The 72,089-nt window shown below is 38.7% G+C and overlaps 1 protein-coding gene across 1 annotated transcript; it reads right to left on the minus strand.

The window, feature by feature from the left end:
• Positions 1 to 17,639: 17,639 nt before the first annotated feature.
• LOC131997280 (uncharacterized protein K02A2.6-like) lies at positions 17,640 to 25,196 on the minus strand. The gene is made up of 2 exons (XM_059367961.1): positions 24,456 to 25,196; positions 17,640 to 20,663 (listed from the first exon to the last, which is right to left on the minus strand). Exons 1-2 carry the CDS (start codon positions 25,194 to 25,196, stop codon positions 17,640 to 17,642), a joined length of 3,765 nt encoding a protein of 1,254 aa, XP_059223944.1.
• Between the last annotated feature and the right edge of the window lie 46,893 nt (positions 25,197 to 72,089).

A 72,089-nucleotide genomic window follows, 5' to 3' on the forward strand; every position in this document is an offset into this window, starting at 1 on the left:
TTCAACTCCAAAAAGCCTTGCACAACCGAGCAGATAAAGAAAAAGGAGAAAGCTGGGAACCACAACTTTGAGACAGTCAGTAACTTTATCTACCTCGGCACCAACGTAACCGAAACGAATGACACCAGTTTTGAGATAAAGCGAAGAATAATACTGGCAAACAGATGCTACTTTGGACTAAGTAAGCAGTTTAGAAACAAGGCCATCTCTCGACAGACGAAGACTACACTTTACAAGACACTGATACTACCCGTGCTGTTATATGGTTCTGAATAGTTCTGGCATGGGTTCCATGTGTTCTGGCATGGGTTCTTGTGAAAGCAGATGAGGCAGTGCTTGGAGTATTCGAGAGAAAGATTCTTCGTAAAATATATGGATCAGTTTGCGTTAACGGAGAATATAGGCGACGTATGAGCATAGCATAGTTACACGCATCAAAATACAACGGCTGCGTTGGCTACGTCATGTTGTCAGAATGGATGAAGAAGCTCCAGCAAAGAAGTCTTTTGAAGGCAAACACGGTGGTACACGCAAACCGGGAAGACCAAAAGCCCGATGAAAAGATCAAGTTGTGGGAGACACCTCAAAACTTGGTGTCAAAGATTTTAGAATGAGCGCAGAAGATCGAGGCGCTTGGAACGCTATTCTACGTTCGGCTAGTAGAACAAATATTCTGCCATAGCCAATTAAAGTAAAAGTAAGACTGAAGGTTGCCAGTAACAATTTTTGGAGAAGCTGCGAGGACACCGAAGAAGAAGATACTGTAGAACACCTTCTGTGTGTATGTCCCCGCGCTGGCAGTCAGAAGGAGTTCCACTTTAGGTTCTCATTTCTTTGAGAACCTGTCTGATTTAGCGGATGTGAACATTCGCAAGTTGTTGGGCTTTTTAAAGTGATCTGGATGGTTCAAAAGTAGGAACTAGAAGGCATCTTCCTTTTGTTCCTGGGGTATTACAATGGATGTAAACGTCTAAATGAGTCTGATGGCAGACTGCCACTTACATCTAACCTAACCTATCGCTAGAGGACATATGGAGTGAAAACAAATAAAAGCGTGCTAAGTTCGGCCGGGCCGAATCTTATATACCCTCCACCATGGATCGCATTTGTCGAGTTCTTTTCCCGGCATCTCTTCTTAGGCAAAAAAAAGGATATAAGAAAAGATTTGTTCTGCTATTAGAGCGATATCAAGATATGGTCCGATTTGGACTACAATTAAATTATATGTTGGAGACCTGTGTAAAATGTAAAAAAGTAAAACAGAGAGATCGATTTATATGGGAGCTGTATCGGGGTATAGACCGATTCAGACAATAATGAACACGTATGTTGATGGTAATGAAAGAATCCGTCGTACAAAATTTCAGGCAAATCGGACAATTATTGCGACCTCTAGAGGCTCAAGAAGTCAAGACCCAAGATCGGTTTATATGACAGCTATATCAGGTTATGGACCGATTTGAACCATACTTGACACAGTTTATAAATATCGTAACAAAACACGTCGTGCAAAATTTCATTCCAATCGGATAAGAATTGCGCACTCTAGAGGCTCAAGAAGTCAAGACCCAAGATCGGTTTATATGGCAGCTATATCAGGTTATGAACCGATTTGAACCATACTTGGCACAGTTGTTGGACATAATATCGAAACACGTCGTGCTAAATTTCATTCCAATCAGATAAGAATTGCGCACTCTATAGGCTCAAGAAGTCAAGACCCAAGATCGGTTTATATGGCAGCTATATCAAAACATGGACCGATATGGCCCATTTACAATACCAACCGACCTACACTAATAAGAAGTATTTGTGCAAAATTTCAAGCGGCTAGCTTTACTCCTTCGGAAGTTAGCGTGCTTTCGACAGACAGACGGACGGACGGACAGACGGACGGACATGGCTAGATCGACATAAAATTTCACGACGATCGAGAATATATATACTTTATGGGGTCTCAGACGAATATTTCGAGTAGTTACAATCAGAATGACGAAATTAGTATACCTCCCATCTTTTGGTGGAGGGTATAAAAACATGTGCCCAATTGGGAGACCTGGGCTTTGGAATTTTTTAACTCGAGGCGTTTTTCCAATTTTTTAATAAAAAATTGCCTATTTTGAAGTACATATAGCACTCGTTGACATATCTTTTTCAAATTTCACTTAAAAAGCATCCACATTATGTCCGCTTCATTGGCTAAAAATAAACAAGTAAAAGCGTGCTATGTTCGGCCGGACCGAATCTTATATACCCTTCACCATGAATCGCACTTGTCGAGTTCTAAGAATATCTATGCTATTGGAGCGCTATCAAGATATGGTCCAATTCGGACCATTAATGATTTGAATGATGACCATAGCAGAAGTCATTGTGTAAAATTTTAGCCAAGTCGAATAAGAATTGTGCCCTTTACGGTCTTAAGAATTTACATCGGGAAATCGGTTTATTAGAGAGCTGTATCAGTCGATAGACCGATTCAGATTATATTTGAAACGTATGCAAAACTTCAGCCAAATGATATGCAAAATTTCAGCCAAATTGGATAAAAATTAGGCGCTTTTAGAGGCTCAAGAAGTCAAGATTCCCGATCGGTTTATATGGCAGCTATATCAGGAGTTGGGCCGATTTGAACCATATTTGAGACACTTGTTGGAAGTCATAACAAAACACGTCGTGCAAATTTCAGCCAAATCGGATAAGAATTGCGCCCTCTAGTTGCTCAAGAAGTCAAGACCCCAGATTAGTTTATATGCCAGCTATATATGGTTATGAACCGATTCAATCCATACGTGGCACAGTTGTTGGAAATGATAACAAAACACCTCATGCCAAATTTCAGCCAAATTGGATAAGAATTTCGCGCCCTAGTGGCTTAAGAAATCAAGGCCCAAGGTCGGTTTATATGGTAGCTATATTAAAAAAATTATGATTGATTGATTCCAACTGACCTACACTTATAAGAAATATTTGAGGAAATTTTCAAGCGACTAGCTTTACTCTTTTGAAAGTTAGCGTATTTTCGACAGACAGACGGACATTGCTAGATCGAATAAATATACTTTAAGGTATAACTTTAAACTGAATAATGAAATGTGGACAGTTGTTTCGGCAAAGTCGTTGTTAATTTTGTCACAATTCTTAATCATGCAAAAAACCAGTAAGGAAAGGCAAAAGACGGGCGGAGCCGACTATATAATACCCTACACCTACCCAACAATTATAAATTCGGGCAATAGTTATATGTATATGAGAGCTATATCTAAATCTGAACCGACTTTTTTCGAACAGATCGTTTGAAAATTGTTGGAACTACGGCCACGATAAATATATATGGGAGCTATATCCAAATCCGAACCGATATTAAGGAAATCTTGCAGATATGTTAAAATCAGTATCAAAACAATCCGTGCCAATTTTTGTGCAGATCGGTTGAAAATTTTAGTTACTATGGCCATTTAAGTGGAAATCGGGCGATAAATATATATGGGAGCTATATATAAATCTGAACCGATTTTAATAAAATCTGGCAGATATGTTAATATAGGTAACCAAACAATCCATGCCAAATTTTGTGCAGATCGGTTGACAATTGCAGTTGCTACGGCCATTTAAGGGAAAATCAGGCGATACATATATAAGGGAGCTATATTTAAATCTGAACCGATTTTAACCAAAATCAATAGCATTCGTTCTTAAACCAAACAAGTAACATGTGGAAAATTTCGTGATGATTAAGCAACAAATACGACCTGTACCTTGATTACAAGAATACATGGACTCACAGACGGACATGGCTGAATCGAATCAGAAAGTGTTTCTGAGTCGATTGGTATACTTATCAATGGGACTAGCTCTTCTCCTTCTTAGCATTGCAAACAAATTCACAAACTAGGGTAGGGTATAAAAATGAAAATCGAACCACAAATGCCTTCGCAAATTGCAAAATAGGAAGCCAATCTCGGCCAAATGTTCACTGAGCACTATCCAGCAAAAGAGAATTTTGAAAATCGGTTCACCAATGAAATTGTGGCAGCCCAAACAATTTTATAAAATGCCGAGGTGACCAACTTTAGGGTTAGTTAAACACTTGTATTTTGGGCAAAAAAAAGTTGGACACCACCTTACGATAACGCTAACCATTTACAATTACGTTATGATTCACATCATCTTTAAAGAAGTACGGTCCAATGATACCACCAGCCCATAAGCCGTCCAAACTGTGACTTTTTCTGGATGCATTGGCAGCTCCCGCAATGCTTCTGGCTGATCTACACTCCAATATAGTCAATTCTGCTTATTTACGTACCCATTCAGCCTAAATTGAGCTTTGTCGCTGAACACAATTTTTCGATAAAAAAGTGGATCTTCGGCTGTTAAGGTCTCCAAGTGAACCGATTAGTAACCGAGGTAACTAGTCGCGTACCCTCTTAACCCAATCCAACCTGTCTCCCTTTTTCATTTCTAAAGCTACTGAAAATCGAATTTTTTTGACCGATTTGAATGAAATTTTGACTTGATTTGTTATGACTTCCAACATCCGTAGCAAGTATTGTTTATAAATTGATATAACTCTCACATAAGCCAATCTTCCAAATAACTTTCTACGTCTCCTATAAACTTGAATGTTTCCCTGTTTTGGCAGAAATTTGCTACATTGAGTAATACTTGTATCATGCCCATCAGATTAGCTTATTTTGTGTAAAGAATCATCACGCGCACATCTTTAGCCGTAGGAGCATTTCCTATGTTATTGCAGGCTTTCGTGGCTTACACTTTCCAATATGAAGGAGGAGACATAATACTAAACATGAACCAACTTAGGCGCGTAGTATGAAAAACAAATAGGACTTTTGTAAATAGCACGGAATTCCAGACATAATTTTTTTTTTCTAGGTTACTTTTTATACCCACCACCATAAGATGGTATACTAATCTAGTCATTCCGTTTGTTACGCTTCGAAATATTCGTCTAAGACCCCATAAAGTTGATCTAGCCATGTCCGTCCGTCAATCTGTCCGATTGTCAGACAATCGGTCGAAATCATGAAAGCTGTCGAACGCGTAAAGCGCGCTGCTTTAACTTTTGCACAGATACTTAGTATTGATGTAGGTCGTTGGGTATTGCAAATGGACCATATCAGTTCAGATTTAGATAAGGCTCCCATATAAACAGATCTCCCGATTTGACTTCTGGAGCCACTGGAAGCCGAAATTTTTGTCCGAGTTGGCTGAAGTTTTGTATGTTGTGTTCCGTTAAGACTTCCAACAACAGTGCCAAATACGGCCTATAGCTCCCATATAAACCGATCTCCCGATTTGACTTCTTGAGCCCCTACAAGCCGACATTTTTTTTCTGACTTGACTGAAATGGTGCACATAGTGTTCTTTTATGAATCCCAACAATTGTACCAAGTACGGTCCATAACCTGATAAAGCTCCCATATAAACCGATCTCCCGATTTGACTTCTTGAGTTCTTACAACCTGCTATTTTTGTCCGATTGTGCTGAATTTTTGCACATAGTGTTCTGTTCTTCCAGCAACTGTGTTATGTATGGTCCAAATCGGTCTATAACCTGATATAGCTCCCATATAAACTGGTCTTGATTTTACTTCTTGAACCCTTACAAGCCACAATTTTTGTCCGATTTGGCTGAAATTGAGAATGTAGTATTTTGTTATAACTTTCAACAACTTTGTTCAGTATGGTTCAAATCGGTTTAATACTTAATATATTGTAGCTCCCATATAAACTGATCTCCCGATTTGACTTCTTAAATCCCTACAAGCCGCAATTTTTGTACGATTTGGCTGAAATTTTGTATACGGTGTTCTGTTACGACAAATACGGTCCAAATTGGTCTATTACCTTATATAGCCTTCATGTAAACCGGTCTCTCGATCATCCTTGTTCGGTTTCTAGAAGATTTAATTTTGCTGGTTTGACAGAAGTTTGGTATGTAGAATAAAATTATGCTCTCCAACTAAATTTATTTTGTATACATTTATAGCAGAATCAATGGTGATGGGTTCCCATGATTCGGCCCGGCCGAAATTAGCACGCTTTTACTTATTAGTATTTAGAGCTCACAAACAGCCGATTACAGACTTAGGTGTATGTCCATAGTGGCATATCCGCACCCTGTTTTGGATTAAGAGCGCCCAACAAGCCGATTACTGGCATTGGTGTATGTTCATTGTAGTATGCGGCGGATTAATGACCTAACCTATGTTGATCGGAATTCAATATTTTGTTAATTTGCAAACGGAGTATCCAAGTCAAAATTAAGTTATGAAATTTTAGCATCTATACCCGCCAACGTTGCGGTCAAAATAAAAATATCCCAAGAAATACTATTTAATTCGGAAAAACTTCATTGGTTTAAAGATAGCCACTTCTCCAAAACAAATTTAACATTATTTTCCTCAGTTGCTAATTCCGATGATGCACTCACTCTCTGCAATACCTTCCAAAAGCGATACCTTCCAATGGTATTGGAAACACTTCCCTTAGCTTGGTAAAGAAAAATACTCACAATATTAACAAAAAAAAAAAATTTGAAATGGAAATAACATGTCATCAAATCCTCAGTGCCATTTATTTTTAACAACAAATGGCAACGACATAACACATCCAATAGCCATGGCAATGGCAAAAGCGAAACAAAACGAAATCGATTTTAGTTGGATGTTATCAAAAACTAAAAATCGCAAAAAACCCCAAAAAGTGCGAAGAGTTTACCTACCGCGTTTTTGTGCACTACCCAACACTTTGCAATCGAAAACGTTTGATCATTTCTTCCCGTTTTTTCGTCGTCGTTGTTTAGGTTGAAACGTTGAACATAAAAGCCAAAGGGCGTATGTGTTGGTAGGCGAAGGTAACATATGCCCCTGACTCCAAAAGATAACCCCACCCTGATTCAGCGTCGACCTACAGCTCTGTTCAAAATCACTGGTTGCAGTTTTTCTCAATTCCATTGCTTAGTTGGACTTCATCATCACAAGCACATGCGAATGCTCATGGACATCCGTGCACAATCGCAGGAAGCTTTGTGTCCTCTATACCATTGGGGCAAATGCAACATTTATGTAGTTGCTGCTGCCGTCGCTGCTGTGGCCAAAACTGCGAAATGAACCATCGTCAGCAACAGCGTAAAACTGCACAAAAAAGTCACACAATCAGCCAAAATGTGACAATGACTGAGAGTTAAGGTGGCAATGACTTAACAAAATGGTAACAATCGCGACCGGATGTACCAAATCAGATTTTATAAAAAAGTGATATTTTTTGCCTTTGCTGTGTTCTTATACTGGACGTTATGTTTGTGGAAAAAAACAGAAAACAAAAAACAGTTACTTACCAAAGCTCTTGTGATATAAGGTATTGAAATATTGATCTAAGACCCATAAAGTATATATATTCTTGATCGCCTCGACATTTTGAGCCAATCTAGCCATGTCAGTCCGTCCGTCCGTCTGTCGAAATCACGATTGCGGTCTAACGATTAAAGCTAGCCGCTTGAAAGTTTGCACAGATACTTAATATTGACGTAGGTCGCTGGGGAAGGCAAATGGACCATATCGATCTCCCGATTTAAAGTCTTGAGCCCCCGAAAGCCGCAATTTTTGTCCGATTTGGCTAACAGCTGAAATTTTGCATGTGGTCTTCTGTTAAGACTTCCAACAACTATAACAAGTACGGTTCAAATCGGTCTAGCTCCCATATAAACCGATCTCCGGATTTGACTTCTTGAGCCCCTGGAAGCCGCAATTGTTGCCCAATTTGGCTAACATTTTGCATGTAGTGTTTTCTTATTACTTCCAACAACGGCGTCAAGCACAATCCAAATCGGTAAATAATCTGATGTAGCTCCCATATAATCCATTCTCCCGATCTGACTTCTTGAGTCCTTACAAGCCGCTATTTTTCCAACAACTTTGCCAAGTAATGTCTAAATCGGTCTATAACCTGATAGAGCTCCCATATAAATCTGTCTCCCGATTTGACTTCTTGAGCCCTTACAAGCCCCAATTTTTGTCCTATTTGACTGAAATTTTGCATGCGGTCTCTTTTTACGACTTCCAACAACAGTGGCAAGTAATGTCTAAATTGATCTATAACCTGCTATAGCTCCCATATAAACCAATCTGCCAATTTGACTTCTTGAGTCCTTACAATCCTCAATTTTTGTCCGATTTGGCTGAATGTTCTGTTACGACTTCCAACAATTGTGCCTAGTACGGTCCAAAACAGTCTATAACCTCATATAGCTTTCATATAAACCGCTTTCTCGATTGTCCTTGTTCGATTCCTAGAAGCTTTAATTTTTTGCTGGTTTGACAGAAAGTTTGGTATGTAGAATAAAATCATGCCCTTCAACTAAATTTAGTTAGCATACATTTTTAACAGAATCCATGGCGGTAGGTTCCCAAGATTCAGCCCGGCCGAACTTAGCACGCTTTTACTTGTTAATTGATAACATAGCTTGTTATAGCCTACACCACTCCTGTGGTATAGGGTATTATAACTTAGTGAATTTGTTTGTAGCACTCAGAAGGAACAGAAATAGACCCATGGATAAGTATACCGATCGACTCAGAATTACCTTCTGTCTCTCTGTCTGTCCATGTTATTGTGTGTACAAACTACAGGGCGCAGTTTTCATCCGTTAGTCTACAAATTTGTTACAGGCATGTTGTTTGGCCTAGAGACGAAGCCTATTGAAATTGGATCAGATATAGACATAGCTCCCATATATACGTTCATCCGATTTGCAGTAACAATGCAATAAAGTGCTCATTTGTTAACCGATTCTCTCGAAATTTGTCAGGAAGGATTTTCTTTTTATAGCCTCCACCATAAGATGGAGGGTATACTAATTTCGTCATTCGTAACTACTCGAAATATTCGTCTGAGACCCCATAAAGTATATATATTCTTGATCGTCGTGACATTTTATGTCGATCTAGCCATGTCCGTCCGTCTGTCCGTCCGTCCGTCCGTCTGTCTGTCGAAAGCACGCTAACTTCCGAAGGAGTAAAGCTAGCCGCTTGTAATTTTGCACAAATACTTCAAATTAGTGTAGGTCGGTTGGTATTGTAAATGGGCCATATCGGTCCATGTTTTGACATAGCTGCCATTTAAACCGATCTTGGATCTTGACTTCTTGAGCCTCTAGAGTGCGCAATTCTTATTCGATTGGAATTAAATTTTGCACGACGTGTTTTGCTATGATATCCAACAACTGTGCCACGTATGGTTCAAATCGGTTCATAACCTGATATAGCTGCCATATAAACCGATCTTGGGTCTTGACTTCTTGAGCCTCTAGAGTACGCAATTCTTATCCGATTGGAATAGAATTTTACACGACGTGTTGGGTTATGATACCCAACAACTGTGCCAAGTATGGTTTAAATCGGTTCATAACCTGATATAGCTGCCATATAAACCGATCTTGGGTCTTGACTTCTTGAGCCTCTAGAGTGCGCAATTCCTTTCCGATTGGAATGAAATTTTGCACGACGTGTTTTGTTATTATATCCAACAACTGTGCCACGTATGGTTCAAATCGGTTCATAACCTGATATAGCTGCCATATAAACCGATCTTGGGTCTTGACTTCTTGAGCCTCTAGAGTACGCAATTCTTATCCGGTTGGAATGGAATTTTGCACGACGTGTTGGGTTATGATATCCAACAACTGTGCCAAGTATGGTTGAAATCGGTCCATAACCTGATATAGCTGTCATATAAACAGATCTGGGGATTTGACTTCTTGAGCTTCTAGAGGGCGCAATTCCTATCCGATTTGGCTGAAATTTTGCATGAGGCATGAGGTCCAACAACTGTGTCAAATAAGGTTCAAATCGGTTCATAACCTGATATAGCTGCCATATAAACCTATCTGGGATCTTGACTTCTTGACCCCTAGAGGTCGCAATTATTATCAGATATGCCTGAAATTTTGTACGATGGATCCTCTCATGACCATCAACAAACGTGTTTATTATGGTCTGAATCGGTCTATAGCCCGATACAGATCCCATATAAATCGTTCTCTCTATCTTACTTCGTGAGCCCCAATGGGCGCAATTCTTATACGAATTGGCTGAAATTTTACACAGGTCTCCAACATATAATTTAATTGTGGTCCGAACCGGACCATATCTTGATATCGTTTTAATAGCAAAGCAACTCTTTTCTTATATCCTTTTATACCCTCCACCATAAGATTGGGGGTATACTAATTTCGTCATTCTGTTTGTAACTACTCGAAATATTCGTCTGAGACCCCATAAAGTATATATATTCTTGATCGTCGTGAAATTTTATGTCGATCTAGCCATGTCCGTCCGTCTGTCCGTCCGTCCGTCTGTCTGTCGAAAGCACGCTAACTTCCGAAGGAGTAAAGCTAGCCGCTTGAAATTTTGCACAAATACTTCTTATTAGTGTAGGTCGGTTGGTATTGTAAATGGGCCATATCGGTCCATGTTTTGATATAGCTGCCATATAAACCGATCTTGGGTCTTGACTTCTTGAGCCTGTAGAGTGCGCAATTCTTATCCGATTGGGATGAAATTTTGCACGACGTGTTTTGTTGTAACATCCAACAACTGTGATAAGTATTGTTCAAATCGGTCCATAACCTGATATAGCTGCCATATAAACCGATCTTGGGTCTTGACTTCTTGAGCCTCTAGAGTGCGCAATTCTTATCCGATTGGAATGAAATTTTGCACGTCGTGTTTTGTTATGACATCCAACAACTATGCCAAGTATGGTTCAAATCGGTCCATAAACTGATACAGCTGCCATATAAACCGATCTTGGGTCTTGACTTCTTGAGCCTCTAGAGTGCGCAATTCTTATCCGATTGGAATGAAATTTTGCACGACGTGTTTTGTTACGATATCCAACAACTGTGCCAAATATGGTTCAAATCGGTTCATAACCTGATATAGCTGCCATATAAACCGATCTGGGATCTTGACTTCTTGAGCCTGTAGAGGTCGCAATTATTATCCGATTTGCCTGAAATTTTGTACGACGGATTCTCTCATAACCATTAACATACGTGTTTATTATGGTCTGAATCGGTTTATAGCCTGATATAGCTCCCATATAAATCGATCTCTCTATTTTACTTCTTGAGCCCACAAAGGGCGCAATTCTTGTTCGAATTGGCTGACATTTTACACAGGTCTCGAACATATAATTTAATTGTGGCCCAAACCGGACCATATCTTGATATCGCTCTAATAGCAGAGCAAACCTTTTCTTATATCCTTTTTTTTGCCTAAGAAGAGATGCCGGGAAAAGAACTCGACATATGCGATCCATGGTGGAGGGTATATAAGATTCGGCCCGGCCGAACTTAGCACGCTTTTTTTGCCTAAGAAGAGATGCCGGGAAAAGAACTCGACAAATGCGATCCATGGTGGAGGGTATATAAGATTCGGCCCGGCCGAACTTAGCACGCTTTTACTTGTTTACTACTTTTTTCGATTTTCTCCCACTGTACCAACTTGCATACCAATTATGTTCCGAACCGGTCCATTATCGACCGATCTTCTGATATTTTGATAGATCCCGCAAATAACCGACCACCTGATTTGAGGCCTAAGGTCCATAGAAGCCACAATTATCACCCGATTTCGTTGAAATTTGGCATAGTGAGTTCTCTTAAGGTCCTCGCTATTTGTTATAAATATGGTTCAGGTCGGACAATACTTTGATATAGCCCCATATTACCTGATTTCTCTGAATTTTGATTTAGATCGCCCCACATACAGGCCGATGTCCCGATTTAAGGTCTAAGGGCCAAAGACGCAGCTTAGTAAGTTGTGTTAGGCCCATCGTCGTCCGAAAATTGTTTGGTTCTGTTTAGATCATATTTGGAAACAGCAATACTAATCATCCAATTTATAGTCTTTCATTCATACATCTTCTTATATATAAAAAAAAACTAGCTGACCCGGGCACGCTCCGCTACGCCTTCTTTTTCTTTATATGGAACAAAATTTTCCTTGGAATGTTTATTTTCGTCAATTAAAGAGCTTTTAGTGAAATACTATGCTACGAAAATAAAGGGTGATTTTTTTGAGGTTAGGATTTTCATGCATTAGTATTTGACAGATCACGTGGGATTTCAGACATGGTGTCAAAGAGAAAGATGCTCAGTATGCTTTGACATTTCATCATGAATAGACTTACTAACGAGCAACGCTTGCAAATCATTGAATTTTATTACCAAAATCAGTGTTCTGTTCGAAATGTGTTCATTCACCGTAACGTTGCGTCCAACAGCATCTTTGAAAAAATACGGTCCAATGATTCCACCAGCGTACAAACCACACCAAACAGTGCATTTTTCGGGATGCATGGGCAGTTCTTGAACGGCTTCTGGTTGCTCTTCACTCCAAATGCGGCAATTTTGCTTATTTACGTAGCCATTCAACCAGAAATGAGCCTCATCGCTGAACAAAATTTGTCGATAAAAAAGCGGATTTTCTGCCAACTTTTCTAGGGCCCATTCACTGAAAATGATTTGCAAGCGTTGCTCGTTAGTAATTCTATTCATGATGAAATGTCAAAGCATACTGAGCATCTTTCTCTTTGACACCATGTCTGAAATCCCACGTGATCTGTCAAATACTAATGCATGAAAATCCTAACCTCAAAAAAATCACCCTTTAGTATATCGCTTGAAAAACAGTTTAGCAATATAAGTGCCTTTTTCTGAAACCCATATGATCTTCATTGGTCTACGAATTTAAGTTTGGATGTAAGTGTATTCTCAAAATACTTTATTTCAGTCCGAAATTCTCATGATATTTGGTTTAGGGGTGTTTTCGGTGGTGACGTGGTCCCCCAGGCACTTGGCCCTGAAAATATATCAGTATCGTGCTCTTCTTTCAAATGCCATTTATTTAAACCCCATATTGCCATTGGTTTAGGGGTTATCAAATTCGTTTTCTAATCTCAAATACCTTTCATTTGAGCCACATATTGGCATGGTCGAAAAATGTTTACCCTTTTGGGGAAGGGGTGATGCCCCAAAAAACATGGTCCTACATTTGGATATCGAATTCGTATTCTACTCCCAAATACCTTTTTTGAGCCCCACATTGCGATGGTCAGTAAAAAATTGCTGTTTGTGGAGCATTTTGGGAAAGGGGTAGGGGTTTGGGGTATTGGCCCTAAAAATTATAAACCCAAATTGCATTGGTGGGCAAATTCGTCCCCTTTGAGGGTTTTTATGGTGGTGGGACGTTCCCTAGACAGTTGGTCCCTAATGTTGATATCAGATACGTGCTCTACTCCCAAATACCTTTAATTTGAGCCCCACATTTCCATAGTCGGCATACATGACCGGTTTGGGGGGTGTTTTGGGGGATGGGCGGCCACTCAGAGTTGGCCTTGAAAATATATATCGGATTCGTGTTCCACTCTACAAACCCTCTTATTTGAGCCTCATATTGCAAAAGTCAGCAAACACATACTATTTGGGTGGTGTTGTGGGTTGTTTGGGTGGGATGGCCCCATAGACACTATCCCAAATATCGATATCAGGTTCGTGCTTTACTCCCAAAGACCTTTCATTTGAGCCCCATATGGCTATGATCGTAAATTTGTCCCCTTTAGGAATATTTTTGGGGAGAGGCGGCCCCCCAAACACTTGGTCTCATATTTGGATATCAGATTCGAATTCTACACTCAAATACCTTTTATTTAAGCACCATATTCCTATGGTCAGTAAATAAGTCCTGTTTGGGGATGTTTTGGGGAAGGGGTGGACCCCCAGAAACGTGCTCGCACATTGTGATATTAGACTCGTATTCTACTCGCAAATACCTTTTATTTGACATCCATATTGCCATGGTCGGTAAATATGTCTTACATGATTTAGGTGTGTTTTGGGGGTTGGGGTGGTTCCCCTAACACTTGGTCCGACATTTGAATATCAGATACGATTTTTTATCCTAAATACTTTTCATTTGAGTCCCATATTGTCGTGATTGGTCTAAATATATGTTTGGTGGGTTTTAGGGTGGGGCGGCCACCTTGGGTACCCTATCCGAAATTTGGACACCATATTTTTATTTTTAGGATACTATATGAGAGCACACAAAATTTCGCTTAAATCGCCCATCTCCGAGATCTGGCGTTTCCGAAAATTAGGGTAAGGGGGAGGGTAGAAAACAAGAGTAGAAAACGAATGTGATATCCAATTTTTGGGGTATGCCTAAACCGCCCCTTAAACTGAACTTTATTTTTCACTATAGCAATACGGAGCTCAAATCAACGGACTTTGGGAGTATAGAACGAATTTGATATCTATTTTCAGGGCCAAAGTGCCGGTGGCCTCCCCAGCCCCAAAACACGCTCCAAACGGCTCATACTTACCGGCCATGACAATATGGGGTTCAAAGTAAAGGGACTTGGGAGTGGACACGAATTTGATATCCATATATGAGACGAAATGTCTCCCCTAAAATGCACTTCTCATTACGCTAATATCAAAAATACCAGATTTAGGAGATTGATAATGCGATTAGTTCGAAATTTTTTGCACTCTTAAAATCCCAAAACCCGCCAAATGGATATATAGACCAATCAGGACAATATAGAGACTTGTGTTTGGGGAGCCGCCCCACCCCAAAATACCTCCCTATTATATATAAGCTATTTGGGGAGGAAACTTATTGATTTTCGAGAAATTTATCTTCATTTTCGGGACAAAGACCCTACGATCCACCCCACCCCCAAACACATCTTATTTACCGAGATCATGCCATTATGGGACTCATACGAAATGTTTCTGAAAGAAGAGCACGAATCTTATATTTAGCGCCTAACCCGAAATATTTTCCAATACGGTAATATGGGATTCGAAAGAAAGGCATTTGGGAGTAGAGGAAAAATTTTCCCAGGAACCGAGCAGGGACAAACTTTTCACACACCAATGAGTTCTTTCCGATTCAAGTTGGGCTTATCAACGATAAGGGACCTTTTTTATGGCCGAGTCCGAAGGAATGACCATTTATAGTACCGAGTCCGAATGACCATGTATAGTATGGTACCTCGCAAATGTCGCTATCATTAAGAGGGTATACCCACTGCTTTAAATTTTGTCCGAAGTTCCGCCAGGATTCTAACGCAGGCGTTTAGCGTCATAGGCGGACATGGGCTACAGTAGCACGATATCCACATTCAGGGCGAAGTGTCCCCACCCAAAAATGGTATTAGAGAGTTAAAGAAGGCGACGCGGGCGGGCCCTGTCCAGCTAGTTTTTTATATATTTTCCGATTATGCTGCAATTTAGTACGGTAAGTCGCGATCCGATCCTATTTGGATATAATTTCCATAAACATCTATCTCCCGATTTATGACCTTTCACCCATAAATGGCATATTTATTAAGCGATTTTGCCGAATTTTGGAAAGTGAAGTGCATTAGACCCTCGACGTTTGTGCTGGGTTTGGCCCAGATCGGACCATATTTCGAAATATTGCCATAAGTTAATACATTTTGAATTTTTTCCGGATCTCCTCGAAATGTACTTTTCTGAGGTAGTGGGTATTCAAGGTTCGGCCTGGCCGAACTTAATGGCTTTTACTAGTTTCTATTAGTGATACAATTAAATCATTTAAGCGCGTGTGGTTAACAATCGAATAATTAGACTGTACTACTTAAGGCTTAAAAGCTAACTTGTTTTGAAGAGTCAGTCAGTAAATTGTTATAGCACCATGTAATGTAGAATATGAGATTACACAAAGTGAATTTTAAATTAACCGATAATGGCTTAATAACAGTTGTTAAACACTTGATAATTCATAAATAAAAAGAAATTACTTGGAAATATTGTGAAATTGTATAGCACGAGGACATATAAGTAAAGCAGAAAACGCTGAAATAAGTGGTATAATAGTGTATATGTGAATTTTTCCTTCTAACAGCGATGGTAATCTAAAAGAAAACAAGTTCGCATAGACGGAATCAATTACAATACTAAACTAAAATCCATTATCGTCTAATTGAGTTAGGTCTATGCAAAATAAAACAGGCTGTAGGGACTAGTTTTTATTGAAGAAACTTACGCAAACAAATCTAAATATTTGCGTGTAACTTGAAAAATACACATGTGTTTTAAGCTGCATAGTGGATACGTATCTGACTAATAAGCAGTTTGTTTCACACAAACGATTAAGTGGTCTATGAACCGGTAGCCGAAATGGTAGCGTACTTGGATTATCAGTGTGGAGGTGGTGGGCTCGAGTCCCACCAGAGCTCTTGCCTGTCGCTACAATGGAATAAAATAGTCTAAGTGCAACTTTTTAGAAATAAATGTATCATAATGGTTACACTGGCAGTCACTTAAAATGTATACTCGTACATATATTTTCTGCAAGTGTAGAGCTGCATGAAAAGCAAAATGTTTTCTAAATGAGTTGTAACCGACTTTCTTCGGAATTATGAGCAAAGTGTTTCGCATTTTGCGAATTTTTGCCTTAGCTCATAAGAACTGAGAATTGGCTGGTTGCCTTATTGAAGAATACCGGTGATGGCAAAAGTCGGGCTGTGCCGACTGTATAATACCCCACACCTACCCGATAAGTACGAAGTGGGAGCTCTTTCTAATTCTGAACCAATTTTGATGGACCTCGGCGGAAGTTTTAGATGGGTTATTAAACAATCTGTGTCAACCGTAAATTGCGCAAAATATGGAGAGCATGTATATGGGAGTTACATCTAAATCTGCTCCGATTCCGATCAAAATTCTTAGATAAAGTGGTAGGCGTCGAAAGCGTTGTTCAACATCATGGCAAGAATGATCAATAAATGCGTTTGCAGTGGTTCTAGAAGTGAAAATCGGGCGATATTCATATTTTGCAGTTATATCTAAATCGGAAGCGATATCTATGAAATTCATTTGTAATATAAAGAGTCATAAGAAAATGCTTTCTGCCAAATTTCGAGAGTATGGGTTAATAAAGGAGCACTTTATGAAAATATTTCTCAAAATCGGGCGAAAATATATACGGGAGGTATATCTAAATCTGAACCGATTTGGAGCAAACTTCTTAGATATTGTAGTAGTTTTCGAGAAAAACGTTGTAAACATTTTAGGAAGATTGGTCAATAAATGCGCTTGCTGTGGCTCTAGGGGTGAAAATCGGGCGATATATATATATACATATATATATGTATATATATATATATATATATATATATATATATATATATATATATATATATATATATATATATATGTTATGTATCGCGATGTGACCCAATTAAATAAAAGATGCGAAGTACTCAATTCAATGGTTGTAACACAACTGGTTTATTACCTTAGACATATACAAGATGATTCTTAAGTACTAAATTTATTATAGCATTGCCAATATGAAATATTATATTTATACGTACTATGTTGCCATATGGTTTTGTACAACTGAGCATGGATTTATTAATTCTGGGATTAATATCCAACACGCTCCCCCTAAAACTGATAACAAATACTAATTACATAAGAAGATAATGTTACTTAAAATTAAGAAATATTATGACTTCAATGTAATTTAAAATAATAGAAATATTTAATTAAATATTCAAATTCATGTTTAGCATTATTTTTGTTGATTATATGGTTTTACCACCTTTCCCTCTTTACGAGGTCTTAAATCTCTATTCGTTGCTTGTGTTGTTGCTGTTGTTAGATGTTCATGGTTTTTAATATTTTCGTCGCTGCTGTTATAATTATGCGATTCCGTATTTTCATTTGAAGGTAGACCTCTGATTTGATCAAGGTGGCGTTTTATTTCTCTATCGTTATGAGTAAATATACATGAGTAAGATCGAGGACCTATTTGAGATTTTATTTTAGCTGGGGCCCAAGTAGGTTTATTGGGATCTCTGTAGTCCCGAATAATTACGCTTTGCCCTTTAGAGAAATGTTTATCTCGAGTACCTTTATCATTGAGTACTGTTTTCTGCTGATTCGCCAGAATTATTTCTTTAGTTGTTGGTGGCTTAAGTAAGCTAAGTCTTGTTCTTAATGATCGACCGAAGAAAAGTTTGGCAGGTGATTCGCCTGTCGTCGAATGTTTCGAATTTCGGTAGTCTATTAGACATCTATTTAATACCGTCTCAAATTCGAGTCTTGGATTGCTCTTCAGAGTAGCAATTAAAGATTTCTTTATCGTCTTAACCGTAATTTCGGCCTGGCCGTTGGTCGCGGGATGACCTGGTGGCGTCAATACATGCCTAACTCCATTAACTTTCAAAAACTCTCTAAATGTCTCACATGTAAATTGTCGACCATTGTCTGTCACAACAATATCAACGAGACCATATCGACAAAACAATTCCCTTATTTTCGTTTCTGTAAAATGGCTTGTTATACTTTTCGTTGGAAAAACTTCAACGAATTTTGAATAAGAATCAATAATTATTAGTATATAATATCCATTAATAGGTCCCGCATAATCTAGATGTATGCGGCTCCAGACATGATCCGTCGGTTGCCATGGTATAAGTAAACTACGCTCAGGTGAGGATAACGACTCTTGGCAAAATTTGCAAGACCCTAGAAGCCTTTCTATCTCTTTATCTATACCCGGCCACCATACGTAGGACCGTGCCAAACCTTTGGTCTTTACAATGCCAAGATGAGATCTATGTAAAAGATTTAGTACATGAGACTGAACTTTGTTGGGAATAACAACTCTGTGTCCCCATAAAACACATTCATACTCAACATGAAGCTCATTCAATTTACTCCTATAATGGGTATATTCATTCTCATCTAAATTATTTAAGGTTCCATTTAGTACAGCCTCTCTTACCATAGACAAAATCGGGTCTCTTCCTGTCTCGCGAGCAATGTCTTTGAAATTCAATTCCATTTCGTTCCAGGTCTCAATTAAATTTATGAAATTACACCCATTCGTCTCACTAGTGCCTGAAAACTGAGGTATACGGGACAAACCATCTGCTTCATTCTGTGTACCCTTCACATATTCAATAGAGTAATTAAAAGCCGAGAGAATAACCGCCCATCTCTGTATACGAGCAGATGCCATCATTGGCAAACTCTTATTCTCTCCGAAAATCGTGGTTAGAGGTCTATGGTCTGTTCTAAGAGTAAACTTGTTGCCTAACAAATACTGCCTTAACTTGCAAACAGAAAATATTATTCCCAATGCCTCTTTTTCCAATGTACTATAGCCCTTCTCAGACTTCGATAATGACATAGAAACAAATGCTATGGGCCTAAGAGAAATGTCAATTATGTGTGATAGAATACCAGACACTGCATTAGATGACGCATCCGTTGTCAAAATTATTTCAAATGAAGGGTTGAAATGTGTCAAAACCGAATCCGAAGTTATTTCTCTTTTCATAAGATCGTAGGCCCTTTGACAGTCATCACTCCATACAAATCTAGTGTCTTTTCGAAGTAGACTATAAAGCGGTTCCATCTTTTCAGAATAGTCCTGAACAAAACGTGAATAATAATTAGATAGCCCAATAAAAGCTCGAAGCTCAGATATGTCATTAGGCACAGGTGCATTAATAATGCTACTGACGCGATCAGTATTCCTTCTCAAACCAGAACTGCTTATGCAAAAACCTAGGTAATTAATCTCTTGTTGAAAAAATTTACATTTAGAGTAATTAACTCGCAAACCCGATTCTGAAAGTTTTCTTAAAACCGACTTAAGGTTATGCATATGAGACGAAAAATCCTTTCCAGTAACAGTAATGTCATCTTGGTACACAACAACATTGGGTATGCCCCCTAACAAATTATCGATTGTTTTCTGGAATATAGCCGAAGCTACCTTAACCCCGAATGGCAATCTCATCACTTTGAATACACCTATATGTGTACTAACAGCACAAAGCATTTGGGACTCCTCATCCAAAACGAGCTGATTATATGCGTTGGACAAATCCAACTTCGTATACATACTACCACCTTGTAATGCGGTGAAAATCTCATCTATGCGCTGCAAAGGGTATTTGAAATCAGACAAAAATTTATTAAGGGTTACTTTGTAATCCCCGCAAATACGGAAGTCACCATTTGGCTTTAAAACAGGAACAAGGGCTGTGCCCCATGCCGAATTATTTACCTGCTCCAAAATTCCATCTTTCACCATGGCATGAAGCTTCTCTTCAACCCTAGACTTCCACGCAAAAGGAATTGGTCTCGGTTTAAAAAATATAGGTTTAGCATTTTCAGCTAAGTCTAATGAGATTGGCTCTCCCTTATAGGTGCCAAGGCCATCACTAAAAACTTGACTAAACTCATTCTTAATCTGATCGATCATTAAACTCAAATTATTGTTTTGAATAGCACACACTTCGTGTTTTATCATATTCTTAGGAACCAAATCAAATTCAAAAGCTCTTAAAAATGAGCGACCCAGAAGGGGAGGGCTATTAGTTGCTGTCACCACAACTTTTATTCTTTTGGTTATACTTTTATATTGAATTTCAGCCACGTACTCACCAATAATTGGAATTTTGTCTCCACTATAATTAACATAGGGAATTGAACATTTTTCTAAAGGCCTGTTACCGTAATTCTGTCGATAAAACGAATGTGGAATTAAAACGCATGGAGCGCCAGTGTCACACGCAGCCTGCAACATAACACCATCAACAACAACAAGCAATGAATATACCTCAGTGTTAACTATGGAATCTAAATTAAAAACAAGTAAAAGCGTGCTAAGTTCGGCCGGGCCGAATCTTATATACCCTCCACCATGGATCGCATTTGTCGAGTTCTCTTCCCGGCATCTCTTCTTAGGCAAAACAGGATATAAGAAAAGATTTGCTCTGCTATTAGAGCGACATCAAGATATGGTCCTGTTTGGACCACAATTCAATTATATGTTGGAGACCTGTGTAAAATGTCAGCCAATTCGAATAAGAATTGCGCTCTTTGTGAGCTCAAAAAGTAAAATAGAGAGATCGATTTATATGGGAGCTGTATCGGGCTATGGTCCGATTCAGATCATAATAAACACGTATGTTGATGGTCATGAGAGAATCCGTCGTACAAAATTTCAGGCAAATCGGATAATAATTGCGACCTCTAGAGGCTCAAGAAGTCAAGATCCAGATCGGTTTATATGGCAGCTATATCAGGTTATGAACCGACTTGTACTTTATTTGCCATAGTTGTTGAAAGTAACAATAAATAACGTCTTGCGAAATTTCAGCCAAATCGGATAGGAATTGCGCCCTCTAGAAGCTCAAGAAGTCAAGTCCCCAGATCTGTTTATATGACAGCTATATCAGGTTATGAACCGATTTAAACCATATTTGGCACAGTTGTTGGATATCATAACAAAACACGTCATGCTAAATTTCATTCCAATCGGATAAGAATTGCGCCTTCTAGAGGCTCAAGAAGTCAAGACCCAAGATCGGTTTATATGACAGCTATATAAGGTTATAGATCGATTTGAACCATACTTGGCACAGTTGTTGGATGTCATAACAAAACACGTCATGCTAAATTTCATTCCAATCGGATAAGAATTGCGCCTTCTAGAGGCTCAAGAAGTCAAGACCCAAGATCGGTTTATATAACAGCTATATAAGGTTATAGATCGATTTGAACCATACTTGGCACAGTTGTTGGATATCGTAACAAAACACGTCATGCTAAATTTCATTCCAATCGGATAAGAATTGCGCCTTCTAGAGGCTCAAGAAGTCAAGACCCAAGATCGGTTTATATGACAGCTATATAAGGTTATGGACCGATTTGAACCATACTTGGCACAGTTGTTGGATATCGTAACAAAACACGTCATGCTAAATTTCATTCCAATCGGATAAGAATTGCGCCTTCTAGAGGCTCAAGAAGTCAAGACCCAAGATCGGTTTATATGGCAGCTATATCAGGTTATGGACCGATTTGAACCATACTTGGCACAGTTGTTGGATGTCATAACAAAACACGTCGTGCAAAATTTCATCCCAATCGGAGAAGAATTGCGCACTCTAGAGGCTCAAGAAGTCAAGACCCAAGATCGGTTTATATGACAGCTATATCAGGTTATGGACCGATTTCAACTACACTCGGCACAGTTGTTGGATATCATAGCAAAACACGTCGTGCAAAATTTCATTCCAATCGGATAAGAATTGCGCACTCTAGAGGCTCAAGAAGTCAAGACCCAAGATCGGTTTATATGGCAGCTATATCAAAACATGGACCGATATGGCCCATTTACAATACCAACCGACCTACACTCATAAGAAGTGTTTGTGCAAAATTTCAAGCGGCTAGCTCCACTCCTTCGGAAGTTAGCGTGCTTTCGACAGACAGACGGACGGACGGACGGACGGACTGACGGACGGACGGACATAGCTAGATCGACATACAATTTCATGACGATCAAGAATATATATACTTTATGGGGTCTCAGACGAATATTTCGAGTAGTTACAAACAGAATGACGAAATTAGTATACCCCCCATCTTATGGTGGTGGGTATAAAAAGAGTGAAACTAAATATTTATAGTTTTTAGGGCCAATTCCCCAAATCGGACATATTTGCTGAGTTTTGCAATAAGGAATTTAAATGAGATTAGAAAACGAATTTAATATCCAATTTTGAGGCCAATGGCAATATGGGGTTCAAATAAATGATATATAGATATATGAGAATAGAGCACGTTGCTGATATATTTTCAGGGCTTAGTGTTTGGGGGACCACCTTAATCCCCAAAACACCCCTAAATTGAGCATATTTACCGACCATGTCAATGTGGAGCTTAAATGAAAAGTATTGGAGGGTAGAGCAAGGATTGCTACCCACTTTTGGGACCAATTTTCTGGCGGTCTACCCCTTACCCAAAATATCTCACAAACAGCAATATTTTATTGACCATTGCAATATGGAGCTCAAATAAAGGTCCGGTTTGGACCACAATTAAATTATATGTTGGAGACCTGTGTAAAATTTCAGCCAATTCGTATTAGAATTGCGTCCATTGGGGCTCACGAAGTACAATTGAGAGATCGATTTATATGGGACGTATGTTAATGGTCATGAGAGAATCCATCGTACAAAATTTCAGGCAAATCGGATAATAATTGCGACCTCTAGAGGCTCAAGAAGTCAAGATCCCAGATCGGTTTATATGGCAGCTATATCAGGTTATGAACCGACTTGTACTTTATTTGACATAGTTGTTGAAAGTAACAATAAAAAACGTCTTGCGAAATTTCAGCCAAATCGGATAGAAATTGAGCACTCTAGAAGCTCAAGACGTCAAGTCCCCAGATCTGTTTATATGACAGCTATATCAGTTATGAACCGATTTGAACCATATTTGGCACAGTTGTTGGATATCATAACAAAATACTACGTGCCAAAATTCATTCCAATCGGATAAGAATTGCGCACTCTAGAGGCTCAAGAAGTCAAGACCCAAGATCGGTTTATATGACAGCTATATAAGATTATGGACCGATTTGAACCATACTTGGCACAGTTGTTGGATATCGTAACAAAACACGTCGTGCAAAATTTCATTCCAATCGGATAAGAATTGCGCACTCTAGAGGCTCAAGAAGTCAAGACCCCTGACCGGTTTATATGGCAGCTATATCAGGTTATGAACCGATTTGAACCATATTTGGCACAGTTGTTGGATATAATAACAAAACACGTTGTGCAAAATTACATTCCAATCGGATAAGAATTGCGCACTCTAGAGGCTCAAGAACTCAAGACCCAAGATCGGTTTATATGGCAGCTATATCAGGTTATAGACCGATGTGAACCATACTTGGCGCAGTTGTTGGGTATCATAACAAAACACGTTGTGCAAAATTTCATCCCAATCGGATAAGAATTGCGCACTCTAGAGGCTCAAGAAGTCAAGACCCAAGATCGGTTTATATGGCAGCTATATCAAAACATGGACCGATATGGCCCATTTACAATACCAACCGACCTACACTAATAAGAAGTATTTGTGCAAAATTTCAAGCGGCTAGCTTAACTCCTTCGAAAGTTAGCGTGCTTTCGACAGACAGACGGACGGACGGACGGACGGACGGACGGACAGACGGACGGACATGGCTAGATCGACATAAAATTTCACGACGATCAAGAATATGTATACTTTATGGGGTCTCAGACGAATATTTCGAGTAGTTACAATCAGAATGACGAAATTAGTATACCCCCCATTTTATGGTGGAGGGTATAATAGAAACATCAAAAATGTTATTATCTACATCATCAACATAACTTAAATTATTATTTTCAATGCAGTTGACACTTCTCTTATTTCTGCATACAGACGCCAAATGTCCAATCTGTTTGCATGCGAAACATCTACTCTCTTTAAATTTGCAGCTACTAGAAGAATGGTTCTTCCAACCACAATGTGAACAAGGCACTCTCTTTTTGCCATCACTGATATTGCTGTCTCTGCTGCTAGCATTCTCTCTGCCACCGTTGCCAAATCCGTCTCTGCCGCCACCGCTGTGTTTGCTCATTCTGCGCCCTTCTCCATAATCATTTTTGTAACCAAACTTGTTATTACCGTTAGGTCTGTTCTTCTTGTTGTTGCTTCTGTGTTTTACAAAATTGATATTATTGTCACATGAAGAATCACTAGCCAGTTTCGATTCCATTATGAGCGCCTTTCTAAGAGCATGTTCAATTGTAATCGTCTCATCCTCTTCACATAATTTTTCAAACAGCTTTGTTGGTAGACCAATCACAAACTGATCTAAAACCATTGCATCTAGATGTGATCCAAATTTGCATTGCAGTGCCAACTTCTTTACTCTTGCGTACCATTGACTAATGGTTTCTTCATCTTTTTTAGCAGCTGAGTGAAATGATTTTCTCTCCCGAAAAATAATCGTTGGTGGAGTAAAATGGTCGTCTAAAATTTTGCACAATTCGTCAAATGTCTTACTAACCGGCAAATCAGGGTCACATATGCTGCGTAAAACTGAGTACGTTTGGGAACCAATGGACTTCAACAATGTTGTCTTTTTTCCGCTGTCATCTTCGCATTTTATTTCACCAAAATGAATTTCTAACTGTTCTTTCCACACTTGCCAGTTGATGTTGTCGTTGAATTCAGGAACACCTGAAGCTTGTAGCACTGTGAGTGAACTCGTCGCCATTTATGTTATGTATCGCGATGTGACCCAATTAAATAAAAGATGCGAAGTACTCAATTCAATGGTTGTAACACAACTGGTTTATTACCTTAGACATATACAAGATGATTCTTAAGTACTAAATTTATTATAGCATTGCCAATATGAAATATTATATTTATACGTACTATGTTGCCATATGGTTTTGTACAACTGAGCATGGATTTATTAATTCTGGGATTAATATCCAACAATATATATATATATATATATATATATATAAAGGGTGATTTTTTTGAGGTTAGGATTTTCATGCATTAGTATTTGACAGATCACGTGGGATTTCAGACATGGTGTCAAAGAGAAAGATGCTCAGTATGCTTTGACATTTCATCATGAATAGACTTACTAACGAGCAACGCTTGCAAATCATTGAATTTTATTACCAAAATCAATGTTCGGTTCGAAATGTGTTCAAATTTCGTGTTCGTGCTTGGACTAATATTGCAACAATGTGGTCACTTGTTTACCGATTCTATCGAAATTTAGCAGGAAGGATTTTCTCTTGACACTGGACATAACTGGTGAGTTTCATAGAAATCGGTCCAGATTTAGACATATTTATATATATATATATATATATAAATATATATATATATATATATATATATATATATATATATATATATATATATATATATATATATATATATATATATATATATATATATATATATATATATATATATATATATATATATATATATGTATATATATATATATATATATATGTATATATATGTATATACATATATATATATATACACATATATATATATATATATATATATATATATATATATATATATATATATATATATATATATAAATATATATATATATTTATATATATATATATATATATATATATATATATATATATATATATATATATATATATATATATATATATATATATATATATATGTATATATATATGTATATATGTATATATATGTATATTTATATATATATATATATATAAATATATCTAAATCTGGACCGATTTCTATGAAACTCACCAGTTATGTCCAGTGTCAAGAGAAAATCCTTCCTGCTAAATTTCGATAGAATCGGTAAACAAGTGACCACATTATTGCAATATTAGTCCAAGCACGAACATATGTATATGGGAGCTACATCCAATTTTGAACCGATTTTTCAGATTCAATAATTTTTCACAATGCTAAAAATATGTTTTTGCTAAATTTGAATACGATCAAATGAAAATTGCGACCTGTATTTTGTACACAAATTAACATGGACAGACGAACACAGTTAAATCGAATCAGAAATTGATTCTTTTCCGATCTATTGATAAGTCTATATCAATGGGTCTGTCTTTCTTGCTTCTGTCTGTAATACACAAAAAACACAAAGTTATAAAACCCCGTACCACAGTTGTGCTGTGATTTATACACCACAGCGTGGCTAAAAGATTAAGCAAAAGATTTTCTAAAATTATGCTACGAGTATACGTGGAGAAGTGAGTACATGCGATATTTTTATACCCAGCACCGAAGGATGGGGGTATATTCATTTTGTCATTCCATTTAAAACACCTCGAAATATCCCTTTTCGAGCGTCTTTTAAGTATATATTTTCTTGATCGTCTGTTGAAATGACGCTACAGTCTTTAAAAATAGAGATTTGAGCTGAAACTTTGCACAGATTCTGTTTTTGTCTATTGGCAGTTTAAATTCGAAGATGGGCTTTATCAGACCATATCTTGATACAGCTCCCATATATACCGATATGCCGAGTAAAGGTCTTTCGCCTATCATGCCTACATTTTTTATCCGATCTCGCTGAAATGTGAAACAGTGAGCTATGTTAGGCCTCTCGACTTCCTTGTTTATTGCGGCCCAGATCGGTCAAGATGTGGATACAGCTGTCATATCGACCGATCTATCGATTTAAGGTCTTGGACTTATAAAAGTTGTCCGATTTCGCTGAACTTTGGAATAATTAGTTATGTTACGCCCCTCGACATTCTCGTTTAATTTGGCTTAGATCAGTCCATATTTAGATATAGCTGCCATTTAGACCGATCTCTCGATTTTAGGTATTGTGTCCCTAATGGACACTGCACCTATTAGAGACCCCATTTAGCTGAAATTTGGTACAGCGACATCCCTGTTTAATACTGACCTGATCGGTCCAGATTTGGATATAGCTGCCATATGTACCGATCTTCGGATTAAAGGATTTAGGTTCATAAAAGGTGAATCTATTAACCGATTTGGCTGGAGAAAGGCACAATGGGTTTCGTTAGGCTCCTCAGAATGCGGTCTATATTTCGGTATAGCTGCCTAGGCCTCTCGACTTCCTTGTTCATTACGGCCCAGATCGGTCAAGATTTGGATACAGCTGCCATATGGACCGGTTTCTCTATTTAAGGTCTTGGGCCCACAATAGGCGCATTCATAGTCCGATTTCGCTGAAATTTGGTATAGCAAGTTGTGTTAGCCTCCTCGACATCCTTGTTTAATACGGCCCAGTTCTGTCCACATTTGGATGTAGCTGCCACACTTAAAAGGTGAATATTTTAACCGTTTTCACTGAAATGATGGGTTCTGTTAGGCCCTTCGACATTCATACCGCGTCCGGTCAAGACCCGACTTTATTTGAATATAGCTACCATATGTACCGATCTCCCGTTTTAAGTTCTTGGGACCATTCAAGCACGTTTTTTACTCGATTTCGCTAAAATTTGACACTCTGGGCTGGGTTAGGAGGCCACCATAGCGCAGAGTTTAGCATGTCCATAACGCTGAACGCCTGGGTTCGAATCCTGGTGAGAACATCAGAAAAAAATTTCAGCGAAGGTTAGCCCCTCCTAAAGCTGGCGACATTTGTGACGTACTATACCATGTTAAAACTTCTCCCCAAAGAAGTGTCGCACTGCGGCACGCCGTTCGGACTCGTCTATAAAAAAATGGCCACTTATCATTGAGCTTAAAGTTTGAATCGGACAGCACTCAGTTCATGGCCAAAATTTGCAGTTTGGTGTGTTAGGCTCTTTGACATTCGTGTTAAATATGGTCCAGATCGGTCTATATTAAGATATAACTGTCATATAGACCAGTCTCCCGATTTAATTCCTTGGACCTATAAAGTGTGCAATTATTGTCCGATTTCGCCTCCCTCGATGGAGGCATCGGTCGCAGCTGCCCTGTATTTCTACATAGGCACACAGAGGATAATGGATTAGAACTGCTATGCAATTGACGCTATGTCAGGTTATGGGCCGATTCGGACCATAGTTGGTTTTGAATGTTGGAGACTACAGTAGAAGTCATTGTGCACAATTTCAGAATTTCCACATCGAATAATACTTGCGCTCTCTAGAAGCTTAAGAAGTCAAGATCCGAGATCGGTTTATTTGACAGTTATATCAGTTTATTTGAACTATACTTAGAACAGTTGTTGGAAATCATGACAAAACACCTCGTACAAAATGTCAGCTAAATCGAATAATAATTGCGCGGTCTAGAGGCTCAAGTAGTCAAGATCTGTTTATAATGTTGCAATACCACAACATGGACCGACATGGCTCATTTAGAACTCCAACTGACCTAACCTCAGATGAATATTTCGAATATTTCGGAATGACGAAAAAATATACCCCCATCCCATGGTGGAGGGTAAGAATACATAAAAAGATTTTGATCAATGGTTGACTTTTAATAACCGAAACAAGGTCGGATATTGAAACACATACTAATTTCTGAACGCTACTGTATATATTTTGATCATTCTTAAGTTCTTAGCTGTCTACGTCCGTCTGTCCAGGTGAGCATTTATGTTTTCAGTTTTAATCATAGTTTGGATCATATTTGGCATGTGAATCAAGAGATTTATAACAGGCGAAGGGGCCTTTGTCTCCAGTTAGCTAGTTCTGTATTCCACAATAATGAGAGGACCATGTACCTGGATCAGACACGAAAAGAGATGTGCACTTATAGTTCTGTGCCTTTTCCCCTCAGTTTTATTGCATTGACACAATTGACAAGTGGCGTCGTCAACTCCTCTCAATCATCACAAGCCCTGCTTAATTCTGCTTCTCCTTGTGTCCCATTCGACGCTACATTGCCATAACCAGTCCAGACTACTACCTGTAGACCGACGGCATGCTTTCTCGTATGCTACTACTAATTTCATATCAATGAGTTCAGCCCGATTATAGTTAAGCTCAAGGATAAGGAGCTCATTTTCTTATGCCGAGTCCAAACGGCGTGCCGCATAACGACGAAACTTGTTAGAGATGGGCTTAAATTAGAATCGGACAGCACTCATTGATATTTGAGAAGTTTGCCCCTGTTGCTTAATGGAATGTTCATGGGTGCATCGTTGCCCGTGGACAACGTCAGATCGATATCATGACCCGGAAAAGAATGTTTCTCGGACACTTTTCAATCCTAAAACATCGAGATTTGTCAGAGACGGAAATGCAAATTTGCCCATGAACATTCCATTAAGGAACAGAGGCAATCTTCTCACATACTAATGAATGTTGTCCGTTACAAGCTGTCTAGCCATGTCCGTCCGTCTGTCCGCCTGACCGTTTCTCCGTCTGTCTGTTGAAATCACGCTACAGTCTTTAAAATTTGAGATATTGAGCTGAAACTTTGCACAGATTAGTTTTTGCCCATAAGCAGTTTAAGTTCAAAGATTGGCTACATCGGACTATAACTTGATATAGCCCCCATATAGACCGATCCGCCGATTTAGCGTCTTAGGCCAATAAAAACCACATTTATTATCCGATTTTGCTGAAATTTGGGACAGTGAGTTGTGTTAGGCCCTTGGACATCCTTCGTCAATTTTGCTTCTGAATTATCGCACAGATCGGTCCATATTTGGATATAGCTGCCATATAGACCGATCTCTCGGTTTTAGGTTTTTGGGCCATAAAAAGCGCATTTATTGTCCGATATCGCCGCAACATGGGACAGTGAGTTATGTTAGGCCCTTCGACATCCTTCTTCAATTTCACTCAGATCGGTCCAGATTTGGATACCATATTGTTCAGATACGTATATAGTTCAGATCGATTTATTTTTAGATATAACTATTGGGTTGCCCAAAAAGTAATTGTCGGTAATATAGTAGTAATATAGTCGGCGCTGACAAATTTTTTCAACGGCTTGTGACTCTGTAATTGCATTCTTCTGTCAGTTATCAGCTGTTACTTTTAGCTTGCTTTAGAAAAAAAGTGCGTGAAATTTTGTTTACATTTGTTTGTTTGGCGTCAATTTTAATATGGGTACCACTTGTATTGAAAGAAATTCATTTAACAAACCGAATCAACGCTTGTGATATGCACCTTAAACGCAATGAATTCGATCCGTTTTTAAAACGAATCATAACTGGAGATGAAAAATGGATTGTTTACAACAACGTTAGTCGAAAACGATCATGGTCCAAGCATGGTAAACCAGCTCAAACCACTTCAAAGGCTGATATCCACCAAAAGAAGTTTATGCTGTCTGTTTGGTGGGATTGGAAGGGTGTGGTATATTTTGAGCTGCTTTCAAGGATCCAAACGATTAATTCGGATGTTTACTGTCAACAATTGGACAAATTGAATACTGCCATCAAGGAGAAGCGACCAGAATTGGTCAATCGTAAAGGTGTCATATTCCACCAGGACAACGCTAGACCGCACACATCTTTGGTCACTCGCCAAAAATTGAGTGAGCTTGGCTGGGAACTTTTGATGCATCCACCATATAGCCCTGACCTTGCACCATCAGACTACCATTTATTTCGATCTTTGCAGAACTCTTAAATGGTAAAACTTTCGGCAACGATGAGGCTATAAAATCGCACTTGGTTCAGTTTTTTGCAGATATAGGCCAGAAGTTCTATGAGCGTGGAATACTATATTTGCCAGGAAGATGGCAAAAGGTTATCGAACAAAATGACAATAATATATTTGATTAAAGTTCATTCTATGTTTTATTAAAAATGCATTTACTTTCTTTTAAAAAATCCGCAATTACTTTTTAGGCAACCGAATACTAAAAAGACCAATATATTGTTATATACAATTGAACAATGACTTTTAGATATTAGCATTTGGTCCAAATCGGAACATATGTTGATATAGCTGCTATGGGGCATAAGGTATGAATTTTGCACCGGATTTTGACGAAAGGTGGTTTACATATATACCCGAGGTGGTGGGTATCCAAAGTTCGGCACGGCCGACCTTAACGCCTTTTTACTTGTTTTGTATGTAATAATGACTCATGGAATATGTGTGGATTGCTGCCTGACCAATAACGCATATTTTGCTTATTGACGGACCCATTCAGCGAGAAATAAGCCTCATCGCAGAAGATGATGAAAACAATGAGGCCACCAACTCCGAATTTCGGTGGCAGATTTTAATAATTTCAACTCATTGTTAGCTTGTATATTTTTACATCATAAAATGGCAAACCTTAAGTTAGGTTGAAAACAGGGTGCAGATATTAATTCGCCCCATGCCATACACCTAAGCCAGTAATCGGCTTATTGTTCGCTCAAACAAAAATACAAAATTAAAGTAACCTTGAAAAAAAAACTATGTTAGGAATTCCGTGCTGCTTACAAAATCTTTAATTGTTTTCAATACATCTCCCCTAAATTGGCTCATGTCTGGTTTAGTGTCTCCACCTAAGTGCCGGTATCAGTTAGAAGCGAAAGACAGCCAATGACAAAGGAAATGCTCTTACACATGCTATCACTTGCCTATGTGTCCCGTTATGATACCAATACCTATACTGAACTCCTTACTTCCGTTCAGAAATAGCCTCGTCTTCGCATGATCTGGATTCCCCCATAGGATTTTCGCCGTCCTACCGACCATTTCGCTGTTCCACAGGGTTGCATGCGCATTTGTCGCCCACGCCCTTAACTCGGACTGCGTCGACCCGAAAGCCTTCGGGTTAACCATGTTTATTGACGCCAGTCCTTTGGCCTTCACCTCCAAATCGTCTACTCTGTCATTCCCTCTTACTCCGTTATGGCCCGGCACCTAAACGATGAGGATTTTGCCATCCTTAGAGAAGACGTCAATCTCCTTCTTACACTGCAAGACTGTTCGTGACATTTCCGTTCTGGTTGTTATTGCCCCTATGGAAATTTTACTGCCCGTGAAGATGTTCACACTCGACGTCCTCGTTAGCACCACACCACCTCATGCATTCCGTGATCGCCCGGATCTTAACCTGCAGGACCGTTTTATGCTCAGGCAGTCTGAAACAGATCTCAGTCCCTGGGTTCTCAATATAGACCCCCCAGGCCCACTCTGTCCTCAAGCTGTGATCCATGGACTTAACATGATCTTCCAGATGGTAATACTAGGGTTCCGTCAATCCAAGTCTGTGCCGCAGGTGCCTTGCACTCGACCTCAAGGTTCATCTGAGGTATCCGATCGGAAACCTCCTTCCTTCCCTCCAGTTTTCCTATCTTCGCCTCGATTATACCGCGATGGTATGAACTGCTCCCATCCTCAATCCATTCACCCATCGCCTTAAGTCTCATAGACGCAGTAGCTGCCTCACATTTAATCTGTATGCCAATGGTTCGGATATCTAGAATAGTCTCTAGTGTCCTAGTGGACTTGGTCGTTATCGCTCCACCTATGCCAAGACAACATGTTTTCTGAACTTCTTGTATGGTCGTTATATTGCGCTTTTTCTCCATAGCAGTCCACCAAACTACTGAGGCGTAAGTAAGTATTGATCTAACCACGCTCCTTTAGAGCCAGAGGACTATCCTCGGATTCAGGCCCCATTTCGAGCCTACGACAGGTTTACATAGTGCCCAGCCTTCCCAGTACGCTCCTGAATGTGACACATATTTCAGGCATATTTCAATCTTCTCTCAGTTAAAATTGAGACCTCTGGATCTAGCCCAGTCAAATGCCATATGCACGACCCTTTTGGTCCTTCTGCATAGCTGCTTCGGATCCTAACCAATTAAAAGTATTATAACATCGTCTGCAAAGTAGATGGGCTCAAATCCCTCCCCCAAATTACATCGTCTGCATAGCAGACGGGCTCAAATACTTCCTCAGTCAGCAAACTTAATAGATCATGTATGGTGGTCAGCCATAGGAGTGGCGATAAAATGTCTCCCTGTGGCGTGCCTTGTGTCACTTTCTTCCTTATATTTATGCCATGGGACACCCAATTTATCCACCTGTTCCTTAGCATATGGTTTACTCAGTCTCTAAGGACCGGGACAAACCGGTACTGGTCTAAGGATTGGATCAGTGTGTCGTTAAAAGCCCCCTAGATGTCAATGTATACCGCCAGTGTGTACGTTTCGGCATCGAAGGATTCTTCTATTTTATACACAAACTGGCATATGGCAGTCTCCACCGACCTTCCCTTGGCATAGGCATGCTGTTTGTATTTGAGCAGTTCGCTGGATGTCCTACTCTTTATCATGATGTCCACAATACGTTCCATGGTTTTCAGTAGAAAGGACGTAAGGCTTATGGGTCTGTAGGCCTTTGGCGTCGCATAACTTGTACTGCCCGGCTTGCGTAAAAATTCCACCCTTGCCTCCTGCCAGGCTTTCGGAGTATATGCAAGTCCCAGGCACTCTGTGAAAATATTGGCCAGGTAAGCCCCCAGATAATCTGCTACTATCTGTAGCAACGGCGGAAATATTCCTTCAGGTCCGGGTGACTTAAATGGTGTAAAGCTCCTCAAGCATTCCTTCATGGCAAACCTTACTGAAGAGAAATGTCAAAGGAACGGCAAAAAATATGGCGTCTTTTGCTGTCCCTGAAAAAACCGTGCACCTCACAAATGTCGCCAGCATTAAAAGGGGAAAACCGCCGCTGAAAATTTGTTTCTGGTGTTCTCGCCAGGATTGAACCCAGGTGTGATCCTTTCAACGATTCTCGTTTGTCTATAATAATTAATAACACTTCAAGAATAGCTTTGTATATGCAACAACCATACGCACTGCACTTACCTATAGCCACCTCCATTCTACCTCCCATGAGCCATGTCATTAGTTTAAAGTAGGCATGTTTAAATGATTAACTGTCGCCGTGTCTTTCAACAAACTGAATTTTTACTTCTATTAAAGATGTGGAATTTTTCTAAACAATTTTCTCCAAAACAACTGCACCACAGCCCCATTGCTGCTCCCTTATCCATGGAGGCACTCATTCACACTATTGGCAGAGTCATCAGTAAAGTTCAATCCCCTTTAAGATACTCCACCCAGATTTCTTTTGTAAATGGTTAGAAAAAATTAGAAGTTAACGGCTACCATTAACCATGTTCTGGTTTTTGTCTCTAAAACTGCTGATTGTGATTGTTTAGACGTTGTTGCCACACTAATGTGGCTGTTGTTGCCGTTTATTATTGGCGTTGTTAAGTTTTTGTTGTTATCTGTTCTGGTCTGATCGGGTATTCCAGGTAAAATACTGTGTAAAGTGCCACCTACACCATGTCAAGAGTTAACATTTGTTATCTGTGAAATTGTAACAAATAGTTGAACAGACATTTCAGTTCGATTTGTAGTGAAGTTAAACATGCGACAAAATTAATTCCCCTCCGTTAGAGAACGTCAAAATAGCTTGAGCGAGCATGACGGCCTGGCCGTTGACTGTAGAGTCTCGTTATCGAAACACACCTTTTTGAGGCTTTATTTTCAATCCGTCTAGGATTCTTGTTTGGTGGGACGACATGTTCATCAATGTTAAGTGAACATTTTAAGATAATGAAATTTTGTTTTACGTCGTTAGAACTTTCCTAAGCAGGAAACATTTGACATTAGATGTTGTTGTAGCAATTTGAATTTGTTGAAGGGCAGACATCTTTCCGTCTTAGTAAAACATTTCTAAAACTTTCATTAAAAGATATATATGAACGTTCTTATCTGTTAAGACTTTAAAGTCCTATGGAACACACAATGCCTAAGTTGGAATTCCAGCGATAATATGTATCTTGTAAACTTTTTAGCGGTGATTTTTCGCACTCTACTTTTTGCTCTAAAGGGTGATTTTTTAAGAGCTATAGGAAAATGTTGCAGAAAAGAACACTTAAAATTCAGAAAAATGCATGGAATTTTTATTTGAATCGATAGTACGGTCCATACAATTTAATATTTGAAGGTTATTTCATGCAAATGTTGACAGTGACTGCGCCTAAAATGGTCCAACCGCTTTTGGCATACTCTTTCCAACATTTCGGCCGGTATCTCACGTACAAATGCTTCAATGTTGTCTTCCAATGCGTCAATTGAAGCAGGCTTGTCTGTATGGACATGAGCTTTAACATAGCCCACAAAAAATAATCTAAAGACGATAAATCGCATGATCTAGGCGTCCATTGACCGGTCCCGAACGTGAAATAAAATGTTCACCGAACTCGCCTCTCAACATTTCCATTGTTACGCGTGCAGTGTGGCATGTTGCTCCGTGTTGTTGAAACCACATATTATGCAAGTCAAGCTCATGCATTTTGGGCAAACAAAAGTTGGATATCATCCCACGGTAGCACTCACCATTCACAGTTACGTTACGATGCGAATCGTAACGTAAGAAGTACGATCCAATGATGCCACTAGCCCATGAACCGCGCCAAACTGTGACTTCTGTATGCATAGGTAACTCCTGCAATGCTTCTGGCTGATCTTCACTCCCAAATCGACAATTCAGCTTTTTTACGTACCCATTGAGGTAAAAATTAGCTTTGAATTGAAACGAAAAATGAGAACGATGAACTTTCTTAACAGGGCGCGCATATTGATAACAAAATTTAGCTGTTGAACTGGTTAAACCAGTGTTGCAAAAAGACAATAGCTAAATAATCACCCTTTACATGGGAGTTATATATAAATATGAACCGATTTCTATGAAATTCACTAGTGAACCGAAGAGTCCAATTTCTCGAGGATCGGTTGACAAATAACGATATTATTGCAGTATTAGTCCAAATCGGACGATCATATAAATGGGAGCTACATACAAATATGCAACGATTTCTTCCAATTTTAATTAGCTTTGTCCCTAGACTAAAAAGATGCCTGTAGTAAATTTTTTACAAAAATTAACATGGACAGAAAAACGGACAGACACGCAGATAGACAGACAGAGAAACGACGGATAGACAGATAGACATAGCTAAATTGGAACAAAATGTGATTCTGAGTCAATCGGTATGCTTATTTATTGGTCTATCTCTCTTTCTTGTATGACAGTGGTGGTATAGGGTATAAAGATATTGAAAACTTGCACCCGTGTATTGGGTAAGTTCAGTTTTCGGACAGTATGAAAGTCCGTACTCAGAAACGTAGTACGAAACAATTTGTACACCCACCACCATAGGATGGGGGTATACTAATCTAGCCTTTCGTTTGTAATACCTCGATATATTTATCTGGTATCCCATAAAGTATATATGTTCTGGATGGTCTCCCCATTCTGATTAGATTTAACCATATCCGTCCGTCCGTCTGTCGAAATCATAATAACATTCGATCGCGTAAAGCTAGCCGCTGAAATATTGCACAAATACTTAATATTGATGTAGATCGTTGGGGATTGCAAATGGGCCACTTCGGTTCAGATTTATATATAGCTCCCATATAAACCAATCTCCCGATTTGACCGAAATTTTTGTCGGATTGAAATACTGCACGTAGTGTTCTGTTACGACTTCCAGAAATTGGTCCATAACCTGATATAGCTGCCATATAAACCGATTTCCTGATCTGACTTCTTGAGCTCTTACAAGCCGTAATTTTTGTCCGATTTAGCTGAAATTTTGCATGTGGTGTTCTGACTACCAAGTACGGTTTAAATCGGTCTATAACCTGATGTGGCTCCCATATAATTCAATCTCCCGATTTGACTTCTTGAGCCCTTACATGCCGCAATTTTTGTCCGATTTGACTGAGAAAGTATGTAGAATAAAATAAAATTATGCCCTTCAACTAATTTCATTTTGTATAAATTTATAGCAGAATCCATATTCTCAAGATTCGGCATGGCCGAAGTTATCACGCTTTTACTTGTTAAGTATTTTAAAAATGTTTAGTTTTATAAAAGCAAATTTTATCAAATGACCCATTTGCAACGGCCAACAGCCTACATCAATAAGTTTTTATGAAAAATTTCATGCGGATAGTCTCAATCGTTTGAACGCCATGGTGATTTCAGCTATCTGTTTAACGGATGGACGAATATAAGTAAACCGACTTAACCCATTAACGACGAGTGAGTAGAAAAATACCTATGAATAGAACTGTTTAAGAAAAATTTTATTACGAGTTAGGAAAAAGTAAGTCTAACGAAATTTGTATTGGCGTAAATTTTATGAACGAAACTAGTTAAAAAAATTTTCCGTCATAAAAAGTCATGTTTTGGGGAAAAAGTATCTTATCAAAATTCGGCAATCTTTTATAGCTCAAAAAATCAAACAAAAATTTTCTCAAAACTCTTAGGAGTGAGATTTGTGGAAACCGTATAAACAAAATTAGTCGTTAAAATCCACTTTTCTTCGGTAAACGGTCATAAAATATTGGGAAAAAAAATTTTTTGTTATAAAAGCATATTGGCTTCGGAAATAAAATAGTTTTTTTTTTATTTTTTTTTTAGTTTTTTTTTTAATAGTTAAGTGCTAGGAGTTGACCCCAGACTCTGAGTTGGAGTCGAGCAGTCTTCTCAGAGTCCGAGTCAAGTAAAATTTACTCGACTCCGCGGCCCTGCTTTAACGTTAGTTGACTTGTTCGCAGAAATGCTTCTAAGAGTTACGTTTCGTGACTCTGACCACCTTTTTATATTCCTTGGGTCGTACGTAATACATATCCCGATACATTGCCACCGTTTTTCGACTTGCGCTGTCATAAAGTCTGCGGAACTCCTTCCCAATGTTGCGTATCTCCCCAGTCATCCAGGTTTTTTCTTGGGCTGATTTCTTTTTTCGTTGTAGACGTAATCCATTTGTCATTGCCGTCAGAGATCTGCAGCGGTTGAACGCAACTCATGCCTCAACGTATCATGTTTTAATTTTTGAATGACTCAAACAGAATATTTCTATGTATTAAAAACAACGCAACTTGAATGAACACACAAACACATGACGCTTAAGGTGGTGGGTTTTTTTTTTGTATGTAACTGCATGTTGCTTGTGAGTGGCGTTGATTTTTCTTTTTGCCTTTTTGGATGTCGAGTACATGATTCTGAGTGCAAGTTAAAAAAATGTTGAAACATCCAAACTAACGCAAAATTGTCATAAAATCTTATTTTGCGTGTACACGTAAGAGGGTGGACCGAAAGTTGTCATAAAAATTGTATTTTTCATGAACTCATAAATGGGTAAACCGATTATCTTGAATCATGATATCACGATAAAAGAATGGTTACTTATTTTTTATAATTCTGCCTTTTTAAATTTCCACTGGGTAAAGCGATTTAAGCGAATTTTTCGGATAGATAGATTTTCTAACCTAAAAAAAATATTCTAAATTAATATGTGGTCATGTGCTTGAAAGGCCAGCCCACCCACACATCATCCTAACATAAGCATAACTATTTATAACAATTTATTAACCGATTTCCCTAAAATGAGTTGCGGTATGCCCTTTGACAATCGTACCGAGTATGGTCAAAATCGGACTATATTTGGATAAAGCGTGCCATATATACAGACCTCCAGTCCTTAGCACCAAACTCAATTGCGATGACGCCTAACACAGCCCACTGTCTGTGTTAGGCGCTTCGATATTCGTGTTCAATACGGCCCAGATCGGTCTTTATTTAGATATAGCTGCTATATAGACCAATGTACCGATTTAAGGACTTGGACTTATGAAAGGCGCATATATTGTCCAATTTCACTGAAATTTGATACAGTGAGCAGTGGGCACAGTGACATCTTGCCCCGTAAGGATCTGATCGTACTTTTTTTGATATAGCTGGCATATACCTGAATATGGTGGCTATAGCTGATATGGATTTATAAATTATGCATTTGAATGGTAAAAAGTGATTAATATATATATATATCCGAGATGGTGGGTATACAAAGTTCGACTCGGACGAAATAAATGCCGTTTTACTTGTTTAAATAAAAATTAAAATAAACGATTCGTATAAATATTCATGTCTATGCCTATGCCTAGCGTATCGGAGACGATAAAATCGGTCATTGAAATGATACGATATTTGCCTCTGTTCCTTAATCAAATGTTCATGGTCCAATTTCCACATATTATTCAGGAGAAATATTTTTTGTCTGTTTGCGCTCTCTTTTTTTGGTCTGAAAATCTTATTTAGATACTTCTTAATATCAAAGATATATATTTTATTTATTATCACCCATTTTTATGTATCCTACAAAACCACTGTAGGATATATTAAATCCTCTCCATGATGCAGAGGTCATGCCTGCCACTGAAGTGTGAGGTAGGGCATCCAAACGTCATCTTTTGACGACTTTAGTCAGTTTTTTGTCTTATTTATATTTTTATACCCTCCACCATAAGATAGGGGGTATACTAATTTTTATACCCTCCACCATAAGATGGGGGGTATACTAATTTCGTAATTTTGATTGTAACTACTCGAAATATTCGTCTGAGACCCCATAAAGTATATATATTCTTGATCGTCGTGAAATTTTATGTCGATCTAGCCATGTCCGTCCGTCTGTCTGTCGAAAGAACGCTAACTTCCGAAGGAGTAAAGCTAGCCGCTTAAAATTTTGCACAAATACTTCTTATTGGTGTAGGTCGGTTGGTATTGTAAATGGGCCTTATCGGTCCATGTTTTGATATAGCTGCCATATAAACCGATCTTGGGTCTTGACTTCTTGAGCTTCTAGAGTGCGCAATTCTTATCCGATTGGGATGAAATTTTGCACGACGTGTTTCGTTATTATATCCAACAACTGTGCCAAGTATGGTTCAAATCGGTTCATAACCTGATATAGCTGCCATATAAACCGATCTGGGATCTTGACTTCTTGAGCCTCCGGAGTGCGCAATTCTTATCCGATTGGAATGAAACTTTGTACGACGTGTTTTGTTACGATATTTAACAACTGTGTCAAGTATGGTTCAAATCGGTCCATAACCTGATATAGCTGTCATATAAACCGATCTTGGGTCTTGACTTCTTGAGCCTCTAGAGGGCGCAATTCCTATCCGATTTGAATGAATTTTGACACGTAGTATTTTGTTATGATAACCAACAACTGTGCCAAATATGGTTCAAATGGGTCCTTAACCTGATATAGCTGTCATATAAACAGATCTGGGGACTTGACTTCTTGAGCCTCTAGAGGTCGCAATTATTATCCGATTTGCCTGAAATTTTGCACGACGGATTCTCTCATGACCATTAACATACGTGTTTATTATGGTCTATATCGGTTTATAGCCCGATACAGCTCCCATATTAATCGATCTCTCTATTTTACTTCTTGAGCCCACAAAGGGCGCAATTCTTATTCGAATTGGCTGACATTTTACACAGGTCTCCAACATAAACATAGTTTAACTGTGGTCCAAACCGGACCATATCTTAATATCGCTCTAATAGCAGAGCAAATCTTTTCTTATATCTTTTTTTTTTTGCCGGGAAAAGAACTCGACAAATGCGATGCATGGTGGAGGGTATATAAGATTCGGCCCGGCCGAACTTAGCACGCTTTTGTTTTGTTAAAATGTTCCCCAACGTAACCTGACATATAGTTTAACCTTTTCGAACTGACAACGTTTCTGCGACACTTCCAGCAAAAGTGCGATTTACAAATTCTTACAAGACCCTGTCTACTATTATTTGAGGATACGTTTTTTTTAATCGAATTTTTATGCAACTTTAACCCTGTTTTGAACTATCAACAAGATAACAATTTTTCATCCCTGACCGTTTCTAAAGCAACACTGCAGCATCATCACTTGAATGCTTATGATTTTTTGTGGCATATCAGGTGTTAGTTGTCTCTATTTCTCTCATTCTTTTATACATAACAACTCCTTTGACGAAATGGATGAAGGCAAACTATGTTACACGACGAATCATTCAAACGATCAAACATCCAAACGTGCAAACATCCATGAGTGTTATGACTTTTATTCATATGCCTCATAAGAGTGTGCCGTGGGCTGTTGCTGAGTTGATTTCAGTTTGCGTTATGTGTCGACATCCATTTTTTTTTTGGAGTATAAAGCAAATCAAAAAAAAAAAAAATTACACCGCTTGCAGTTCTCTGATTGCTGTTAATGTCTTCTTTCAAATAAACTTTTGCATTGGAGGTCTGCACAAGACTCTTTACAAGACGGCTTGTGCTAACCTTTAATGGAAATATCGATGGAATACGTTTTAAGCAGTTCAGCCTTAATACCACCTTAGCACCTTCGGACAAAATAGTCCACCTGTTTTATATCTGCACTATGGATATCTATAGATATCATGCAAAAAAAAAAAACAAAAGACTTAAACACGTAGTTTGAACTGTACAGTTACGCAATTAAATAGCCCCTTATAAATGTTTGAGTGCCTAGTGACTGTGAGAATTTTACTTTGTCTCCCAGTTGTTTTGTGTGTGCTTGAATACAAATAAAATTTTAGTGAGTTGATTTTATTTAATACAAAGAACTTATATAATAAACCATAGTCTAAAACAATTAAAGAAGAGTTTAGGTATGGCAAAGACGATTTAATAATATCCTACACCACATGTTGCAACTGGAATTTCAATCAAAATAGGTCGAAGGTGATGTAATGCCTTCATACAGTGGAAATCAGAAAATCCATATCTACAGTTAAACCGATATTCACCAATTAAGATAATAGAATTATTAATATTAGCTTCAAATACCTTGATAGCTAGAATGCCCAGACTGCCTAATGAACTGAAAACTGTTTATTGTAGGGTATAGTTAAAATTTCATTTAAATTTTTATTTTAATTAATTTAACTTTAATAACCCCATGCATAAACAAACAAAACGACACACGTGGAAACATTTCATTTAGAAACAATGTAAAAGAGACATTACATTGTAGAAATATTGTAGCACTTTTAAATAATAATTATTGTTTTAGGTGTGTGTTTTCCCAACTAGCATATTAATTTGAATGAAGCACGGCACAACCAAGACTTTTCTGCACATGGAAAATTAAAAAAAAAAATCCAAATTTACCAACAAAGGTTATTGATAAGAAATTTTCTAACTAAATCAACTTAGGTTAGCCTACTTATTAAAAAGTTTTTATATAAAGCCACAAAAAGCCGTTCAATGGCGAAGTAATCTTTATTATCCTATGAAGGTTTGCCAGAATGTTGGATTCGAAGTTAAATTACCCTTCCAGAAAAACACCCAGGTAGTTTGCACTCTCAATAAACGAAATATTCTGTCCTTCTAATGAGTGAGCCACCACTAAGAGTACCATGTTCCTACTTATGAAAAGAATAAAGGTTGCACGACATGTGGTGGTGAAGATGTACTGTCTCCTCTACTTTGGAATATAGCCATTAACAATATACCGCATTATTTTCTCTGGAAGAAAAAGGAATAAAACTGGTCGCGTATGCTGATGACGTGGCAATTGCGGTTAGGGGAAAGTTTCCCAACACTCTAAGAGATAAACTTGAGCAAGCTCTACGTTCAACATCGAAGTGGGCTACCGAAGATGGTCTAGGTGCATTCGTGCAAGAAGAAGTAGTTTTTTAGCAGGAGGTACAAATTGCCTACAGTGGCACCTGTCTCCTTGGGAGGAGAGAATGTTTCATTAACAGAAAGCACAAAATACCTGTGTGTTTTGCTGGACAGGAAAACGAACTTCAAATCCAACATATTGGAAAGAGCAAAAACGTCAACTCTTGCCCTTTATACCTGCAAGAGAGCCATTTACAAAAGTTTGTTTTTGCATTACAGCCGCACCGAGCACGACACCATCTGTTGCACTGAATTTAATGCTACTGGACATTGTGGCTAGACAGATGAACATTGTGGCTGCGACCATGAGGCAAAGGGAGCTTTCTCTTTGGTCATGTAGCGGCTACTGACACTGTGTTATCCTTGATACAATGTCCGATGTTCCGTGCAGTGTGGATTACACTCTGCCTGAGCCGCTTTTTGACAAAAGTACTGAACCACTATTGCCGATAAAACCGATTGGAACTACGATATCCCTGGTAACAGAAGTTACATAGACTTCTATACGGATGGTTCCAAATTAGACGACCAGGTGGGCTTTGGGATGTACTCTAAAGATCTAGAACTGGCCATATCGAAAAGGTTACCCAAACACTGCAGTGTGTATCAAGCGAAGATCCTTGCAATTCAGGAAGTTGGGGAATGGCTAAGATATAATGTCATTACGATGACTGGCATAAATGTCTTCTCAGACAGGCATTAAATCCGTGGAAACCGTATTTTTGAACTCAAAAACCGCCCTCGACTGTCGCAGATCTCTCAACGAGAGTAGAATTTCCTTGGAAGGAGAGAATGTTCCGCCAACCCAGCCGCTGTCATGCGCTGGGTATATACTCCAGTTGTCAGACCTATGCTGCTGAATGGTGTTGTAGTCTGGTGAACAGCACTTCAAAAATCCATCTACTGTTCAATACTAGGCAGCCCTTAAAATCAATTATTTCAAGTGATTTTTTTCAATAAACCGAATTTTTCAAATAAATGTGTGTGTAAGTGTGCAATTAAGCGGATTGAACTGTATACTGCAGACATTAGAGCTATAATGCTATATGGTATTGTGGTCTGTTGGACGGCGCTTCAAAGTCCACCTACTATTCAATACTCAGCCGGATCCAAAGGATGGCCTGTTTGTGTATCACAACAGCGCATAAAAGTTACATATACTTCTATACGGATGGTTCCAAACTCGACGGCAAGGTGGGCTTTGGGGCGTACTCTGAGGAACTTGAACTGGCCAAATTACTGGTCGATAATATTACACAACTACTGACGTGTGTATCAAGCGGAGATCATTGCAATTAAAGGTGTGGTGGAATGGCTAAGATATGTCATAACGACGATTGGCATAAATATTATCTCAGACAGCCACACAGTTAAAGGTGGAGTTTCATACCAAGGTATGACGATTGAACCCGAACGTCATTCTGTGTTGCCATATGTGAAGTAGTGGTTTTAGGCGTTAAAGTTAAAATTATATAAGTCTTGTGCGTTGGTTTCGTAGGATTTGATTGCAGAGTTGCAATTTTAAAGCGCGTAAAGTATGTAGCTCCATCTTAAATTTTTGGAGAACATATTTCTGAATTCAAAAACCGCCCTTATCGGTTCCAGAACTCTCAAAATGGCTGAATATTTCAAAATTCATGTGTTCTGGGTGCCCTGCCACAGAGATATCCCAGGGAATTATAGAGCAGATGATATTGGGAGACAAGAAATAACCTAACACATTCCAGGTGAACCGGCTAAATCGTCAGGATCAGGCCCGAAGGGCAACGAATGACAGGTGATAGCAAAGTGCGGGTTGTGAACACTCCAAAATTATGATAAATCGAAAGAAAACTAGTAAAAAATATGCCGTGTGAAAACGCGTAGAGATATCTTAGAACTTTAGAAGGGTTACAGCTGAATAGTTAGCTAAATAGATCGTGTGCAAAATATTACCCAAATATGATTCGATTTTGCTCGTTCAAGAACTTAACCTGCGTGTGGACAAACTACCAATCTGTGCCAAACTCAAGCACTATAAAAAGAACTTAACAAATGCGATCAATGTTGTATGGTATACAAAATTCGGCCTTACAGCACTAAGCTCATTTTCATTTGTTTTGGTTTTAAAACGAAACTTTTTAAGACTATGTCAGGTTATAGACCGATTTGGACTGTACTTAACACAGTTGTTGGAAGTCATAGCAAAACACTACATGCAAAATTTCAGCCAAATCGGACAAAAATTGCGGCTTGTAAGGGCTGAAAAGTCAAATCAGGAGATCGGTTTATAAAGGAGCTATACCAGGTTACAGACCGATTTGGACCGTATTTAACACAGTTATAGGAAGTCATAACGGAACACTACATGCAATATTTCAGCCAGATCGGACAAAAATTGCGACTTCCATGGGCTCAAGAAGTGAAATCAGAAGATCGGTTTATATGGCGGCTATATCTACATCTGAACCAATATGGCCAATTTGCAATCCCCAATGACCTACATCGACTCTAAGTATCTGTGCAAAACTTCAAGCGGCTAGCTTTACGCGTTAGACCTCTATCGTTATTTCGACAGCCAGACGGACGGATATGGGTATATCGATTCAGAACGACGAGACAATCAAGAATATATATATATACTTTATGGGGTCTTAGACGAATATTTCGAGGTGTTACAAAGGAATGACTAGATTAGTATACCCCATTGATTAACAAATGGAATCATCCATTATCGTTTACTTTTTTTGCGGATGAGGAAGAGCCCAACATTCTACAATAACTTCATGGCACCTCGGCTCGTCCACAGGCTGCGGATAGTGCAGTGCTCCATATGAAGTAGCTGCAACTACAGTAGCGGACAATCGGAGGTATCGAGTGCAGAGTGAAAAGCCGGACGTCACCGGCTTTTGCATAAATACTGAGTGCCAATGATGCTCGATATGACAAGGCAGTTTTTTGGCGCCTTTAAATAACAAATGGTCATTTTGTTCCAGCGGCGATTCCGGAACGAGCTTACTCATCTATGGAGCTTGACGTGGATCGACACCTCCACATACAGACATGTGGCTACAACAACAACCGCGAGGCACGAAGGAACAATTTTTTCATTTGAGCTCCTAGAAGCTCTAATTTTGTCCAAATTTGCAGAAGTACGCCAAAGAGATGTATTTGCCAGTTGTTATAGACCACCTTTTTTCGCCCCTTATTATACCCTCCGCCATTGGATGGGGGTATACTAATTTCGTCATTCCGTTTGTAACACCTCGAAATATTCGTCTGAGACCAGATAAAGTATATATATTCTTGATCGTCATGAAATTTGAAGTCGATCAAGCCCAGTCCGTCCGTTCGTCTGTCCGTCCGTCGAAAGCACGCTAACTTTCGAATGAATAAAGCCTGGCATTTGAAACTAAACTTATTATCAATTTTTTTGTTTGCCTAAAAAGAGATACCGCGCAAAGAACTCGGCAAACGCGATCCATGGTGAAAGCCCGGCCGAATTTTATATACGCTTTTAATTGTTATAGTCATTCCGTTTGTAACGGAATGACTATAACGGGTTCCCCAGACTCGTCCCGGCCGGACTTAGCACGCTTTTACTTGTTATACCCTCCACCATAAGATGGGGGGTATACTAATTTCGTCATTCTGATTGTAACTACTCGAAATATTCGTCTGAGACCCCATAAAGTATATATATTCTTGATCGTCGTGAAATTTTATGTCGATCTAGCGATGTCCGTCCGTCTGTCCGTCCGTCCGTCTGTCTGTCGAAAGCACGCTAACTTCCGAAGGAGTAAAGCTAGCCGCTTGAAATTTTGCACAAATACTTCTTATTAGTGTAGGTCGGTTGGTATTGTAAATGGGCCATATCGGTCCATGTTTTGATATAGCTGCCATATAAACCGATCTTGGGTCTTGACTTCTTAAGCCTCTAGAGTGCGCAATTCTTATCCGATTGGGATGAAATTTTGCACGACGTGTTTTGTTATGATATCCAATAACTATGCCAAGTATGGTCCAAATCGGTCCATAACCTTATATAGCTGTCATATAAACCGATCTTGGGTCTTGACTTCTTGAGCCTCTAGAGGACGCAATTCTTATCCAATTTGAATGAATTTTGGCGCGTAGTATTTTGTTATGATATCCAACAACTGTGCCAAGTATGGTTTAAATCGGTCCATAACCTTATATAGCTGTCATATAAACCGATCTTGGGTCTTGACTTCTTGAGCCTCTAGAGGACGCAATTCTTATCCAATTTGAATGAATGAATGAATTTTGGCACGTAGTATTTTGTTATGATATCCAACAACTGTGCCAAATATGGTTCAAATCGGTCCATAACCTGATATAGCTGCCATATAAACCGATCTGGGATCTCGACTTCTTGAGCCTCTAGAGGTCGCAATTATTATCCGATTTGCCTGAAATTTTATACGGCGGATTCTCTCATGATCATCAACATACGTGTTTATTATGGTCTGAATCGGTCTATAGCCCGATACAGCTCCCGTATAAATCGATCTCTCTATTTTACTTCTTGAGCCCACAAAGGGCGCAATTCTTATTCGAATTGGCTGACATTTTACACAGGTCTCAAACATATAATTTAATTGTGGTCCAAACCGGACCATATCTTGATATCGCTTTTGCAACACATCGAAATATCCATTTCCGAATCTATAAAGTATATACATTCTTGATCGTCGTAAAATTCAAAGATGATCTAGCCATCTTCGTCCGTCTGTCTATTGAAATCGCGCTACAGTCTTTAACATTGTTTGTCCATAGGCAAGTTAAGTTCGAAGTTGGGCTTTATCGGACTATATCTTGATATATCCGCCATATGGGCCGATCAGCCAATTTAAGTCTTTGACCAAAAAAAAAACATATTTATCATCTGATTTTGTTGATGTTTAGGATAGTGAGTTGTGTTAGACCCTTCGACATCCCTCTTCAATTTGGCCCAGATCGGACCAGATTTGGATATAGATGACATATAGTCCGATATCTAGATTTCCCACAAAAGGCGAATTTATTATCCGATTTCGCTGAAATTTGGCATTGACTTATGTTAGGCTTTTCGACATCCGTATCGTACATAGTTCAGATATGTCTATATTTGGATATAGCTACCAAAAGAATTTGATCCAAATAGGACCATATTTCGATATAGCTGCTATGGGGGTATACATTATGCATTTTTCACCGGATTATGGTGAAAGGTGGTTTACATATATACCCGATGTGGTGGGTATCCAAAATTGAGTCCGGCCGAACTTAACGGCTTTTTACTTGTTTGCTTTCTCTTTTTGTTAAAAAATTCTAGCTCGAAAGCAATTTATCATGTGACTGGGTTTGACGTTTGCTTCGCTTTGTTGACAACTGTTACGATATACATGAACTCATTTTTGTATGGCAATGATTATGTTTTTTTTCGGCTTGCCATTCGATAAATTCTTAATTTAAAAAGGGATACACAAAGTCAGTTTTTTTTCGTTTCAGTTTGCAGGCCGTTTGCGTCCGACTTCAACAAACAATCAACTCAACATTTTTTTTTTTTTTTTATTTAAGTCTGTAGATAATAAATACCCTTACAGACTAATAACAATATATTTACAAATGTATTAACCTAAGAATTTAAAAATAACATAATTTCCCTTTTTAAACTTTCTCGATTCTCAGATAGATCTATAATATCCTTCAGTTGATTAAATTGATGACATAGGTGCCGAAAAGGATCATTATTGGCATAGTTGGTTTTATAATAAGAAATTTTCAAAAGATCAAAATATCTGGTAGGTCTGAAAGGAACGTTAAAGAAAATTCGACTCAAAAGTTTTAATAATTTAAAATTTTTCTTTTAATGCGCCAAAATAACAAAAACCACGCTCAAAACAGACTTGTAGGCCGATCGATGCAATATGGGATTCAAACGAAAGTTACTTGTGAGTAGAATACAAAACTTATAAAGGATGATTTTTTTGAGGTTAGGATTTTCATGCATTAGTATTTGACAGATCACGTGGGTGACATGGTGTCAAAGAGAAAGATGCTCAGTATGCTTTGACATTTCATCATGAATAGACTTACTAACGAGCAACGCTTGCAAATCATTGAATTTTATTACCAAAATCAGTGTTCGGTTCGAAATGTGTTCATTCACCGTAACGTTGCGTCCAACAGCATCTTTGTAAAAATACGGTCCAATGATTCCACCAGCGTACAAACCACACCAAACAGTGCATTTTTCGGGATGCATGGGCAGTTCTTGAACGGCTTCTGGTTGCTCTTCACTCCAAATGCGGCAATTTTGCTTATTTACGTAGCCATTCAACCAGAAATGAGCCTCATCGCTGAACGGTGAATGAACACATTTCGAACCGAACACTGATTTTGGTAATAAAATTCAATGATTTGCAAGCGTTGCTCGTTAGTAAGTCTATTCATGATGAAATGTCAAAGCATACTGAGCATCTTTCTCTTTGACACCATGTCTGAAATCCCACGTGATCTGTCAAATACTAATGCATGAAAATCTTAACCTCAAAAAAATCACCCTTTATAAACATTTGGGGTCTATTTCAAGGCGGGTCGCCCCACCCCAAATTTTTCCTCAAATCGACATGTAAACCGAACGGGGCAATATGGTATTCTAATGAAAGGTACTTGAGAGTTAAATACGAACATAGAGTATTTTCAAATTTGGACTTCGACATGGTCCAGGGTCCCGCAAACACTTAAAGGCGTAGCGAAGCGTACTGGGCCAGCTAGTTACTTTTATAAATATTAATACGATGTTTGAGAATGGGCCTTTGGCAAGAAGTATCATTAGAGTATTCCGAAAACGCTTTCGCTTTTCTTTCATAATGGAAAGAGCATTCCACAAGCAATTGCCGTTTTGCATTAATTTTTAATTAACTTGTTATTAGACATGTTGTTGGCGATGTGTTATGGTGATTATTTCATATTAAAATGGTACTTGTGGCTTTAATTGTGTGCAATTTGCTTTATTGCAATGACATAATTGTTGCAATTTGCGCCCTGTCCCTCCCCGCGTCCGCACCAATATCGTAGTTGTGGACCGCATATCATTTGTGCCAAAAGGCAAGATACTTGCAGTTGGAATGGTGTTCTACTTGTACGTTTGTACTTAACAGCAATGACAATCAAGCAATAAAATATATTAAATTATATATAAGCCTCAAGAGTACACTCAACGAGATTTGCTTTTAAAATCTTTACCGACAACTTTCATCAAAGTTACGAGCAAAGTGATTTCACACTCAACCAAATTTGTTATTTAAAACAGCAAAAATGTTTGCTAAAACAGCAGTTTTTGTCTGCTGAAAATGGGAAAGCAGACATTACTGCTGTTTCAGCAAACAGAGGGATGCTAAATTACCAGAACTACTGATAAAATAGCAGCAAAATTATTTACTAATATTCAGCTGACAGTGTTTGCGATTTTCAGCAATCTTTTTTCTATGAGTGCACGGTTGCCAACTAAAAAACAAGTTGGGCAACCATTGGTTTGGTAGTTATCCTTATGGTAAATGCCAACCAAAAACAAATGATCTTGATCGCACATAGACTACAATAAGAATTATTCAAAACAGCAAACATGTTTGCCAACAAATAGCTTATGTTTTGTGAAAAAAAGAGGGCAGACGTTACTCCTGTTTCAGCAAAAATAGTGCTGCAGTTTTAGCAAACATTTCGTGCCGCCATTTCTGCTAACAAAACATGCTGTTTTAAATACAAAAATCTGCTGAAATATTGAAAAATATTAAAAACAAGTAAAAGCGTGCTAAGTTCGGCCGGGTCGAATCTTGGGAACCCACCACTATGGATTCTGCTAAAAATTTATACAAAATAAATTTTGTAGAAGGGCATATATTTATTCTACATACCAAACTTCTGTCAAACCAGCAAAAGTTCAAGCATCTAGGAACCGAAAAAGGATGATTCAGAGACTGGTTTAGCAATATCTGGTTATAGACTAATTTGGACTGTACTTGGTGCAGTTGTTGGAAGCCGTAACGGAACACCAAATGCAAAATTTCAGCCAAATTGGACACACACTGTGGCTTCCAGGGGCTCAAGCAGTCAAATCAAGAGATCAGTTTATATGGGAGCTATATCACGTTATAGACCGATTTGAACAGTTGTTGGAAGTCATAACAAAACACTATTTGCAAAAATTTAGCCTAATCGGATGAAAATTGCAGCTTCCATGGACTAGAGAAGTCAAATCGAGAGATCGGTATATATGGGAAATTTGAACCGATATGGCCCATTTGTAATCCTCGACGACCTACATCAATACAAAATTTCAGGAGGCTAGCTTTACGCATTCAACCGCAGTAGTGATTTCGACAGACGGACGGACATGGCTAGATCGAATCAGAATGTCAAGACGATCATGACTATATACAGTTTATTGGGTCGCTGATCAATATTTTAAGGTGTTACAAATGTAATAACTAGATTAGTATACCCCCATCCTATGGTGGTATAAACATTTCTGATGAAATGAAACAAATAAATAGGCATTAAGGCCAGCCGGCCGAACTTTGGAAACCCACCACCTCGGATGTATATATTAACTACCTTTAGTCATAATATGATAAAAAATGCATCATTTATGAACCCATAACAGCTACATCTAAATATAGTCCGATCTCCACCATATTCACGATGGTTATGTAAGGGTCTACCCAACTAAATTTGGTACAAATTCATAGGTTAAAAAATAAACTTTTCATGGGTGTAAGAACTTAAATCGGGAGATCGGTATGTATATGGCACCTACATCCATAGACCGATCTAAACCATATGGACCTCGACTATCGAACTTAAATTGGGAAATCGGTATATATAACAGCTTTATCCAAATCTGGACCGATCTTGAACAAAATCGGTACGAATGTCAAAGGGCCTAACAGAAAATACTCCTTTTATGGGCGTGAAACCTGAAATCGGGGGAGGGTCCAAACATAACTCGAGGGTCCAAACATAACTCGCTATTCCAGCGAAATTGGACAATAAATGTGCATTTTATGGGCCCAAGGCCCTAAATCGAGAGATCGGTCTATATGGCAGCTATATCTAAATCTAAATCTAGGTTAAATCAAACAAGAATTTCGAAGGGCCTAACACAACTCACTGTCCTAAATTTCTGCGAAATCGGACAACAAATGCGCCTGTTAGGGCCTTAAAAATTTAAATCGGGAGATCAGTCTATATGGCAGCTATATCCAAATATAGACCGACCTGGGCCACGATGAACAAGGGTGTCGATGGATCTAACATAACTCACTGTCGCAAATTTCGGATAATAAATGTGGCTTTTATAGGCCCAAGACTTCAAAAGCGATTAGTCATTTTTTTCTAAAGGAATAATTTTTACTTTCGTTTGTGGCTAGTAAATTGAAATAGCGATTAGGGAGTATTTTAGGCTATTTAATAAAAGTTTTCACGCTTACGTTTAAAGGAGTAAAGCTAGCCGCTTGAAATTTTGCACAACCGATCCGATCTTGGGTCTTGACTTCTGGAGCCTCTATAGGGCAAGATTCTCGTCCGATTTGACTGAAATTTTGCATGTAGTGGTTTGATATCACTTTCAACAAGTATGGTTCAAATCGGTTCATAACCTGATATAGCTGCCATATAAACCGATTTGGGATCTTGAATTATTGAGCCTCAAGGGGGCGCAGTTACTATCCGATTTGGCTGCAATTTTTACAATGGCTTCTTTCCTAACCTCTGCGCTACGGTGGCCTCCCATTGACCTTCAACATACGTGTCAAATATGGTCTGAATCAGTATATAGCCTGATACAGCTCCCATATAAAACGATCCCCCTATTTTACTTCTTGAGTCCCTAAAGGACGCAATTCTTATTCGAATTGGCTAAAATTTAACACAATGACTTCTTTATTTTCTTTAATCCTTTTTTTAGCTTTAAAAGAGATAAGGGGAAAAGAATTCGACAAATGCGATCCATGGTGTACGGTATATATGATTCGGCCCGGCCGAACTTAGCACGCTTTTGCTTGTTATACCCACTTGTTTTATTGGGGTATACTAATCTCATTCTCATTCTGTATGTCATTCTGTTTGTAACACCTCAAAATATTGGTCTAAGACCCCATAAAGTGTATATATTTTTGATCGTCTCGACGTTCTGAGTCGATCTAGCCATGTCCGTCCGTCCGTCTGTCGAAATCACGACAGAGATCGAACGCGTGAAGCTAGCCACTTGGAATTTTGATGTAGGTAGCTGGGGATTGCAAATGGGTCATATCGGTTCAGTTTTAGATATAGCTGCCTTATAAAATGATCTCTCGATTTGACTTCTTGAGCCCCTGGAAGTCGCAATTTTTGTTCGATTTGGCTGAAATTTTGTATGTGGTGTTCTGTCATGACTTTCAAAAACTGTACTAACTACGGTCCGAGTTGGTTTATAACCTGGTATAGCTCCCTGAAATTTTGTAGGTAGTGTTGTGTTATGACTTTCAACAACTGCGCTAAGTACGGTCCGAATCGGTCAAGAACCTGATATATTTAGCTCCCATATAAACCGATCTCCCAATTTGACTTCTTGAACCTCTGATAGCCAAATTTTGCACGTAGTGTTCTGTTATGACTTTAAACATCTGAACTAAATACGGTCCGAATCGGTCAAGCAATTGGTATGGCTCCCATATAAACCGATCTCCCGATTTAACTTCCTGAGCCTCTGGGAGCCACAATATTTGTCCGGTTTTGCTGAAATTTTCCAAATAGTTCTGTTATGACTCCCAACAACTGTGGCGAGAACAGTCCAAATCGGTCTATAAACTGATGTGGCTCCCATATAAATCGATCTCTCGATTTAACTTCTTGAGCCCTTACACGCCGCAATTTTTTTCCAATTTGGCTGAAATTTTGCATGCGGTGTTCGGTTAGGACTTCCAACGACTGTGCCAAGTGCGGATAAAATCGGTCTATAACCTTATACAGCTCCCATATAAACCGATCTGCCGATTTGACTTCTTGAGCCCTTACGATCCGCCATTTTTGTCCATTTGGCTAAAATTTTGAATGTAATGTTCTGTTATGATTTTCCACAACCGTGCCAAGTACGGTCCAAATCAGTCCATAAATTGATATAGCTCCCATAAAAATCGACAGAAGTTTGATAGGTAGAATAAAATTATGCATTTCAACAAAATTTAGTTTGTATAAACTTTTAGCTGAATCCATGGTGGTTGGTTTCCAAGAGCCGGCCCGTCCGTACATGCTACAAATATTGTTTGGTGCAAAAAGTAAACCTTTACCAGCAATTGGTTGCCAATTAGGGACTTATCGACTCGACACTTTCAAACATATGGGAATATAAAATCAGCTGTTTTTTGTTTGAGGATTGCTGCATAGTATTAGGTGTTAGCCAACTTTTCTAGTACACTTTGTCACTAAACATTTGCGGGAGAGTAAGAAATTTCTGTGAGGAAGTAACCTTCAGCAGAAATTTACAACCTGTAATTTTCAAGACAAGTTTGCCTCTGTTCCTTAGGGCAAATTTTGCAATTTACAAGACTCTCACAATGTTCTTCGCTCTCACGCTCTCTCTCTCTCTCTCTCTTACTGGCATACAAACGACTTTCAATAAAATTTTTTGCAAATTGTTACACATTTTTGAGTACGCGAACTCTGTTATTGCTTACTGCTGCATAATTTTGCCATATCTTCCAAATTGATGTTGTCTCTCTTTTTTATTAACCACAAGGGTATGCAAAAATCAAACTTGTTATAAGGTGGTTTATCCCCTCGATAAAATAATGTTTCAGTTAGTTATCACAAACTCTAATTTTTCTGCGAGACACCATCCCTAAATCTAATTCGCCAAAATTTTTAACAAAATAATTGAATAGCTGAGGTACCCGCAGAGACAAACGTGTTCTGAAGAATTTTGGAAGATCTAAACGACCTCTATAAAATATTTGCTTCTGGATGTACTCGAAATATTCGCCTAAGACCCCATAAAGTATATCTATACATGATCGTCATGACATTTTAAGTCGATCTATCCATGTCCGTCTGTCCTCCCGTTCGTCCGTCTGTCTGTCAAAAGCATGCTAACTTCTGAAGGAGTAAAGCTAGCCGCTTGAAATTTTGCACAAATACTTCTTATTAGTGTAGGTCGGTTGGGATTGTAAATAGGCAATATCGGTCCATTTTTTGATATAGCGGCCACATAAACCGATTTTGGATCTTTACTTCTTGAGCCACTAGGGGGCACAAATCTTAGCCGGTTTGGCTGAAATTTTCCTCAAGGTGTTTCGTTGTGACTTCCAACAATTCTGCAGAGTACGGTTCAAATCGGTACAAAACCTGATATAGCTGTCATATAAACGGATCTGGGGTCTTGAATTCTTGAGGGACTAGAGGGACTAGAGGGCGCAATTCTTATCCGATTTGGCTGAAATTTTGTACAACGGCTTCTCCCATGACCTTCAACATACGTACGGCCCCAAGATGCTTCAATATTTGGCTGAATTGGCAGAAATTTGGTACATAAAGTACACATGTGCTCTTTAACTAAATTCTTTTGAGTACATTTTGGCAGAATCTATGGTGCCGTGTTCCCAAGACTCGACTCGGGCGATCTTAGCACATTTTCCTTGGTTTGTTCTCCATTTAAATATTCATTAGTGGTGTTTGTAGATTCAATGTGTAGGACCAAGGCCATAATACTTATAAGGATTGCGTGATTTGATGCTTTAAACTTAACTTTCATTCCGTACATACTGTCGTTGGTGCCTAAGCGTTCGTTGCGGCTGTTTGCCGTCAATCAACGCCGGCCCCTCTCTCAAATATCAAAATACTGTTTCATTTTCCGATTGGAGCTGGGTTCTATTAAAATGCAAAATATTTTTATTGCTTTTAATTTGTTGTTCTCTTCATTCCATGTGTAAAAATGTTAATGCATTTATGGTCATTGTTTTAAACATAACAGAGCTTTACATTTAGCAATAATCCAAATGGTGGGGTTAATGTGAAATTGTTCTATTTTAGCATCTAGTATAGGCACCGAAATAAAACTAACTGAGATAATCAAAAATACGCAAAATTTTATTGCTGTGATATTTTGTTTTACAAATGTGTACAAATTAATAGGAATGGTAACCATGTATCCATCAGATGGCAAAAACGCTTGCCAGAGATATTTGCAATCCACGAAAACCATAACATTTCAATGTTCAGTGTGAGATTCAGATACTGAACAATGCTTAGTTCACATTCAAGCTAAGGTCTATAACACAACCTCGATTGGAAGCGATGCATAATGTCTTTTGAATTCATGGTGATGCGCCAAATTTTTGTAAACCCACCAGGGCAACACTGTGCGGCGGTAAAACGGAAAACACAATTCAGGGATAAGAACTCAAATCAAGAGATTGGTTTACTCCATACTCCACTTTTTATACCCCCCACCATGGGATGGGGGTATACTAATTTTATCATTCTGTTTGTAAAACCTCGAAATATGCGTCTAAGACCCCATAAAGTATATTATCGTCTGATTTGACTGAAATTTTGCACGTAGAATTTGGTACTACTTCCAACAACTATGCTAAGTATGATTCAAATCGGTTCATAATCTGGTATAGCTGTCATATTAACCGATTTTGGATCTTGACTTCTTGAGCCAATAGAGCGCGCAATTTTCATTCGATTCGGCTGAAATTTTGCATTAAGTGGTTTGTTATGACTTCCAATAACTGTGCAAAGTATGGCGCAAATCGGTACATAACCTGATATAGCAGCCATATACACCGTTCTGGGATCTTGACTTCTTGAGCCTCCAAAGGGCGCAATTCTCATCCGATTTGACAGAAATTTTGTACAACGGCTTCTCTCATGACCTTCAACATAGGTGGCTAATATGGTCTGAGTCGATCAATAGTTTGATACAGCTACCATATAAACATAACTCCCGATTTTGCTTCTTGAGCCCCTACAAGGGGCAATTCTTATCCGAATGAACTGAAATATTACACAATGATTTCTACAATGTTCAGCATTCATTTATGGTCCGAATCAGACTATAACTTGATATAGCTCCAATAGCATTAGAGTTCTTATTCAACATTCTTTGCTTGCCTAAAAAGAGATACCGTGCATAGAACTCGACAAATGCGATCCATGGTGGAAGGTATATAAGATTCGGCCCGGCCGAACTCAGCACGCTCTTACTTGTTTCATATTACACTCAAATATACCTCTGCGCAAAGTGTCAGAGCTCTATGTTTAATCGCACTATTTTTGTCCAAGGAATACACTAAGAGTCAACACTGTGCGGCGTTTCCAATTGTAGTTTGTTAATATGTTAAATTTTAGCCCACTTCAACTTACAACATGTTTTTCGTAGAATGGTTTCGCTTGGTTCTCATTACATAATCGAATAAAAAACCATTTTTTGAATCACGCAAGGTGCCGCAGCCTTAAGCCTTTTTACTAAAACATCGCATATGCAGAACATATAAGAACATGTTCTAAAAAGTGTTTCACATTTATATGGTTTTATAACCGTTTTATTGTGTTGCCATTGCCATAATTTCGTTTTCAATTTGAAATTTTTGTTTTTTATTTGCAGTCTGTTCATGTTAAGCACTTTTATAATCTTTTTCACTTAAGCCACGCTTGAGTTTTGTTAGCAACAAAATACATATTCGTTTTATGCTGTGTATAGTTACAGTGAAAGAGAAATATGATATATCAATGTTTAGGACGGCAACTCAAACTTTTTCGAAATTAAAAGAAAATAGTGCATAGGATACCATACAGTGGATAAAGGTTATAACTGAAATTACGAAGTAAATCTTACCCTTGTTGTCTTCTGTAGATTCTTTCGGCAGTCGTATGTAGATTGACAAATTGTAATAAGCAAGTAAAAGCAGCATTATTAGCAATTGGAGGGATACAATTCGAAAATCGATCTACAATAATTTGAGCACATCAGTTTGCAGAAAAATACCTTTAGCTCAAGTAGTCACATCGAAAGATCATTTAAGTGAAGTCATACGATATTGTTAGAACATTTTATAAAAGAAAACTAGCTAGCCCGGTGTGCTTCGCTACACCTTTTTTACGCATTAGGTACTTGCATTTAATTATTGACACAATTTTCGTATTCTACTCCCAAATACTTTTGATCCATGAGCGGTCCACTTTGATTTTGTTTTGTGTTTTGGGATGGTTTTGGGCTTGGGACTGCTCGCTAGATACTTGGATCCAATATTTAATATCATATTCATACCCTTCTCCCGAATACCTTTCATTGAAGTACCATATTGTCCCGAGCGGTCCACTTTTTACTTTGGGCGGTACTCCAATTTTTGACACCATATTCGTATTCTACTCCCGATAACCATTTATTTGAGTCCCATATTGTCCTGATCGGTACACTTTGATTTTTGGCGGTAATTTTGGGGTGGTTTTGGCCCTGGGGCAGCCCCCTAGGTATTTGGATCCAATTTTTAAGACCATATCGTATTTAACTCCCAAATAGATTTCTGAGTCCCATATTGTTCCGATCGGTCCAAATCGGTTTTATCTATCATATTCATACCCTACTCCCGAATGCCTTTCCTTGAGTCCCCTATTGTCCAGATCGGTTCTCTTTTGGTTTTGGGCGCTACTTTTGGGGTGGTTTCGATCCTAGGGCGGACCCCTAGGTACTTGGGTCCAGTTTTTAATACCATGTTCGTATTTACTCCCAAATACCTTTCATTTGAGTCCCATATCGTCCCGATCGGTTAACTTTTGATTTTTGGCGGGGCTGGCGGGAGGGCTCGCCACGCTTCAAATATCAAAAAAATTATATAGCCTATTGCTCCTTCCAGACCTACCTAAATAAAGCCGTTTTCGAGTCTATATGGAACAAAAAAACAAACCAGCACAGATTCATTTATATACCCTCCACCATAGGCCCAGTCTGGACGATATTCAAGATTATTGTTTTGATGCACTGTTTGAAATTTGATCAAAATCGGATGAAAAATGCTCCTTTTACGGGAGATGGGTCTATATGGCAGCTATATGCAAATATGGTCCGATCTGTGCCAAATTTGACAGGATAGGCAGGGGTCTACCAGTACACACTGTGCCAAATTTCTGATATAGGGTATTGAACCATATATCAGAAGATAGGGTGGTCGGTGTACAGGGCAGCAGTATCTAAATTGAGTTCGATCCGAACCATACTTCACAGAAATGGGTAGGGGTCTACCAGAACTCACAGTGCCAAATTTCATCGAAATCGGATGTAAAATTACCAAAATTATAAATACCCCACTTTGGGTAAATTCCCGGGTATTTACCCAATTCACCGGGTAAATACCTTTTAGGTATTTACCCATTGCCCATCTCTAGGTTCATAATATGATATAGCTACAATAGCATAGCAATCCTATAGAGAAATACTAGGCAAAGAACTTGACAAATGCGACCCATGGTGGTGGGTATATACGATTCGGCCCTGCCGAATGTTTTTACTTTATATATATATTTATATATATAGAAAATAGATGCTTAACAAATACGTTCTACTGTGTGCAAAAAATAGTACGACTTTGTTTATAATTTTAAAATTCCTTAATCTGGCAAATCTATTTCGTTCCCCTGCACGTTTATGTCTCCAAATGACTCAGAACGGTTTTCCCGGAGCGGTAGCTTGAGTTTTCTGAAACGTCAAAAGTCACACGGAGCTAAATCAGGCGAATATCAGTATGGTCTGTGACTGTTAATCGTCGATTCTCGAACACCAATTTCTTGGCATGTTGATATTGAGTTGATGTTGATGGCCGTACTGGACATGATTCGTTGTCAATGTGCTCTTGAATAATTTGTACGAAACAAAAACACATGCCCGCGAGAGGCAATTATTGCCGAAGACCTTTTGCAACATTCGGAACGTTTCGTCCTCGTTTCTCGTTCCCGCACTGCCTGATGTTTTCATATTAGGATACTTGCTGATCATAGTCTTCCCATTATTGAAAAAGTCGGTGATGGTCTCGTCGTTGGCCCTATTTTTGTTAGGTATTGAGTCACCTGCCAATGCGCAACCTGATGTCTCAGTATGGGGATCTTTGCCTATCCTAGTCTTACCAATCTTGAAAAATACAGCCTTGCCCCCGTAGAACGCCATGCCTTTAGTCTTAGCCAAACTTGTCACGCAGTCTTGATCAATGCCCACCACAAGGGGAACTCCTTCCTTGTTCTCTTAGCTGTGGAGAACCCCCGATTTCTCTGCGACAAAACCTTGGTTTTGCTTGCCTAAGAATCACAACATGCGTTTCGTCGCGATTTTATTGACCCATTCTTTGATGAAGACCGTTGCCTTTGTGAGCTGGGAGTTGTCCATCTTTCTCAACAGGGAGTGTTGATTTGCGCTCCAGGAAGTGTAGATACTTCCGACGAAGTATCCACACTTCCTGGTATCAATTCATTCTGCATCGTAAAGATGACCCCTCTATACTCGCAGCTCATCATTTGTATGGGTGGACCCTCTTAAAGGTTGCACACATGTTTGAAAATCTGTTCGTTTATCAGATGCTCTATTTGGGACAGATAATCTGGTGGAATTCAAACGGATGCCCTGCCGATATCGATGACGACATACGTCAGCTCATCTCTTTTGTGCTTCCTTGCCACTCCGGCGTAAGAGGGCGGCTCCTTCCTTTTTTCAGCGAGCATATTCCCCTTGCGTGATGGCTGTGGCGTCCTTTAGAAAATCACAGTCCTCCATGAAGGTTCAGAGGCCGTGCGCGCTTCATTCGTTGCGGGAGAGATTGTTTGGTTTTCGAAGGGTACTTAGAAGCGGGAATGTCTTTCTATACCTATCACCATAGCATGTCATTCCGTTTGTAACACCTCGAAATATTCGTCTAATACCCCTTAAAGTATATATATTCTTGATCGTCTCGACGTTCTGAGTCGATTTAGCCATGTCCGTCCGTCTGTACATCTGTCGAAATCACGAAAGCTATCGATAGCGTAAAGCTAGCCGCTCGAAATTTTGAAGTAGGCCGTTGGGGATTGCAAATGGGCCACATCGGTTCGGATTTAGATATAGCTCCCACATAAACCAAACTGCCGATTTGATTTCTTGAGCCCCTGGAAACCGACATTTTTGTCCAATTTGGCTGAAATTTTGTATGTAGGGTTCCATTATGACTTTCAACAACTGTGATAAGTATGATCCAAATCGGCCTATAAACTAATATAGCTCACATATAAACCGATCTCCCGATTTGGCTTCTTGAACCCTTACAAGCTGCAATTTTTTTCGATTTGGCTGAAATTTTGCATGGAATGTTCTGTTATGACTTCCAACAACTGCGTCAAATCGGTTTATAACCTTATATAGCCCCCATGTAAACCGATCTCCCGATTTGACTTCTTGAGCCCCTGGAAGCCGCAATTTCGGCTGAAATTTTGCGTGTAGTGTTCTGTTAGGACTTCCAACAACTGTGCCAAGTACGGTCTAAATCAGTCTATAACTTGATATAACTCCCATATAAACCGGTTCGGTTCCTAGAAGCTTTAATTTTTGCTGGTTGGACAGAAGTTTGGTAAGTATAAATTTTTAGCAAAATCTATGGTGGTGGGTTCCCAAAATTCGGCCCAGCCAAAATTAGCACGCTTTTACTTGTTCTTCTTCAGCCTTTTTGCAGTATAATGTTCTACGGGAGATCTGATTCTCTTTCAAGCTTTCGAATTAATGCCTGGAATGTCAGTTCTATCTCCTGCAGGGAGCACTTTCGCCCGATTGAACTGCCGGCGCTGATCCTCATTCTCCTTCCTTGTGAGCTTAGTAAAGCCCTCGCTTACTACTGCTGTCATAGCGCTGTCCTCATCTCTCGATTGGACTGCGGTGGCTGTCTCATTGACACGCTATCTGAATCGGAAAAAAATTAACGTCGAAAGATTTGCCGCGCGAAATTTACATTAAAAATCTATTCTATTATTTGCCTACATGGTTAAGAAAGAAACCTTTTTTCGGAGTGTAATTTGTGGCTAAAAAAATTGCTAAAAGAAAAACGAAAAGTATTTAATTCACTTCACCTAATGCTCGTAGCGCAACCTTTTTGAGAAGGTCCACCCCTTTAAAGAACAAATCTTTGAAAACATTACCGAGGCACATCGCTGTGTCCTATAGCTGAAGCATGAAATCTTTAGGTAGCATAGGATTTGTAGCCATTTTTTCAGGTACATATCCCCTTCCAGTCATATTACTCCTTAAAGCTTGGTGTTGACGAACAGCCTTATAAAATCCAAGAATTTAGACTTGCGTGCGTGTGGTCTGTTACTGCCTGCAGCCTTTCATTCGTTTTGACTTAAATTGCTACACATAAGCCATCATAAAAACAAGCTTTCAATATTAACACAAAGATCTAGAACGTCTTGCTATAGTTGGCTATGGGATTTGGTGCTATTCTGGACTTGCAGACGATTAATCGTTAAATACATTTATGGCAACAATTACGCTGTAAAACCTAAATTATAACAAACCAGGAGAATATGTTCGTGATTTTAATTCGTACTTAAGTAAAGGTCTTCAGACAAATGTTTCCATCATGGCTTGCTGGTGGCAAAAGTGGCAAATGATGGCACGGAGGATTAGTTGATTTGTCCTTTGGTTTTGTATGGCATTTGTTACCATGAATGTTGATTTTGCTTGACTAGTATTTTTTCTGTCCTCCCATTTTTCCGTTTTTTTTTTTGCTGGCAAAGTCTGTCATTAAGAAATAATTTTCCACATTTCTGGCATTCCATATTAAGCATCCCAAAGTGTTAAAGTAATCAATTTGCTAACTTTACCTTATATTACTTTTTGGCCATCAAAGGATAAGGGGTAAACTTCAAGTCAAGTGTGCAATAATTGAGAACAAAAAGCCCAAAAACAGCAAACAGCTCATCAACAATTGAATTTCTTAAATATCTATGCTAACAAGTAAAAAGGCGTTAAGTTCGGCCGGGCCGAACTTTGGATACCCACCACCTCGGGTATATATGTAAACCACCTTTCATCAAAATTCGGTGAAAATTTCATACCTTATACTCATATACCTCATACCGATCTGAACTATATACGACACGATGTCGAAAAGCCGAACATAAGTCACTGTGTCAAATTTCAGTGAAATCGGATTATAAATGCGTCTTTTATGGCCCCAAAACCTAAAAGCGAGAGATCGGTCTATATGGCAGCAATATCCAAATCTGGACCGATCTGCGCGATATTGCAGAAGTAATTCAAGGGGCTTAACTTAACTCACTGTTCCAAATTTCGGCGACATCAGACAATAAATGAGCATTTTATGAGCCCAAAACCTTAAATCAAGAAATCGGTCTATATGGCAGCTATATCTAAATCTGAACCAAATTGAAGAAATATGTCAAAGGGCCTAACACAACTCACTGTCCCAAATTTCAGCAAAATAGGATAATGAATGTGGCTTTTATGGGCCTTACACCATAAATCGGAGGATCGATCTATATGGCAGCTATATCCAAATCTGTACCGATTTGAGCCAAATTAACGAAGGATGTCGATGGGCCTTACACAGTTCACTGTCCCGAATTTCATCAAAATCGGATAATAAATGTGGCTTTTATGGGCCTAAGACCCTTAACCGGAGGATCGGTCTATATGGTAGCTATATCCAAATCTGAACCGATCTGGGCCAATTTAACGAAGGAAGTCGAAAGGCCTAAGACAACTCACTGTCCCAAATTTCAGCGAAATCGGATAATAAATGTGGCTTTTATGGACCTAAGACCCTAAATCTGAGGATCGGTCTATATGGCAGCTATATCCAAATCTGGACCGATCTGAGCCAAATTGACGAAGGATGTCGAAGGGCCTAACACAACTCACTACTCCAAATTTGAACAAAATCGGATAATAAATGTGGCTTTTATGAGCCTAAGACCCTAAATCGGCGGATCGGTCTATATGGGGGCTATATCAAGATATAGTCCGATATAACCCATCTTCGAACTTAACCTGCTTATGGACAAAAAAAGCATCTGTGCAAAATTTCAGCTCAATATCTCTATTTTTGAAGACTGTAGCGTGATTTCAACAGACAGACGGACAGACGGACGGACATGTCTAGATCGTCTTAGATTTTTACGCTGATCAAGAATATATATACTTTATAGGGTCGGAAATGGATATTTCGATGTGTTGCAAACGGAATGACAAAATGAATATACCCCCATCCTTCGGTGGTGGGTATAAAAACTTAACAACTCTGAAATACACTTGATTTTCATAGAAATTATAAGCTGGTTAATCCAGCAAGAAAATGAAATAATTTTTGTGACCAAACTAAAGAAACGAGAAAACGAATGAATGCACGCACAGCACGTAGAAAAATATGTTGCCGCAATGTGCTCATATGGCAAGTTTGTCTGGATAACCAGTCTTTGTCTTTGTGTATGTTGCTGATTTATTTAAACATTTTCTTACTCCGCTTTAAGAAAGGGTTGAATAACAAGACTCGACGTTTCATTGGCATGATTCTACCATTGCACTGCTCATCTTTTGGTGGTATCGCTAGCTGATGAGGCTCATGACAAAGGCCGAAATCGCGATCTTTGCAGCCCACCCCTAATACACTTAACACACCACCATTGCTGAGACTCTTTAAAGAGTTTTTGTTGTTTTCCTTTCCTATTTGAAATAGAAGCAAGAAATAGAAACACATTGGTCTAAGATGGCTAATCCAAAAAAAAAAAAAGAAAAATTATAAAATTTTGATGATGACGATTTTGTCTAAACAAGCGAATAAAAATATTTTATACCTGGTATGGTATATTTACAAGGTCTTAAAAAGTATAGTCAGAAACAGCTATAATTCAAAACAAGTAAGAACGGGCTTAATTAAGGTGAAGCCGACCTTTTGATACCCTACACCACATTGAATATCAAGGCTAAGTCGTCAAATTTAAAATTTCCTCAAATTTGATATTTTGTATTATTTAAAATCGGACGAAAATATTAATGGGAGCTATATATATAACTGATCCTATTTCTAGTAAATTGAATTGCAATACCGGGAGTTATAAGGAATCCTTTGTGCCAATTTTCGTGTGAATCGGTTAACAAGTGAACAAATAATTACAATACTAGTCCAAGACTATAAGAGAATTTTCGAATTTTTTTCTAAGAGAATTTTCGTAAGAATCGGTTTACAAGTGATGATATAATTACAAATTCAGTCCACATTGAATGAACATAAAGGGTAATTTTTTTGAGGTTAGGATTTTCATGCATTAGTATTTGACAGATCACGTGGGATTTCAGACATGGTGTCAAAGAGAAAGATGCTCAGTATGCTTTGACATTTCATCATGAATAGACTTACTAACGAGCAACGCTTGCAAATCATTGAATTTTATTACCAAAATCAGTGTTCGGTTCGAAATGTGTTCATTCACCGTAACGTTGCGTCCAACAGCATCTTTGAAAAAATACGGTCCAATGATTCCACCAGCGTACAAACCACACCAAACAGTGCATTTTTCGGGATGCATGGGCAGTTCTTGAACGGCTTCTGGTTGCTCTTCACTCCAAATGCGGCAATTTTGCTTATTTACGTAGCCATTCAACCAGAAATGAGCCTCATCGCTGAACAAAATTTGTCAAAATTTGAACACATTTCGAACCGAACACTGATTTTGGTAATAAAATTCAATGATTTGCAAGCGTTGCTCGTTAGTAAGTCAATTCATGATGAAATGTCAAAGCATACTGAGCATCTTTCTCTTTGACACCATGTCTGAAATCCCACGTGATCTGTCAAATACTAATGCATGAAAATCCTAACCTCAAAAAAATCACCCTTTATATATGAGAGCCATATTCAAATCTGAACCGATTTTTTCATTTTCAATAGGCTTTGTTTCTAGGCCCAAAAAAATACTTGTGCCAAATTTGAAGATGATCGGATGAAAATTGCGACCTTTACTTTGTACAAAAATGTAAACATGGACAAACAGACATCCAGCCAGACGGACATAGCTAAATCGAATCAGAAAGAGATTCTTTATGGCCACTGCTATGGGTGGCCACCATAAATGACCTATTAGGAATGCTGACCAAGGAGAAATTTTAACCCGTCTGCTACACAGAAGATGTTATATTACTTCTTAGGGGTAATGATTCCAACCAGCTATGCAGAAGGGCCGAAAGGGTCCTGCCTTTTCACGAGGAAGACAAAGGTATGATCGAGGTGACGATAAGAATCCTGAAGGGAACTAAAAAGGTTTTGATCGGATACCTGGGACGATAATTGAGGTCGAGTACGAGGCACTGGGGCCAGCGGCTTAGTCTTGGATTGACGAAACCCTAGTATTGCCATCCGGAAGATCATGTTATACGGATGGATCAAAGATAGAGGACAGAGTGGGCCTGGGACTCTACGTAGACAACCCAGGGACATAGATCTGTTTTCAACTCTCTGGTCCTGCAAGCGGCCATCAGGGCAATAATAACTAGGAAGGTAAGGTCACGAACAGTCTTGGGGTGTGAGAAGTAGATTAACGCCTTCTCTGAGGATGGCACGATCTGCATAGTTTTGCTGCCGCGCCGTAGCGGAGTAAAGGAGAATGAAAAAGCAGACGATTGGCAGTTAAGGTCAGAGGACAGCCGTCAATAAAGTTGGTTAACCCGAAGCCTTTCGGGGCGACGCAGTCCGAGTTAACGGCGTTGGTGACGAAAGCGCTGTAATACGTGGAATAGCGAATAGTCGGTAGGGCGACGAAAATCCTATGGTGAGATTCTGATTGTGTAAGACGAGGCTATTACTGAAAGGAATTAAGGAATTAATTACGAGCTCACTTATGCAACCTCATTGCGGCAAGTGATAGCATATGTAGGGCATGTGGGAAGACGATGAGATGTTGAAGCATTTCCTATGTCATTGCACGGCTAAAGGACACCGGTACTTAGTTGGGGACACAATACCAGACATGAACCAACTTAGGGGAGTGGTATGGAAAACAATTAGGCACAGCACAGAATTCCTGACTTTTTTATACCCACCACCATAGGATAGGGGTTATATTCATTTAATCATTCCGTTTGGAACACATCGAAATATCAATTTCCGACCCTACAAAGTATATATATTTTGGATCGTCGTAAAATTCTAAGACGATTTAACGATGTCCATGTGTTTGTCCGTTTCTCTGTTGTAATCTCTCTACAGCCTTCAAAAATTGGGATATTGACTTGAAATGTGCACAGATACTTCTGTTTGCTGCACGCAGGTTAAACTCTTTAACGGGCCACATCGGACCATATTTGGATATAGCTGCTATATAGACCTATCTGCCGATAAAGGGTTTGAAGCCCATTAAAGCATTAGTATTTATCCGATTTCGCTGAAATTTGAATCAGTGAGTTGTTCTAAGCCTCTTGACATCCAATCCAAATATGGTTCAGATCGGACTATATTTCGATATAGCTGCCGAGTGGAGCGATCTATCAGTTAAAGGTCTAAGGCCCATTAAAACTTTATTTGTTATCCGAAATTTGAAACAGTAGGTTGCTTTAAACCTCTCGGCATTCTACTTAAATATAGTTCAGATCGGACCATATTTGGATATAACTGCTATATAAACCGATCTGCCAATAAAGGGTCTAAAGCCCATAAAAGCTACATTTATTACACGATTCCGGTGAAATTTGAAACAGAGAGTTGCTTTAAACTTCCCGACATTCTACTTAAATATGGATCAGATCGAACCATATTTGGATATAGCTGCCATATAGACCGATCTGCCAATAAAGGGTCTAAGGCCCATAAGAGCTGCATTTATAACCGAATTTCGCTGAAATTTGAAACTATGAATTATTTTAAGGCTCCCCATATCTGTCTCAAATATGGTTGAGATTGGACCATATTTGGATATAGCTGCCATATAGGCCGATCAGCCGATAAAGGGTCTGAAGCCCATTAAATCTTTATTTATTACCCGATTTTGCTGAAATTGAAAACAGTGTGTTGGTGTAAGCCTCCCGCCATCCAACCTTAGTATAGTTCAGATCGGACTATATTAAGATATAGCTGCCATAAAGACCGATCTGCTGATTAGGGGTCTTCGACGCTAATATGGTTCAGATCGGGCAATATTTGGATAAAGCTGTCATATAGACCGATCTGCCGATAAAAGGTCTAAAGTCCATACAAGCTTCATGTATAACCCGATTCCGCTGAAATTTGAAACAGTGAGTTGCCTTAAACCTCTCAACCTGCTTCTCGAATATTGTTCAGATCCGAATATATTAAGATATAGCTGCCATATAGGTTAAGGGTCTAAATCCCATAAAAGCTTTATTTATTACCTGATTTTGCTAAAAATTTGAAGCAGCGACTTGCTTCAAGCTTCCCTAAATTCTACTTAAATATGTTTCAGATGGGACCATTTATGGATATAGTTGCTATTTAGACCGATCTGCCGATATAGGGTCTAAAGCCCATAAAAGCTGCATGTATTACCCGATTTCGCTGAAATTTGAAACAGTGAGATGCTTTTAGCCTCCTAACATCCTTCTCGAATATGGTTTAGATCGGACCGGTTCAGATCGGATAGCTGTCATATAGACCGATCAGCCGATTTGGGGTCTGAAGCCCATAAAAGCTTTATTTAGTACCCGATTTCACTGAAATGTAAAATAGTGGGTTGGTTAAAGCCTTCCGACATCCGACTTTAGTATAGTTCTGATCGGACTATATGTAGATATAGCTGTCATATGGACCGATATGCCGATTAAGGATCTGAAGCCCATAAAAGCTGCATTTATTAACCGACTTCACTGAAATTTTAAATAAACAGTTGTCCTACTCCTGTCGACATTCGACCCAAATATGGTTCAGATAGGACTGTATTTAGATATAACTGCCATATAAACCGATCTGCCGATTTGGGGTCTGAAGCCCAAAAAAGCTTTATTTTTTACCCGATTTCGGTGAAATTTGAAAAAGTGAGTAGTTTCGAACCCCTCGATATTAGACCTAGCCTTAATTATTACTCGATTACTCTGAAATGCGAATTAGTGAGTTGTTTTAAGCCTCCCTACAGCCGATCTAAGTATGGTTCAGATCAGACTATATAGCTGGCATATAGACCGATCTGTCGATTAAGGTTGTGGTTGGATATAGCTGTCATCTAGACCAATATTATGGGTCTGAAACCCATAAAAGCTTTAATTTTATCCGATTTCGCTGAAATGTGAAACAGTGGGTTGTTCTAAGCCTCCCGCCATCTGATCCAAATATTAAAAAGTTTGGACGGCATTTAGATATAGCTGTCATATATACCGATATGCTGATTAAGGGTCTGAAGCCCATAAAAGCTTTATTTATTACCCGATTTCGTTGAAATTTGAAATAGTGAGTTTTTTAAGCCTCCCGACATCCGACCCATATATGAATCAGATCAGACTACATAGATACAGCTACCATATAGACCGATCTTCCAATTTAGATTCTTAGTCCGATAAGATGCGAATTCATTGCCCCTATAGGGAAGTAACTATGATATTGAAGTGGATTTGTAATAAAATAGAATGATTATTATATCTTTGGTGGTGGGTACCCAACTTGTCATCCTTGAGCTACCATAAGCCGAAAATGTTAGTAGATTTGGCTTGATTTTGGCATGCAGTGTTTTGTTATGATATCCATTGTATGTATTGTGTAAATCTATAATCTACAGTCTATAATCTGTGAGAGCTCCCATATAAACCCATATCCCTATTAGCCATCTGCCGTGTTTAGAAGCTTCAATATTTACCTGGTTTGGAAGAAATTTGGTATGTTAATTAAAATTCTGCCCAACAACCAAATTCAGTTTGTTGAATATTTTAACAGAATCCATGGAATTGGGCTTCCAAGATTCGGTCCGGTCGAACTATGTACGCTTTTACTTGTTAATGTTGTCTTTGTTATATCTAGAATTCAAGTTCTGCATCTCAAATTTCCTTTTTTTTGCAAAACTTTGTCTAAATCCCTCACAATGGGTCCAACTGTTCCACATAAATTAGTTTCCCCATAGCTATAGTCCGGCCTAAGGTCCATATTAATATGTCGTTGTGTGGCATTGAAATTTTTAATTTGTGCATTCGTGTTTCGCTTTATTAGCGATAATCACTATATTGTTGCTATTATTGTAAATTAAACATTCAACTTAAGAGTTATTTGAAACCATTTGTTAAGTGATCGCAAATCATTAAAAGACGTCAACCGCTCTGCAGTTATTTTCATTGGTGTCGAATGCTCGATGAAAATAAAAAAACGTTAAGCTAAAATAAAAAGACAAGCAATTAAGCATGTAACACATATCAAATGATCATGTTATTAAAGCTGCAAACACTACAATGATTTTTTTATTATAACTGATACAAAAGCATTTAACTCGGCTACGACAAGAAAACATATAACAGAATAATTCGATATGAAATTATAATTGAAATATAATAATTATCGAATATTTTAACACTTGAAGTACAAGGCACCTATGTACGTAAGTCGGAGCATTTATCATACTTACCACATTAGGATGGAGAGTAAACTGCAAATTTGCCAAAAAACATTTCATTTAGGGACAGCGGCAAACTTCTCACATATCAATTAGCGCTGTCCGATTCAAGTTTAAGCACAATGATGAGGGGGGTCTTTGTTCAGCCGACTATGAACGACGTTCTGCAGTATGGAGTAGTACATCACAAATGTCACCATCATTATGAGGGGATAACCACCGTTGAAATTTTTTTCTGATATTCTCGCCGGAATTTCAACCCAGGCGTTCAGCGTCAAAAGCGGATATGGTAACGTGTGCGCCATTGTGCCTTTTGAAGAGCAAACAAATCTTGTCATGTCGTTGATAACACCTCAAAATATTCATCTACCACCCTATAAAGTATTTATATTTCCAATCGTCTTGACATTACACATTAATATAGCCATGTCCGTCGGTCTGTGGAAATCACGGATAGGATAATTTTTCCAACGATGTGTTAATTTCTCTTTCAAGATGAGCTTAATGATTGAAAAGTTGTATGCAATGGCAAAATTAAAGCCATAGGTAATAGACCACACCAACCATGATTTGACGGGTTTCGACACATTGGTAGGGGGTCATCATTAGAAATGTTTTAGATTTTTTAGATGTTGTTGATATTTATCTCGAAGAAATTGTAAAAGTACCTCCATTAAATTCATACAAAACTAACCAAGTTCGACACTTTGTCTTACTAGCGGTCTTGTCTCCTATGTATGTTTTTATACCCTACGCCACCACTGTGATACAGAGTATTATAAATTCGTGCATTTGCATGCAACGCTGAGAAGGCAAAGAGCTAGACCCCTGATAAGTATACCGATCGATTTTCAATTTTCTAACTAATTCGGATAGCTGACAAAATTGTATGTACTTTCTGGCCTGATAATGAAAATGCAATTTTTATACCCACCACCATAGGATAAGGGGTTTATTAATGTAGCCATTCTGTTTGCAACACATCGAAATAACAATTTCCGAACCTACAAAGTATATATATTTCGGATCGTCGTAAACATCTAAGATGATTTAACGATGTCCGTGTGTCTGTCCGTCCGTCTGTTGTATTCACCCTACAGTCTTCAAAATTGAGATATTGAGCGGAAATTTGGCACAGATACGTCTTTTTGATGTACGTTGGTTAAGTTCTTGAACGGCCCGAATCGGATCATATTTGGATATAGCTGCTATATAGACCGATCTGCCGTCAAAAGGTCTAATGCCCATAAATGCTTTATTATTCATCCGATTTCGCTGAAATATAACAGTGAGTTATTTTAAGCCTCCCGATATCAGCCCCAAATATGTTTCAGATCGAACTAAAGGGTGATTTTTTTGAGGTTAGGATTTTCATGCATTAGTATTTGACAGATCACGTGGGATTTCAGACATGGTGTCAAAGAGAAAGATGCTCAGTATGCTTTGACATTTCATCATGAATAGACTTACTAACGAGCAACGCTTGCAAATCATTTTCAGTGAATCATTTTCAGTGAAATCATTTTCAGCGAATCGACAAATTTTGTTCAGCGATGAGGCTCATTTCTGGTTGAAT

The sequence above is a fragment of the Stomoxys calcitrans genome, chromosome 1 (genome assembly GCF_963082655.1).
Source record: "Stomoxys calcitrans chromosome 1, idStoCalc2.1, whole genome shotgun sequence".
NCBI lineage: Eukaryota > Metazoa > Arthropoda > Insecta > Diptera > Muscidae > Stomoxys > Stomoxys calcitrans.

Excerpts from the sequence above, each read along its gene's own strand:
- LOC131997280 (XM_059367961.1), bottom strand. The coding sequence starts at position 25,196 with ATGGCGACGAGTTCACTCACAGTGCTACAAGCTTCAGGTGTTCCTGAA. Across the intron at positions 20,664-24,455 it reads TCAGTGATGGCAAAAAGAGA|GCTGCGTGTGACACTGGCGC; the intron begins GTGCCTTGTTCA and ends GTTATGTTGCAG.